Source organism: Sparus aurata, chromosome 21 (genome assembly GCF_900880675.1).
Source record: "Sparus aurata chromosome 21, fSpaAur1.1, whole genome shotgun sequence".
Classification (NCBI taxonomy): Eukaryota; Metazoa; Chordata; class Actinopteri; order Spariformes; family Sparidae; genus Sparus; species Sparus aurata.
In genome coordinates, this window is record NC_044207.1 from 26,142,385 (window position 1) to 26,214,473 (window position 72,089).

The 72,089-nt window shown below is 44.7% G+C and overlaps 2 protein-coding genes across 4 annotated transcripts in view; one reads left to right on the forward strand and one right to left on the reverse strand.

Moving 5' to 3' along the window:
- Positions 1-17,466: 17,466 nt before the first annotated feature.
- Positions 17,467-59,603, forward strand: lingo3b (leucine rich repeat and Ig domain containing 3b). The gene is made up of 4 exons (XM_030402197.1): positions 17,467-18,074; positions 48,646-49,255; positions 49,914-50,657; positions 50,961-59,603. Exons 2-4 carry the CDS (start codon positions 48,701-48,703, stop codon positions 51,528-51,530), a joined length of 1,869 nt encoding a protein of 622 aa, XP_030258057.1. The 5' UTR covers positions 17,467-18,074; positions 48,646-48,700; the 3' UTR covers positions 51,531-59,603.
- A 7,328-nt stretch (positions 59,604-66,931) lies between these two features.
- onecut3b (one cut homeobox 3b) overlaps positions 66,932-72,089 on the reverse strand; it is a 13,098-nt gene continuing 7,940 nt past the window's right edge. Inside the window, exon 2 of one of the 3 annotated variants that reach the window (XM_030402199.1) lies at positions 66,932-67,327. In XM_030402199.1, coding sequence (XP_030258059.1) covers positions 66,954-67,327 — 374 coding nt within the window. In that variant the 3' untranslated portion in view covers positions 66,932-66,953. The remainder of the gene's footprint in view (positions 67,328-72,089) is intronic. The other 2 variants (XM_030402200.1, XM_030402201.1) reach the window with 2 other exon arrangements.

Genomic DNA, 72,089 nt, shown 5'->3' on the forward strand with positions numbered 1-72,089 from the left:
TGGTAATGGTGATACATGTCGTTGTTGGAGACGCTGACAAACGACCTGCTCAGTCATTAAGGAATAAGGACCTGTTGATTTACAATGATGCTCCCCCAACCTTAACACAGCACTTGATTTAAACCAAACCATGTTCTCTTTCCCTCAAACTAATCCAGTCGCTGTTGTGCCTGAAGCTTAAACACAGCTTTGTCTCATCATAAAACTGATTTCATTTTGAACACTTCCAATGGGCATAGACAGTCAACCTATTCCGTCGTTTAATATGGAGGATTCGTCGAATGAACTGTATTCTTGCTTGGAGAGAAATTTCACATTTTGTCATGATCAGCTGACGCTCTGCACACTGATTAAAATACCCTGGAGGTTACGCTAGATACTAATTGGATTTAACTAACTGGTGGCGTCACAACTGAACAGCGTCTCCATTATTCCCCTCCACGATTAATGCCAAATAACATACAGTAGTCCTTTCCAGGAACCGTCCTGTGAATTTACAGTTACATATCAATTCCTTTCTGCAGAAAATTAAAAGATTTTTCCCAGGCGTCGTTGGATTCACACCACTAATCCCAGAGTCAAGCTAGAGCCACATCATGTGCTCATGTGAGGCTGTGCTACCCTTCACAGTTGAAGATTGTACTTTGCTCTTGTATTTACAGTGTATACCTTCCCCCAGACACGGTTCATGGTACGTGAGATCCAGTACACACCCACACATATTGATTATTGTGATATAGCAGTTTCTTTTTCTGTGCACCTCCAAAATTATGTGCTTTCAACCAGGTGTGTAAATGAGGTGAAGAGAAAGAGAGGGTTTTCAAAGCACACGTGGAAGGAGAGAGTGTGTGTGTTTGTGTGTGCTGAGTGCTTTCATTGGGGTTTTTTTAATCAGGGCGTCACGCTCTCAGTTCCGATTAGGTACAGCAGGCAGGGCTCTCCAGCCGGCTGCTTCTGAACAACACCCTCTAAAAAGCAGATAATGCTTCCACACTCAGACTCAAAGAAAATCAACAGCTCTCCCTCTCCCTCTCTCTTCCTCCTCCACATCATGCGGCCCGACTCAGATCGATGCCGCAAGAAACGAAGCGCCACAATAACAGGAAGGCGAGCGCAGCCTTCAGGTGGGAGAAAGTGTCTTGTCACGTGACGAAAAAAAAAAAAAAGGAAACAAGAGAATGTAATATGAGGAGCAATCAATATGATTCAGTGTTGTGTCCTCTGGCCCTCCGCATGTCACAAACCATTTCCAAAGATCGTGAGACGCGAGGCGCAAACACACACACACACGTACGCAGCAGAGTACGAAACACGCTGCAGAGAGACACAGCCTCAATAATTGTGTTTTTGTGTTTGGGCATCTGCAGTGACAATATGCGATCCTCACACTTCATTCCACATGTCAAAAGACATTATTCTTGTTGCTTCACATTAATTGACTCATCCTTCTTTCATTTCATCTCCATCCAGCGCGTTCAAGGACTGCAGGATTTTCTGAACCTGAAAAAAAAGAAAGAAATTAAGATGAATACGTGCATAAACAATACTGCCTTATGTGAGGCGTTCATGAATTGGAAAATTAAGTCTAAAGTGTCTGAAAGGAAAGATGAACTGTTTGGACCAGCAGCTTTTCATCCAGTGAAGCTGGTGTCACTATATATGAAAGAAGGTTCTAAGAACGAGCTCTTGTAATGGAGAAGTGTTCGACAATTGCTCCATTGTCTTCTCAGTATAATTAAGGATTAATTAATATTTGTACGATGGGCCGGCACGTAGTATCACACGGCATAATCAAACCAGTTGTGTGGGACAAAAGCTTTTAATCACATGGAACTAGTGAAAATGCACTAACAAACTTCTTGGTGTCGTTTTATTAAACAGCAGCAATTACACAGTTCTTCTCTGAATACATGTTTTTTTGTTGTTGTCGTTTTTGTTCATCTTTGTGTATATTATTTATAAATAAACATATTTACACAGGGCATATTTTTTGTTAATCTCTCTCAATTTCTAAACCACGAGGATCACGGGAATATGTGGTTAACATTCCAATTAACAAGACTAAACGACTACAGCCATGCTATCGTAGCTCTGTGAGGTTTGTAAGGTGCAGGGGTGCTTTGTGCTAAATGCTAAATGCTAACATCGGCATACAGACATTCTCACAGTGACAAACACAGTCAGCGTCCTGATAATAAGCTGGCATAATGTTTACCACGTTAAGCTTGATGACATGCTAACATTTGCTGATTAAAACTAACCTTGAGCTCTTTTTACACAGCATGTTCAAGGCGGGAATGTTGCCTCACGGTTCCGTATAAAACACGTAAACATGGAATGGGAGGCATTGTTGTTCCACCTGTAAGCCGGCTGAGGAGGTGGTTACAGCCGATATCGACGTCTGTGTAAAGAGGGGGAGACTCCGGGATCGGCCACAAACTGTTAAGCTTGATTTATGCTTCTGCACTGAATCTACTCAATACCTGTGGGGCAATGTCTACGTAGGTGCACGCGCTATGCATTAGCCCTACAGGCACACCTCAGAAACGTCTGTGATTGGTCCACTTAGCAGTATTGCTACTTTGTTTTAGCAGAAACAGACCTTTGTCACAGCCGACATAACACGCAGGTGTAACTATTAACAATGACAATGGCTCTGCTCCAGTAAACCCAGACAGTGTGACAGTGAGGCAGCATGAACAATACCTGGACCCTGAAAGTATTCACACCTGCTCCTTTATGAATGTGACATGTCAGAGTGGGTTCTGTGAAAAGGGCATCTATTGCCCGATAGCAAAAACACTGATGTGCTCTATCACTATAAAACGGTGCAGTTTTCCTTAACTTGAATGAGAAGCTGTTATAAACCAATATGAGGTATATCATCCAAAAGAGCAGCAAGATGAATCCATGAGGTCATTTGGCCTCAAACACAGTCAGAGATTTAAAGGTTCTTTTAGTTTCAGACTTTAAAAAGAAAGTCTTGGCTGCTTCTTGATTTTCTCGTCGACTTTAATGGTCAGGAGTCCTGAGGGGGACCCGACGCAGTAGCAGCTTTAAAATGGAGTCAGACCCAGCGAGGCCTTTTATGCGTTAATTAAACCTTAACTATCAAATCTGAACCCGCTCGAGGCCACTGCGGCGAGGAGAGCGGCAGATCGCTGTCTGATACGTGTTTATATACCCGCAGAAGGACACAGGTGGAGTCAGAGGAGAATCAATCTGGTGTCCGGCGCACCTTCCACATCTCAGTTCTCAGTTTGAGGTACGTACTACCTCATTAACTCCACAGACTCCGGCGTGAGTGTTACTGAGTGCGAGCTGGCGAGTCGTCGTGGAGGATGTGGCCGATTGCCTACCTCTCAGCATCACCTGCTGATGTAATGTTGTCAGAAATGTGTGTGGAACAAACAGAAGACGGGAGGCGTCTGCCCGATGAAGCAACAGTTTCCATTCGGAGTCAATAACAGGGCATCTGTCACTGCGGCTCATGCAATATTCCATCACATAGTCGCTCCGGGCCATATGGGTTATAGGCAGATTCTGACTGTCTGACGGAGCATTTCATTACAGTGTGTTTGCGGATTGCAGCAGAAGCAACAGTGCTGAAGATGTTCGACAGCATTTCATACAGTTTTCTGTGTTGAATCTCAATTTTTTCGAGCTGTTTTTTTATTTGTTAATACTGTGAATTCACCGTGAATTCACTGACAATATCCACATTTGTTTATCCCGGGTCACAGGGGGGGCTGACCATGTTCCAGCTCACAATGGGCTTGTTATCTGTGATACGGTCAGCCCCCTGTGGCGGGGTCCACCACAGACAGGTTGCCATCTGTCAAAACACATAAACACAGACAGCCATTCAGCCTCGCATCCAACGCCGCGAGCAAACACAGCGATTTTAGCCATTCTGGCGGCATAGCTCTACACATAGCCCATCTCTGTGGTCCAGACCATCGACTATAAATAATGATAACAGACATCACAGCTGACCAAAAGTGAAGCCATAATATATTGATCGCCCCCCTGGTAGCTGGCTGCAGTACAGTCATAGACCCTAACTCTCCATTTTAGCAGCGTGGATCTAATAAAGGAAATTTGGATACAGCGTCGGAGGGGGAGCTGCTCAGTGGTGCATGAAGCCAAAAGGTTCGACCACTTGGCTTGAACATCTTCTGCATTGCTTCCACATTGTACTGCCCAGTGAGCGTGCGCACTACAGACTTTCTGAGCGTCTAACTTGAATGTCAATGAATCAATTTCATGCTGCGGCTTTTCCAGACTGTCCAAATGTTGTCAGACCGAATGCCTCAAATCTTTATAGTGAAAATGTTCATTTCGGGGGCGTTGTATCGCTCCAAAATTATATATCCTGCAAACATTACAGAATTTTACAGAATCCCTAAAGAGCATTCACGCATATTTCCTCCGTTTTGCCGAGAGAATGGGATAATTTCTGGAGATCTCGAGATAAAGAAACTTTGTTTTCCCGAGATAACGATATGATTCATTTGAGATCTTGAGAAAACAAAACCATAGTGTAGTTTATAAAATCATTGCAGGAAACATCATTCAGTGAAGCAATGTCAGAGGAGCAGGAGCATATCGATCACCGCGTCACATATCTTTTCAATCAAGGCCTGACACAGGCTGACATTGCATTATGCCTTGCTAATACAGATAATATACACATTAGTGTGCGTAATCTAAAAAGACGGTTAGCAAGGCTTCAGCTATATCGGTGGTGCAATCTAAGTGAGCCTGATGTCGTCGTTAACTACATAGCTGACCAGCTATGAGGTCAGCTATGTAGTTAACCACGACATCAGGCTCACTCAGATTGCACCGCCGATCGACCCTGGGTTCGAATCCCGGCCTGGGGCCCTTTGCTGCGTGTCACTCCCCCTCTCTCATCCGCTTTCCTGTCTGTCTTCAGCTGTTCTATCAATAAAGCTGATAAATAGCTGAAGCCTTGCTAACCGTCTTTTAAGATTACGCACAGTAATGTGTATATTATCTGTAAACCCATCGGTTAGCATGCCAAGCCACTTGTGTGTGATGGAAATCTCAGGCCTATCATATCACAGTCTTTATCTCGAGGTCTCGGATTAATTATATCGTTAACTCGGGAAACAAAGTTTCGTTATCCCGTTATCTCGGGAAAACAGCAGTTGTTACTTCGAGATAATAACTTGAGATCTTGAGAAAACAAAAAAACCCAAAAACAAATTAACTTGTTATCACGGGGAAACGGAGGAAATAAAATGTATGAATGCATGGTCCTTTAGGGCTTCCGTAGAATTTGTATTTCTGTTGACTTAATTAGTTATTTGATGCTATAAAGAAGATGTGACATTATGACTGACAGTTGAGTCCTGTTCGCCATTGAGTTGGGCTGTGGAAGAGATGGGACCTTGATTCTGAGGATCATATCACTCCAGCTCCAAATCATATCCCCAGCGTAAGACGACAGAGTTCGTATCCGGGATGTTTTGCTTAATTTTTATGTAGCAGGCGGAAGTGGATACGTGTTGTTCATCTAAATCCCCACAGAGCTGCTGGCATGAGCTGCAGAAGTCTTTAGAAGAAGTAGAAGTCTCAGTTAAACATCCAATTTGTAAGATAGCTGATCGTTGCGTCTCATTCCCGGGCCGTTCGATACTGATGCTTCTGGTTTGTGGCTGGCGTGATCTACCGCCCCATAGCGCGAGTGGTTGATGAATTGGGAATGAGACTCAGTGATTCCAGATTGGACGTTGAAAGCGATTCGTCCTCATCTCCTCTTGTAATCGACTCTTGAAGGCATAGGGTGAAAACAATCCTTTTAGTATCTGCATCTACCCTAAGAATCATAGTTATATAAAGCAGAGACACTCAAACATGCAGAGAAACCGCAAGAAAAAGAAAACCAGCGTGCGGGCCCGTGGGTCGAAGAGTAAAGACAGGTGGGGTAACTGGTATGTAGGCCATCCGAGGCCCAGTTTAGCTCCATGTTCGGGTGAAACAGATGTAAATGAGCTTTTAAGCTGTGGCTTGGTGAAACGGCATTCTCTGGAGCTACCTCATTGATCCCCCCTCATCCTCTCCTAAGCTGGGGATCCAGACAGCCATTGGAGGCTCGTGCCTGAGTTTTTGGAAGCGAGGGGAGTCATTTGGGACGCCGACCCAGATGCCCCTATCTTTCTGTCCATCACGCCTCCGTTTCAGGCCCGAAATACGCTCGTCTCCCGGCAGCTATGCCCGTCACTGTCTGGGCTCCCGTCAGGAATTTTTCTGACTAAGAGCCTCGTGGTCTGCAGCGGCACGATAACAGAAAAAAAAAACCATCTCCTTCCTGTTTGGCTGCGAGCTCTTCTCTGCTCACGGTTAAAAAAATATATAAAATAACATCATCGTTTTTGGAGATCTGAAAAGATTGTTAGCGTCTGTAATTGTACTGTCACACCTCATATTATGTGTTCCCGCCGTGTGTGTCTGTGTGTGTGTGTCTGTCTGTGTGTGTGTGTGTGTGTGAAGCTAGTGGCTGTTGGATTACAGTTGCCATGGTTTCTTCTGTTTTGATCATTCTTATATAATGTTATTGGTGGCTGGTTGCTGTGAAAAATGAACACACATACACACACACACACACACTCAAACACACACACTCTCACAGTTTGTGTCAGTAAACGTTGCAAACCACCCCCACATCCTTGTCCTTCCTCGAAGAGAGCAGCCTGAGGACAAACAACAGCTCCTCTCACATCATCTTGCTCTCTCTTACATTCATCACACCCTCTCCTCTCCTTGTCTTTTTCTCCTTATCACCCTCTCGTTCCCTCTCTCCCCCCCACCTCCTTCACCCTCCTTTTCAGCTGTGCTGTCACCGTCGTCTCTCTCCTCCCTTGCTCCCAATTCTCCCCCGGTCCACTTTATCTCTCTCTCCAGTCAATGCCGTATTGATTTTCGCGAGGCCTCTCCTGTCATATCTCCATATCTCTTAATTCCCACACTCACTCCATCTCTCTCCACCTTGCAGTGTTGTTTCCATATCCACACACACGCACGCACACCATCTCTCCCTCTCTGTCATCTCCAGCTATCTCCTTCAGGCACACACACACACACACACACAGTCTTTTCCTTCCAGATATGATTATTGTTATTAATCTCCCTTTTCTACTTTGCTATCAATCCCCATTTAAAAATGTTCAGCCTCTCCGCCCCCCTCCTCATATGTCCCACTCACTTTGTGAATTTTTCCGACACTCCTTTTCATCTCCCCTCTCCTCACCTCTCCTTTTATGTCCGAGCTCTCCGCTGGACTTCACACACACTTGCTCCGGCTGCCTGCTGGGGCTTTCTGAGCGAGGCGATGTGTGTTTGTAGTGCCTTCAGGGCGCTGCATAGCGGCAGAGTGTTTGTGGGGCAAAACGCTGATAATGCCCTTTTCTCTCTGATGGTAGCACAGAGAAAAACACAACGCGAGCCCGTGCCATGCTAAAGCTTTACATCCAGTTCAGAGGGTTTCTTTCACCACTCGTAGCCTCACGGGAGTCACATGTAGACCCACAATCCCGCCTGAAGTGATGGCGTAAGACCTTGTCAAGGCTGAAACATGTTTCGGCAAAGATACAACAATGCCGTTGCACAGGGACGAAGGAAACAGGGATTTGGATGGCACATGCTCGCAGAGGAGCTGACATATACGCCGTCAGAATCTCAATTATACAGCCACAGCTCATGTGCGGCCTCAGTCTGATGTATGTCAAAAACAACACTGATATATTCTCCTCATCCTGTGATAATACAGCTTTTTATGCCTGAATTTCTTCTTTATTTCCTGTAATAATAATGATTAACGCAGGGAGAGAGCACGAGAGGACCACATGCAACAAAAGCCCGTCTTTGACCACCAGGCACCCGGCGACAGTGATAAACCTTGGTTGTGTCGCACTGTGCAAAGAGTACAAAAAGAATCTAATAAATCCAACAGTAACAAAGTAACCTACAGTCTAAAGAAATCCTCATGTACACGTACGAGAAGTACTTAATGTGTCTCAGAATATTAGCACATTTTAAGTCAGTGACAACTCAACAAATCTGTTAATGGAGGCCTTGGAATATTGACAGAAGTTCAAAAGGTAAGTAAATATTGAGTGGAGAAGGTTTTATTGTCTCCAGGTTACAATACTTGGTAAAAGTGGCCTTGAGTGTGCCAGTTTGTTCAACATGTCCTCAAACCTTAACAACAGAACAGGCTATCTGCCAAAGACACCCAGAATATAACATGGACGACCGCCGGAGAATATCAGCGACGGCTAAACTGGACATGCATGTGGTTAACGCTGTGAAAAGGTCCTTAGGCACCAAAACTACTTGTTTTGTAAAAAATACGTGATTTTAGTGAAGTGTATTGGTTACCTAAGTTGAAGTACGCTGCATACGTAGCGTTTACGTTTTGTTTCACACAGGATGCAAACTCCTGGATGAAAGTGCTGTTTGTTGTCCATCCAACACGACCTCCTCTCTACGTTGACTTCGTTGCTCTTTACACTACATCACCTGACTTCCTCCTTTGCTCATGTCATAAGCTGTGCGGCCACTAGAGGTCTCTACTTAACAATGAACGTAAATACGGATAAGCTGTTTGCATAGACGACGTATACAGCCATGTTTACTGGGCAGGATGGTCCAGCTGACATTTCTACATTAGTTTCATGAGTATTTTTGGTCGTTCTTTGTATCTCACAGTTTTCAGCACTTATCCACCTGGCTGTAACAACACTTAATGGTTTCTTACCAACTCACACATTCGTTTGTTTGTCACGACTCCAATCTGTTCTCATAAAAATTATGCTTTTCTCCATATAATAGAGAGTAAATTTCCCCGGAGCAGACGGCAGTGTTAGGAGCCCAGCAGGAGATATAAATCACAAGTTACAGTTTTTTTGTTTTTTTTGACTCAGCACCTGGACGAGATGTGTTTTCACACAGGGCTGGTCGAAGCAGAACACTTGCTTGCACGCGGCGCTCACAAACGTGTTCTGACTCGCAGGCTTCAGGCTGTTCGGACACGAAGTCGTGAACCTGTTCAGCGGCCCACAGAGGTGAGTGACGGACCGGTGCTGTGGGTACAGGTTAAGTTAAAGATGTCTTCAAGCAGGAAACTGCTGTCACTAATGTTGAACTGCACAGTGGAGGCTACGTTTTTTTTGCTGCTTAGTAAGAATCTGATGGCACTTCTTCGGCCATATTTGCCATTTTGGATTGAAATGATTAAAGGTCAAGTGTGTAGGACCTTGTAGAACCCCCTGAACAACGCTCACTTCACCCAGTGGCCGCTTAATTGTCCATACTGTGCTATTGTTGAAACATGGTGGCGCAACTTTACGGACTCCGTCGAAGAGGGCCGGCTTCCTCTGCACATATAAAACGCTCATTCTCAGGTAACGAAAACACAGCAATTCTTTTTTTGTAAATCTGTTTTAGGTGGTCCTGCACAAATTAAAAACATGTTTATGAATATTGTGTTCATTTCTGCCAATAGATCCTCCAAAATTCAACATTCCAGACTTTAAATAAAAGGGCAAACTGTAAGTAAAATAAATAGGGAAAACAGCACCATGTGATGTCAAGTTGCCACCATTGTCGAATATCTAGATTCAAAGTATGCCTGACATCACACATTATTGTCTTCAGGTAATAACCTGAGCCGAACACGAGAGATAACCGGCCTCTGTCCACCCTTGGGCCACCTGCACCGAAGATTAGTCCATCAAAAACCACATGTCTGAGTCCCGTCTCCTCTCACCTGAGCAGACTTCCTTATCACCTTTTAGGCATCTTTTTTCTCACCCAACTTCAGTTGTCTTTCCTCTCCCAGTCCTCCCCACCGCTCCCACTTTCCACCCGGCTCACGTCCCATTTGCTCCCCCGTTCCCCTCCTACTCGCCTCCTTTTTTCTGTCTTTTATCTCCGTTTTTCCTCGTTCACGGCGCATTATACCTTTTTTTTTATATCCTCCACGTGTCTATCGTCCATCTCCCAGTCTTTGCCTGGTCCCAGTCTCCTATTTCTTTTCTTATCCTTCAATTTCACTGTTGCTCTTTCAACACCCCCCACCTACCCTTCCTCCACCACCCCCAACCCTCCACATCCTTCTCCTGCTCACCACCCTGCTCACGTCCAGGTCTGTTTCCACTGATAAGACTCTCGGTAACACACACACACACACCTTACACTCACAAACACACACACACGCATGCAGAGGAAGAGATAACGGTGTTGCATTGCCAACATAGTTAGCATCACAGCTAACTGCTATTCCTCTCTCCCCCTAATGTCATCGCTAATGAATGTGTCGTAAGTGATCTTTCTCCCCGAGCCACGTGAGAAAGAGAGATGTAGTCGGGGAGAAGGTTGGCAGGAGAGGAAGAAAAGGCTTGTTTTTTTCGGTAAATCCATTTTGTTTGGGGCTGAACCAAAGAACAAAGTTATTACTCGACATGTCATGGCCGGCCCAGGTGGAGGAAGCGGTGAATAAGGCGCTCGTTGTGAGACCAGGGGTTGAACTACAGGGCAGTCGGTTTGTTGTCAGACACAGATGAAGTGTTTCTGTCTGACCCACGCAAAGAGATCTCAATCACGCATTTAATTGAACTGACATAAACTCTGTTGAAGGTATTCTTGAGGAGGGTAAATGCATTCACTTTCTTACACATCTATCATATTATAAATCCTATAGTAATTATAACAGAAAGCACAAATCTTAATTCAAGGTTACCAACATTTGAACAACATGACAGTGAACCTGTCGCGGACCCGTCACATTATCTGCGACTGAAAGAGGAAGCTTGATGAAAACAGACGTGAGGAAGCATCTTGCTGTATATACGTACAGCTACAGTATATAGTCTAGATTTAATTTTCTGATTTCAGAGGTTCAATCCTGACTCATCTCCCATGTAAGAGATGTTGGACAGCGGCGTCCTTGTTCAGCTGAGGCAGTATGAGGACAGATAAAATCCTGGCACGGCTGCAAATAATTGCACCACAAATAAATCTACTTATTTACATAACTGAGTGATTTATACATTTTGTTGTAATGTATATTTCACTGTCATTAAACTGGTCTGCTTCAACATATGAAGTGGATTTTGATTGTGTGATGTAATGGATGTAGAATAATGAAACCATCGGCGTTTATATTGATCACATTGTCTATGAAGTCAGTGTGTGATAAAGAGGCACTAAGATAAGACGCTTGTTTCATCTCAGTTCATGTCAAACTCTGAATCTGACACCATGCAGTGAATAAATACATCATTCCTACACTTTTTGCCTTTTTGGGTGTATTTTGTTTTCTTCATCCAGACAGATATCATGATGTATATTTAGATAATCGTCTTGTAGCGCATCCGTTATTGCAGAATCATTATAGTGGGCGACGTGTTGTATCGTATCTCATCGCATTTCTGGATGAGTCTTAAAACTGATGAATACAACATCCAATCTTCACAGATGTTCAAAAGTTAAGTAACAGTGTTCATATTAAAATTCTCTTTGTAGTGCTGTGATAACACTGGAGATATCAGCTGTAGAACGAGCTCTGTACGGGACGAGGACGAGACGTAAACAAAAGAGACGATTACGGCAACCCGACAACACGATTTCAGTGTTTACGAAGACAGAATCTGAACTCTCAATCAGAAAGTTTTTCTGAAAGCTCTGAGTGACCCTTTAATATCACACGTATACAGAGTGCCACGTCCTCGGTATAGAGTTACCTGATGGTACATAGTTCAGGTCACATGAGAAGCGGGTGGTATTTTTGTGAGCGTGACCGCGGTCAGAGTCGTCATTCCACTCGGCTCACAACCGTCTGCCTTTTTCTCAACCGGCTGAAATGCAGAGAAGTTGCCAAACACAACAGTGATGAACAAGGCTGTGATTAGTCTGCCGACACTGATAGAGAGAGTGTGGGCTGCAGGAAAAAGAACGACATCCGTAATGTATGCATGTTTAAATCAGATTTCCCGTTTCGTCGCTGAGTAGTTGCTCTTATTATGGAATTGATTTGCATATATTTTGGCACCTGAGCGGGAGACGACAGTGAAAGGTAAGTGTGAGCATGAATCATTCCCCCGATTGAAATAAAATCTTGCCGATATAAAAAAAACAGACTCAGACGCTTCGTTTATCATTTTCTTTTATTTGGCTCTGTAATGAACAAATTGGATTCTTGATGAAACTATTAAGCAGTTGTTCCACATTCAGCCCCCTTAAAGCGGACTGATTTGTACCGCAGGGACGTTCCTGCTGTATTCCATCTGTTACATCTGATACATTAATGTCTGGCCCACGTCCCACATACGCTCACAACTCAAATGTCATCCCATTCTGTCCTAAATGTCAGTGCAAATGAAAGTCCCCCCAAAAGTGAGGCCTCCGCAGAAGGAGACTGTCACTTGGCTGTCATGTGTGACCCACGCTGGTATCAAACTCTTACATGTGCAGCCGTAATCTTCACTCGGTGCACACGCTGTGAAGGCATCTGCACATCCACCAGGATATCTCTGACTTCCTCCAAGTTGGAGCCACGAAACAAACAGCAGAATTGTCTGCGGACCTGTGCGACATAAATTATTTTATCGACCTTGAAGCAGAAGGTGCGGTCACAGGAAGATCGGGGATTTCAGAACAATTTGTGTGAATGAACAGATGCATCCGTCTCGTTAAAGAGCCGAGACAAAAGTGCATTTATTAAATTTAAGAATGTGGTTTACCGAGGAAGTTATGCTCATGATTTGTTTGTTCCTTCGGTACTTCATTAATCATGTGCTGTCAGTGGAAGGGTTGTTCATAAAGTAAGCAGCAGTGGGAAAACACCACCTGCTCCTCTGGTGTTCCAGTCAGATGGCATCCCATCAATAATACTAAAATAATTCAGGAATATTAAAAAAGAAAAATGGCACGGCTGACAAATGTTGCAGCAACCGATGGCCCAGGCTCTCTTATCTGTTTAGGAGCACATAAATACTTAACCAACACCTACTTTCTTATCTCCAGGTGAGAAAGTTAAAGCAGCTACAAGGAACTTTTATTTTTGCGTTTATTCTGGCGCCCCCTGTGGACAAAAGCAGGACAGCACCACCGCCGCGGGTCCAAAGATCTTATCACCTGTAGCTGTTTTTAAAGTAAGTAAAAGAAAGACACAGAAAGTGTTTGTTTTATATTATTTTTCTTTTTAAAACTGCTGTTTGTAGGATGCATGATGATGATGTTAGCCATGTATTTGTAGCTGTCTAAGATTAATAATTATAATCATAATAATATAGCCAATCTTGTCGCTGATGGTCGTGTTTGATAATGCAGGTCGTAGAGGCATCAGTACTAAAATGAGCCCGTCTAATAACCAGCAAAAAAACTCCTTGTATTTTTGAATTGTGCTTCTTAAACTGGGCTACAACAAGCCAGACATGCACCGCTCATTCAAAGCACAACAGTTTCACTGTCATCAGATAAGAGCAGCCCTGATCCGACTGGGTCGTGACAGTCGCTGCCGCAGTGGATTTATCCATCGATAAAACACCTCTAATTGATAAACTTGTTTGTGTGCCACTCACTGATCCTTCCTGCTGCTCATGAATCAAAGTATTAAATCTTATCAGCATGAACACAAATCTAACTGAACTGTTTGATTATTGGTCTGAAGCAGGATTAGACAGGAAGAAATTATAGTTTTAAATTAAATTATTATCCTTGACTTTAAGCAAGCTAACCCAGTCTGGGAGGTGTTTTGTTGTGATACCAGAATGATTGTATGTGGACAGTCTTTCTTTTCCCAGACACGTAGACTTGGTGCGAGGCTGACCTCGGACCACCACAAATACTTAAAGTCTAACGAAGTTTCTGGTCAGTAAAAAAACTTTTCCTGTTTACTTGTGGTACCATTTTAGCTAAAATGCTAACAGCAGGCCGACATTCAGAAGCTACCAATGTTTCGTTTAGCATTGGAGAGCTGCGTGCTAACTTTGAGCGAGCTGGTCATGGCTGTAAATACAGTTCAAATTGTTGATTGGCTGCTTGTTAAATTACAGTATTTTGTGTGTGTGTTAAATACAGAAAATACTAAATGTGCATACGGAGGCCTCACCTTTGGCAGGTAACTAATTGTTTCTGCTGTTTATTCATAAGTAAAAAGTAATGAAACATGTGCATCAGTGAATCATTAAGTCTGATTTAAACATACCAGGAGATATTTCTGATGTTAACAACATGTCAGTTTTAATGGGAGTTGAGCGAGGACTCAGTTGACAGAGTATCTAGTACAGATTATGTTATTTGCGTAGATATCCGTACTTATGATGAAGGAAAACTTTACTGGGTAGCGGACTGAAGCTTATAAAAAACGTAGACGTAACTTAACAACTCCCAAGTAAATCCCAACCACTTCTTCTGGTTTAAGACCTACGCAATGCAGATACGGATATTTTAGTACTATCCCTATGTACGACTACGACTATGTACAGTTGGGGAGTATTTCACTTTTGGTACTCTGTGTACTCTTTGTGCCCGTTTAGAGCCAGGTCAACATTATTGTAAGGTTAATGTAATGAAACGTATGCTAGCCGCCAACAAAGAAAACTGGCAGGAGCGAAGAGGTCAGAGTCACATAGTGCTCTGTGGGTAGTGCAGTTTATTTAAGGCCATCGTGAATCGAGTACGAAGAGCTTGCGAGAAAAAAAGTCACCGTACAGGAAATAATAAAATATAATAATGAACAATGACTAACGACTACACTGGATTATGATGACTACATTCTTCACAGGAGAGCAGGGGAAGCACATGTGGTAATAATAAAATGAATGATGGCTGGGTTCCATTTAGCTGCCTCACTTGCAGGGTCCCGGTATTACTCACGCTGGCTCCCTGTAATAGAACAGAGCCGTCATTAATATTAACACCTGCCCGGTGTTTGTCAGGACTGAGATGATATCAGAGCATTTAGACATATTTTAGTAACGTACGAATGGAGCGGAGGAGTGTTTGGGTATTAATATTGAGTCCTATTGTAGCGAGAGAAGAAAGATACACAGGTGTGTGTTTGAACCCTTGTGGAGGCTCAGATGAAAAACCCCGACGGATGGGTCAGAGGGGTAGGTGTCTGCTGGACTTGGTCTTCACCAGGCGTCGTGACGTGACCGACCCCTGGCCTTCAGGGTCGCAGGCCAGACTTCTCCTTTCCTGCGATGAGCTGTTAACTGACCTCGGGGCAGTCAGTCGGGCTACAAGAGTGTGTTTCTCCGTGTGTGTGTGTCTCCGTGTGAGTGTTTGGACCTCGGCAGCCTGTGATCTGATTTACCCTGACAAGGCAACAGGACCGAACAATAAAAATGTCTATTTTCTCTCTCTCTCTCGTTCGCTCCCTCTCTCCCTGTACGCTCCAGGCAGAATGGGGGAGGTGATTAAACAGAACAAACCCACTAGAGGAATGACATCCCCAAAGAGCAATTTTTGGATCGTTAATCCCCTTTTTGTGTGTCACACTGACGAGTACTACATCAGGAACGGTGTGATGCCATTTGGTTCAGGATGCTGCAGCGTGGTTACCCCACGAGACTCCAGAGCTGAATGAATGTTACTGAAATGTTTGCACTTTTGGATCGATAGCCGGCTCTTGTTGCAGGATTTGTATAATTTTTAATTGATCATCTTTCAGGCTCCCATCGGGTTGATGCTTTTGCTTCATCTGAATCACATTTGTTTCTGTTCTTTTCTCTTTCAGTCCTCATTTTTTTTTTTCCCCCGTCTCACATATTGTCATTATATTCAGGTCACAGAGCCGAGCTTCTGTCTTTTTTTCTGAGAGCTAAATCCTCGGAAATCATTGATAAACCCTAAAGGTTTCAAGTTCAACAACACTTACTGCTGTTCTGAAGGTATTTCCACAATCCTCAAAGACTTTTCCAAACGTTGGGATGAAAGAATACTTCCTCTGTGGCATAGTTGCTGCTTCCCAGAATGCAAAATAAAAAGCACATTATTTCCGTGAAAATTTTCTGTATAGAAATGTGAATCAACATCGGTAAAGACAAACACATGTAACATTGATGCAGCAGACTATTGTTTTCCATAATGACAGAAGATTCTTTTAATTCTTCTATCAGCTCTTAAGATAAACAACAGTTAAAGTCTGTTGGTCTGTTTGTGCAGCGCTTTGGTCCAGATTTAAATATCTTGATACAGTAAGTTAATTCCCATTAAAATTAAATTCATGACGACAACAACTATAGGATGGATTGCCTTGAAATGTAGTACACACAGTCATGTTCCCCTCAGGATGAGATCCTTTTGTATGGAGTCATCAGGATGTTAATTTAACTTCTTTTTTAATAAAAACCAACAAAACTAATGACATCATCTCCAGCCTCAGCTACACTTCATGTTTAGCGTTTCCTCATATTTGGGCCATTTTTAACAAAAAATACAAAACAGCATATTTGATTACCCATTGGTTCTGTTACCATTCAACTTCCTTGCTTACATTACTGTTTGATGATGTTAAGTTCTAATATATCTTCACATATCTTGGACTAATTTCTTTAACCTGAAAGCGAAACACATGTTGGGATGTGGTTCAGTGCTAACTTTAGCGAATGGGTGATCAAATATTTAGCTTTATCTCAAATTCCCTCCTGATTTTTCAGTTGCCCTGAGCACGACGTCAGAGGAAAATGGCCTACGTGTCAATCGGGTCAATTGCCTGTGGCCCCACTTTGGACGCAGCCCACCAACAAAGGCTCTAAAGACAGCCGGGCTTGGGCCAATGTCTCCAGCTGTCCACGTGTTAAACCAGTCAATCCTCACGTCTGCCACCAGGTCAAAGTATCAGGTGTTTCCTGGTCTGCCTCTGTTCCTTTTTGCTTTCTGGATTCCATAAGAGGACACATCTTGCGGTTCTTGTTGCAAGCTTGTGTGGCCGGTCCAACTTTTGGATCTTCTCCACTGCAACAACTGCAGCTGTTTGTAAATGTCTGAATTCTCTTCATGTCAGTTGTTCTCCAGGTCTCTGCTCCGTACAGCAAAACACAAAATGACTTACTGGCTTCTGTGTTTACTGCTAGAAGGATGGATGTAATGCCTGCTAAATATCAGCATGTTAGCATTAAGCTAGAATGAGAATTTAGAATTTAATGTGTTAAATTATATATTTAGAAACTGTTTTTTAATTCAATGTAATCTTAACATTCCTTGGGTTTGTCTCCCGGCTGAAGACACATTTCTCTTTCCTTTATTTTCCGCCTCCTGAATCTCTGCTCTCGGTCTCTTCGCTTTTCCTCCCGCCTGGCTGTTTAGCGAGACTCCCTAAGCCGAACGCCCTGCAGCACACAGAAATTGTGAATCCAAACAGCTGGAGCAGCAGCAGATAGACACTGACTGAGAAAAAAAAAAAAGGGGAGGGGAGGGGGAGAGATAAAGAGAGAGAGAGCAGAGAGAGAGAGAGAGAGAGGGGGGAGAGAGAGAGAGCAGAGAGATGAAAAGCATGCCAAGCGAGAGAGAGGCGCTCATACTGAAGGAGGCAGAGGCAACAGCTACAGCAACAGCACGCTCCTTCACCATCCTCCCTCTCCTTTTTTTCTCACAATCTCACATCAACGCCGGGTGGAGGGGGGGAGACGGAGGGCGCCCTGACCCGCTGAGGGAGCACTGTCTGAAGGAGAGGAGAATCTTTTCTTTCTTTTTAATTTTTTTAAAATTTTTTCTGGGACAATAAACCAACAAGGAGTGAAAGGGAGGTGTGTGCACGGGAAGCTGTCGGCGGGGAAAGGGAGGGAGGGCGAAGGCGAGAAAAAGAGGGGGATGAGTGGCAGGTTCGGTACAGCTGCTGATGCCGGGGTGTCAGAGTGAGACGGAGACAGACTGAGGGCGACCCGAGGAGGAGGAGGAGGAGGAGGAGGAGGAGGAGGAGCGGCACGTGTGGAACAGTGTCTGCAACTTGTGGACGGAGAGGAGTGAGGAAAAATAGATTCGCATACGCACACAGCTGGACAGATGAGGAGGCATCAGGGACCACGCTTCAGTCCTGGGTACGTCCACTTCACGCTGCACACACTCACACAGATGTACGATGTGCATTTAATCCTCATGTGTTTTTATTTGTACCAATAGAGCGCAGGAACACTTGAAAACGTACAGTGCATGCTTGCAGATCTCAACGGTTTGACGACTACCCACACTGACAAGTCTCCCTACTTGCCCTCAGATACTTGCAGCAGAGGAGAGAGAGCGAGGAGGAGAGATTTTATATGTGTGTTTGTGTGTGTGTGTTTCTCAGCCTGGTCATGCTTTTCTCACCATCCACGTCTTGTTGTAACATTACTGCACACCGCCAGCGACGTTTCATAATGGCTTTCGTGAGCTGTCAGAGTGAGGCATGTAAATAAAAACCTGCACTGCTGGAATGTTGTCATGTTCCACGTCGCCGGGCAAATTGAACCATCAACATCGCTCTCGTCCGAACACTTGTTTTCCTGGCTGTTACAGCGACTCCCGACTTATCTTCTGTTGCAGCTGTAAATCGTGAACATTAAGACAATCTGAGGGTGGGGGGGGAGGAAAACTTGTGTGGCGTCTGTAGGAAGCTGGACACTTGTTTGTGCCCCTCGGTCTGAGACATGTATAGCTCTGCTCACCCCCGTGCTGCACTGCCATGTGTGGTAACCTGACATGTGTGGCCATGTGTTATGTCACGTTGTGGCTGAGTGCATATGGCTTATGGCAGCAGGTTTGCATGAGGTGTAGCAGCCGAGCCCTCCTCTTTCTCCACCATCTTCCTTCTTTTCTCCGCTTCCAATTATAGCCTGTCACCTCGCTCCCTTTCCTCCTGATCCTATCTCCTGTTTCATTCTCTTGCTAAGCAATTACCTTTACCTGACTCTGCCCCTCTGGACAGCATGGCTGGTTAGTTTCCTGTCTGCCCTCTCAACAATCAAAGTGAGCGATGGGCGGGGATTTCACGGCCATTGTACTACAGTCGCCTGATCCTTCAGCAAAGAGCAACCTCAGTGTAGCCGGAACAGAGCAGCCACTTCGTATCACTGCTGCCCTCGTACAGCAGATCCAAAGAGGATATGTAAATTGGAAATGGCTGTGGGGGCTTCTCAGCGTACTGAAGAATTATGCCTCTGATCATGCAATCAGCTCATTATTTTCTGCGCCTCATTAACTTGTTTGGGTTTCTAACTTTATCGCTGTTCGCAGTCTCGGCGACTCGAAAACAAGAGCTCAACCTACAGAGCTGGCGGGGCAGAACTCGCCGTCTGCGTCTGAGAGACGAAACACCCGCCAGAGAAAGCTGAAGCCTCCCGATCACAACCTCTCCTCCCCACAGAGTCCTGACACTCCCTCACGCATCTTAACCCCTGTCCAGCTATCATTCCGTGCATCTTCCCCTCATCCTTAAAGCTGGTGGCGATCCTACCGTGTAACCTCTTTATTACAACGGTGCGACTCCTACAGACACACTCGCATTTACATAAAAAAACATGCACACACTCCCACCACCAGTATAACCCTTTTAGCGCAGAAGTGTGACAGCTACCTGAAGCGTAGCATCGCTGTCCGTTCTGCTGCCAGGCTTGTAAAATAGTTGCGAAGAGACAGCCGTGGAGTCAGAGACTGAAAATAAGACATCGTGGGATCACTGAGGAAGAAGGATAACAAGGAAGAGGACGTAATTAACGGAGAGGGGAAGATGGGAATAGTGACGTAAGATTAAATAAAAGAAGATTGAGGTGATAATGGAAGAATGTGATGAGTCAAAAGGGATGGATGGGATGGAGGTGATAGAATATGTGGGGGAAGATGTTTGGCCTCCGCGTTGACAGCTGCTGATTGCTGATGTCTTTTTCAAGCGGATGGACGCAGCGGCGAAGTGATGAGCTTTCAGCCACCCGTGAGGGGAGAAGATGAAGGAAGAGACAGGGAGAGGTAGAGACTTAGATCAGCACAGGAAGCAGTAGGCGTTTGATTTCTGTATGAAAGTTTGTGCTGCACCTCTTCAAAAAGATCAATTCTGTTCATTACAAGTCGTATTCATGTGGTTCTGGTCGTCATTGTTATTGGTTCTTACCAGAGAACTTGGTGTCATATCCGCAGAAAGGTCAGAAGGGGCGCGATACAGTACCGTAGCTGGATTATCTTAATTTTGTGGTTTATTGCAACAATATGCATTTCAGTTTGTTACAGTGATGTGGCTCAGGTGTTGAACAAATCATCATCCTTTGACGAAGTACTTGCAGCTAGAAGCGTGGTTTAGTCGTGACCACATGCGAGAGACACTACTGTTTGCTCGAACACCAACGGCTACTCCTCGAGAGGTTAGCGTAGCTGCTTCATCAGATCTGAAGAGTGTATTATATTGAACGAAGAGCAAAGAATGGAAGGTGGACGAGAAGTTTTCACTCTTCTCTTGACTAGCTTCTGTCAGAGCCAACAGGCCCTCCTGCTGTTGATCTGATTGGTTGAAGTTGGCCTGTGGTAGACGCTGAAAGACTGATTGTTCCTCCAATCACCTACCAGGTATTTTTGTAAGGTGCCTGCCCTTTTCTAAAGAGTTTTCTAGCAGCGATTTCTCAGATGGTGTCATAACAACAATCATACAGTGCATCAATCGTCCTTCAGGTCAGTTTCGTCTTCTTGATAGCCTTGTTTCAAGTCGCAGCCGGTGAAATAGCTCTCATAAACAGACTTCAAAAATCAACTTTGCGTTTAAGCCCGTGTAAAGTATACGTGTGGGAAACACTGGACTGTGCGCTTCCTGCTCAGCACCAAAACAGTTTGCGACTAGCTGGTGAACATTTCGCAGCAGTCAGCAGCTGTAAAGCCAGATATTTCCCTCCTGAGTTGCTGGAGATGAGAAAATATTGCATTGATCTGGTGGCGAGCAGAAATGAATGATAACGATTGTCAGCTGGATGTGAAAATAAACAACAACCAGCCTTGTGAAACGCAACGTAATTAATTCAGGCTCAAAGACATATTAAGTGCCACACACAAATGTTTATATGTATATGAGTGTTACGTGATTTGACCGTATGTGCAACATGTGACCCATCAAATGAGCTCAAAGGTCTCTGTAACCTTGGAAATGATTGTCTGCCGCCTTCTCAAGTGCACAAAATCTCCTACATATATTCAGTTCACTCAAAACGTGTACGATCATCTGAGCGCTCGTCATTCTTGCCCAGTCTGAATTCTTTTGTGCCGTTTTATTATAACCGAGAGGCAACGGCGGTCAAAGCTATGAAATTAAGAAGCGCGTTATATGAAACCAGAAATTCCCCCTTTGAGGCTTCAAACCGTCGGCGGAGTGAGGAGTTCAGGAGACATGGGAGTTTGTGAGACGCTCCGGTTCGAGCTTCGGGGAGGCAAAATGTGAGCGTGATGTTTCTGCTGGAGGAGACAGTGTGAGAGGAGAGAAGGAGCTACGATGGGCTGTGTGGTGAGAGGATTTGATTGGGAAGGTGACCGGGGGTATGTGGGCGTGCTGAAGGAGCTTTTGATCTCAGTGTGTGCACGAGTGTGTGCGTGTGTGTGTGTGTGTGTGTGAGAGGATGATGGTTGACCTTGAAAAATGCACCCTGGGTTGTTAAGGATGTCCTGCTCTGAGGGGTTGCTACGATTAGATTGCCTGACGGTGATTGAGGTGCTTGGATGGACAAGGGCACGACGCCCACAGCCATCTACACACAGTACACACACACACACACACAACTTCAATGTTAATACACACACTCAATAAAACACCAGTCTTTAATAAAGTGTGGAGTTACAGACCAGAGCTTTGTTGTTGCGTCAGAGGGTCTTGCTTCCAGTATACCGTTCGGCTCAAACAGCACGAGCGAGCGTGTAATATCACTGCCGCCCGTGTTCATGTGTGTCCACAGAGGTTATCAAGGCTTATGAGATGCCGGCCGCCGGTCTTGTTGCACATGTGCGTCGTAAAATAAAGGGCGCGATCCCAGTCAATAATAGACGAGTGCGCCTCTATCTCAGGGCAAACAACCAGCGGGTGAGAACTCCTCCGCAGTCTCGGCCTCCTCCGCCGCTCTACTACGACCTCCCGGCCTCCTCACCGCCTCCTCCACCTCTCGCTCTCTCTCTCGATAAATTATTCCGTCTCACACTTTCCCCGTTTTCCTCATCCTGCCCTTTCACTTTCCATTTGGCTTGCTTTAATTTACTCTACCCGGCCGTGTTTCCTCAGATGTGACCCCCCGCGCCTCCGGGTTCTGTTGTTCATTCGGTGTCGGTCCGTCTGCTTCACTTCCCCTCTCGCTCTCTGTCTCAGCTGCCTGCGTCTGATAGGACTAACACTCATAATGAATAAGCATTTAGCTTTGCCTCATTATTGAGTCTGGCGCAATCATCCCTCGAGTCGTTCTCTCAATCTCTTTAAAACAAACTCTCAAATTGAATTCTGCCATGATTGAATCTCTTCCTTTTTAAATGACTAAAAATCGTACCTGCTGATGGATACAAAGTCCTTGAAGGTTCGTCCGTCCCATTTTCCTGTTATGAGAGTTCATCGCCACTGTGGCCACGGAGCGCTCAGCCGGGTACGGATTCATTTAGAAGTCATAAAAACGGTCTTGAGCGACTGGCTCTGAAGGGGCTTCTCTGTCAAATACAAACAGAGGAACGTGTCATATTTAAATGCTCACAGACACACTGTTTGCCTTCCTTCTTCTGCGACACCGCACTTCTTCCTAATAAGGTTTCTTGGTCAACAGCAGGAAGCGGAAAAATAAACAGTCCGACACAAACTGCAGTTAATGTTACACTCCGCCGACGGCTGCTATTATCAGGCTGCCTTCACAAAGCAGCGTGAAGAAGTGTAGAAGTCGTGGAGATACAACGGCGGAGTGAAAAATGCAGTTCGGTTCTTACAATGGACAAATTAAAGCAGGCAATTCACTGACCTTTAAGCTCGGCCTTGAACAGGCGCTGCTGTATCATCGCAAGCTCAAACGCTAAGTGAGTAAAAAGAGTCGAAAATCGCAGGAAGTGATGGTGCACCGGTGACGTACGCACGAGCGGAGGATGAAAACACACAGAGTTAAACCAAACGTCCTTGTGATGATGTTGTGAAGTCTTTGAGGATTTGAGACCTCTGATCTGCCATTCAGATCCGTTCCACCGGTTGGAGAAACAATTGACCCATCAGAGCTTTGTTAGTCGGGATTTAGATAGATAGCTTGCAACGTTCATGAACAACAGGGCGGCGCCATGTCGACAAATCATAGTCCAGTTATTTCTGACAGAAACTGCGATTGATTCACGGCTGGTGGGAATCATCATTCGCTGGGTTCGGTAGCACACAAACACTTCGTCTTGCATCGGGAGAACAAGATTCGTGGAACAGAGACACTTCATTATCATACTGTTCTGTCACACGTTTTACCTTTTATTAAAAAATTGCAGCTTCTTGCAGGGTAGATACTACAGCCAACTTTTCATTTTCACCGGCGTATCCAGGTCGATTTCTTTTGTGTACTCTGTCTACAGTGAGACATGAGCTCCATAAACACAGATACATCTTTTCTTCTTCACCCTATTTTTCCTTTGTCAAACAACAAAACTGCACATAACAGCCAGAATCTGGTGCAGACTGACCAAAGAATGATTACATGGCTGCAAAAACCTATCAGACGAAACCAGCGTGAATAAAGGTCATTGACAACAGTTGTGGTTCATGCTGAGTACATCAGCGTTCCCAATGTGACAGCTCATTACATCTCTGCTCAGAGACCTCCTGCTGTCTGTGGTCACGTGTGTTGTGTTTTAATGAAACCAAATTCACCGCATAGCTTTTCATACTCACGCATATTGCTGTTTCTGTTGTCAGAGAGCAAAACATGTATTTAATCGTGGGCCCAAAGATGCTACATGTTGACCAGAAGTCGTACCCTAGCTAGCTTTTAGGATTCCTGCTGACAAAATCAGCATAACTCCAGATTAATGACAACAATCCTGCAGAATATTCTGCTGCACTGGCATTTAAAATGAACTTTACTCTACAGGCACGCAGCCCTCGACCCTCTCTGGACTGGTTTAGGTCACAGTTTTGGAAAAAGCTCTGTTTTCCCCAAACACAGTGACACACCAAGCGGGTGTGATACAAACTCTGGAGGCTGTTTCTGCTCCATTTTAGTGTCGACAGCAGGGCCCGGACGAAGAGAGGGATGCGTTTACAGGCTCGTGGGTTTGTGTGGATGTGCTCTGCAGCAGCCGTACTGTAGTGCCGTCAAAGTCAACGTATTATTTGATCAATGTGACGAAGCATTGACTGTTTTCTAGCAACTCCTCCGCGCTTCTTTCAAAGTCATCCAAATCGAGGGAACCTTGAACGAAAGACGATGACTTTGAGAGCAGTGTACGTGACACACTAATCTCAACTCACTACTGTGTGTTTTCAGCTTTTGGCTGTTTTTCATAGTGCAGCGTGGGTTTTAATTACTTTATCTATATAAGGAACTTCAGACAAGTAATAGCAGGTGGTTTTTAAAAGCATAAGGGATGGTAACACCCGCCATAGTTCAAGGATAATGTGTGGCGTCAGATGTGATGTCCTCCTTGATCCTTTTCCAATCGCTCACTGGCTCCTTGTCGGTGGTTTCGACCTCTTTGCAGTCTATGCTGTCACTACTTTCAGTCTCGTGTCCGCAGACGAAATGTGACCCGAGAAAGGAGCTTAATACAGTTTGAGAAAGAGTCTTTTATCTGTGATTATGGGTGTTAGCACCGTAGGCTGGATGAAAAATGTCAATAGATAAGGTGAGAGTGTCTTACAGATCTGCACCTCTCATCATCGAGGAAGGAGGAATCGAGTCCGCTAGTGAGTGTGTGTGTGTGTGTGTGTGTGTGTGTGTGTGTGAGGCACACCTCTCATTACCTGCCCAGCTTGAATTAAGGCCTCGTGTTTCTCAGACTTCATTAAATGTTGATGTGGGTCATGGAAGTTTGTGGCTCTGCTCACCTGTGCTTTCTGTCTGTCCGCAGATGTTAATTCAGGTCAAAGAGATTACCCTTTTATGTGTGTGTGTGTGTGTGTGTGTGTGTGTGTGTGTGTGTTTGTTCAGTGAAAGTGCACGCGTGTCTGCTATTGTTAATTGAATGTTAATGCAGGTTAAATAGTATTACCTTACGTTTTAATAATGCATCTTAATTAACGACCACACGCAGGATGCAGGAGCTCCACTTTCTTCAATCTACTTTTCCTCGTCTCCTCTTCTTCTCCTTAGTCCCCACGACACACACACACACAGTTCTGTTTGTGTGTGTGTGTGTGTGTGTCCGTGTGTGCGTGTGTGTGTCATACAAGCTGTTTTGATGCTACTTTGTTCTGTGTTGAGTTGAAAGTTTAATATATTCTCCTGAAATTCTGTTAGTTATTTATAAATAACTTTCCTGATGGTGTGTAGTGTGCATGTGTGTATCTGTGTGTGTGTGTGTGTGTGTGTGTGTGTGTGTGTGTGTGTGTGTGTGTGTGTGTAGGTGTGTGTGTGTGTGTATAACCATCTAATGCCATCTGTAGAACAGACCTTTAGGGCAGGGGGGAACATTATTCATTAACTTTAACCGCATGACTTCTAGGCAATGGCACTATTGAAGTGTGTAAGTGTGCGCGCATGTGTGTGTGTGTGTGTGTGTGTGTGTGTGTGTGCGCGTGCGTGCGTGTGTGTGTGCGGAGCATGCTCTTTACACACAGAAGGTCAATCAGTCTCACTCGTACGCTTCACTTTTCTCCTCGACTCCCTCTCCTCTCTCACCCTTTCATGTGTGATTCTGCCGCTCTGATCCGTAAGGACTCTGTTAATGAATGCTGTATTGCTATTGATTTCTCCTCTGATCCCTCAGTTTGTTCGGGCACAATACAAATCATGTTGCCCTGCGATGTGGTGAAAGGACGTCTCAGCTGATAGCCGTGATAGAGTGCTGTGGCTCGGTCCTGCAAATTGGATTTTAATGATTCAAGTATCATATCTCGAACGCTGCTCCCCGCCTCCCGGAGAAATTAAAATGTGATGCCCTCTGTGAAAGACGAGCGATGTTGAATTACCTTAAAGGACTATTTTTACATCCTTGTGGAAAAAGATGCATTTGTTTTGCATTAAAGACAAACTGAAATTAAAATAATTTGTTGTGAAGGAGCCAATATTTCCTTGTAATTACCAAAAGTTTTGGTAAAAAAATTTGGGTTCTGAAGAGGGACAGATTTTTTTGGTTCAGACTGACGGTTGTCGTCGTCGTTGGTGGTTTGGACAGACACAAAGAAATGTCTAATAATGTTACTTCTATTCCATTTGACACAAGACAGTTAAATAACTGAGGGGCTGATGTTGTTACCTGCTGATTTTTCCACTTTGTTCATTTTGAGCGCTCCCTGAGTGACTCCGTTCGTTACACTGTTTCCAGAGTGCTGACGGTACGGGAACATCTGTTGCTGTGAGCTCTGACAGTCTGGTCATTTGTTAGAGTCCACCGAAGAAAGACCCCCGCCATTTTTTTAATCAGCAGGCGATTTGAAGGGACACGAGGGGGGAAAACATCCCCCATATGAACCTGTCATACCCTCTCATCACTCCCAGGGATCGATATAGGCAGGACCACTGTCCGGGTCCGGACCGATAACTGATGAATTGTAGAATTATAACATTTTGATGGAGCATTTTTTTTTTTGTAACCGGTGCAGTTTTCCTCGCTGCAGCCCGCAAATAAAAAAAACAACACTACCTTATTGCCTGGCAGCTAGCCGTGCCTTGTAGGCTAATATATTAGCTCGACTTAAGTTAAAATTCAAGTGTCAAACAGGGGGAATGCAACATTGCAATACATCAAAATCCAGGATTGTCATGCAGAAAGAAGCAATGACAATGTACAGGAGGTTTGCTAACTAGTTGGAGGACAAGACGTCAGCAAACAAGTAGCAGTTATTTACTACCCGACTCCTTTATCCCAACAAGAGTCTGCGTTGTAGGCACAAGGGATGTATAAGGATTTGGCCAAACAGACATCTTTAGATGCTTATCACACATAACCAGCACTATGAACTTGTTGAAAAGGGGGAAAGGCTTTTATCTACGTACGCTCACCAGCTACAGAGTGCGAGAATGTGCTCCAGTCGGGAGCACATCATGTTGAAATGCTTCGAGGTAGCAGTGCCGGCTCTCAAATGTCAGTCAGCTGCTGCAGTGGAAAACGCCCACCCACAGAAATTATCTCCTCAGATGTGTCCGAGCTCGGATTTCTGCTCATTTCGAAAAAAAAAAAAAAAAAAGGAAAGTTATGAGCAATCCCAGCAGTATCATTACAGTTTGCATTGCTCGGATGCGATGATTGTCAGCGTTCAGATTTCTGATTCCTTCCTCCTCGCTGCTGTGGGAATAATTTGTTTGGGTGAATGTGGACGGACAGATTTCCTGTAATGTCCTTCAGCGCTGACCCCCTACTCTTCACACACATACACACACATACATTTCGCTCTGAGGGAGCACAGATTCCGACATTATTTCTGCCTCGCTGCTACACAAACAGGCTTGCAGAAGCCTGGGGACTGTTCACCATTGGTGTGTGCGTACACACACTCATAGACACAGACGCACACACTCACCCAGGCACACATGTGCGTCAGCCTCCCTGCAGGACTTTAGGCATGCGGAAGTCACTTGAGGAAGCCGGCACATATGTGTTGCTTTGTCCTTTAAATGTGTTGTGTATAACAAAGAGGCCAACAGTTGAGTCACTGTGTAAATGTATACAGTATCTGTGCAGCTTCTCGTATAGCTAAAGGTTAGCCGACTCTTTAAAATGGAATCACTCTCTGCTTGGCTGCCTCTCTCGTTTACACAACAAAAATCTCTTGAATCATTTGCTCCATTGCGTGCTGACCTCTGTGGTCCTCACCAGCTTTGAATCTGTCTGAGACTTGTTGCCCTTTAGCCAGGCGGACGGGCTGTTTTCTAGCATTTCAAAGCAAATCCAAGAGAGGAGTTGCTGCATCTATACGAACTTTCTGTTTAGGCTGAAAGTGGAAACAAGAGATGGCGAGGAGGGCTGCGTCATCATAGTGCACGTCTGTATTTGCAGATGTAAAAAAAAGGGCAAGTGGGGATGAACACAGCAGATTTTCTTAAGTCATGATGTTGCGTGACTGACTGTGAGGAGCCTCGTGTCCCCTGACTCAGTTTGTTTCAGCAGCTTGTTAAAGTGACTCTTGTTTGTTTCGGAAGGACAAAAGCCTGTGGCAAGTTGCTGCTCCTCTTCTTTGTCTTCTTGTTTTCTCCTTCTGCTACTTATCTGGTACCTTGTTTTTTTTGCAAACTACTGTATCTTCCACATTAAAAGACTACTCTTTTTTTCCAGAAGCTGTTTTGGGGAGAAAAAAGCCTTTTTGAAGATGAGAAACACGTTATCTAGCAAGTTGGGTTGGCAAAGCCTCCCAGAGATATCATCACGCCAGGGGAGAAGATCATTCTTGAAACAATTTCTCCCATAAAAGTGAAGCAAAGAGTACTTTCATTTGAAGGAGACCTATTATTCCTTTTCTTTTGTTTTTTCTTTCCCTCGGTTTATGTAAAAGGTCTTGAAAGTTAAAAAGCCCAACATCTAACGGGCGCTCCTCTCTCCCACAGAAAACACTGCTCCTGAAACGCCTCGTCAGTAGCCCCGCCTTTAATTTGGTGACTGTGACATCACATCATGTCACCGGGTCACACATTTGTGTAATCAATGCCCGTAATCACAGTAGGAATTAAACTAACTGTAAGCTGAAAATGAGACACAGTCGATATGACATGGCGAGAGGTGCTGGCTCAGGCGTGTGTGAGCTGACCAATCAGAGCAGACTGGGTATTCGGGGGGGGGGGGGTCCTTAAAGAGACAGGAGAAAACTGATGTGTTTGAGTATTAAAGCATGTAAACCTGTTCTAGCAGTTATCCAAAATCAAATTATAATGATTGTTTTATCTCGTATGTCACAGTAGTTCCTCATCATGAGATCTAATCCGGTAACATCTGGTAAGTTTTGTCTTTTTTGACACATGAACAACATGCTAACAGGCTACGTGTTAGCATCTTAACATACCAACAACAGGCTATCATGCAAAGAGGCTGACAGGCCCACATGTGGCCTACAATATAAAGTTATACAGGCTAATATGCTGAAAGGGTTACAACACAATAACAGGCCTACAAGTGGGCCAACAAGATAGAAATGCTAACATGCTAACGGGCTCCAGACGCCTGTTACGGTATTATGATGTCATTTCACATCTACATGCTGTATTTTCACAGTAAAATTGTCTGGGTAACTGTAGAAACACATAATATAACTGTGATTTTTCATCTTTATTACTGTAGAATAATTACAGTATACAAATGTGAATTCACTGTATTTATAAGGCAATAATTTACTGTAAAATTACAGTAATATTTTTTACAGTGACACTCTCAGGCCTGATTAACTCTACACAACAAATTAAATGGAACTGAAGAAAAGTACAACTTCGCAACTAAGGCTTCAACCAACCCATAATGCAATACTCTCCCTAGAGGAGCTACATTCAGGAATCTGTGAATATAAACACCCTGTCTAGGCCTCAAATACAAACAGATTGTAATTTCCCAGAAAACATACTGTCTCACATCCGTGCCAAAAACAATCAAATATCAACTTCAGCATGTGATTCACTGTTTTTCTATTCGGTTTCGCTCACAGCGTGTCTCTCAGCGGATCCCGGGGTAACATGCTGTATCAGCTGCGTGTTCACGCGTGTGGATTTTTAGCGAGAAGCTACTTTAACAGTTTATCTCCAAAGCCCTCTACATCCTGCCTCATTTGGGAGTCTGTATTCCTCGATCTCCTGTTTCCCCCCCCGTCTGCTCCTTCCTGTTTCATCCTTGTCTTCACGGTCTCTGGCACTCACAACCTGACCCTCGCCCCTCGCCCGCCCTCCACCTCTCGCCCTCATCTCCTCCCCCCTCCTCCCTCCTTTTAAACATCGAGTCATGAATTTATTATGCGAATCAAAATAGAGCAATGACTCTTTGTCCCCGTCCCTGCATGTCACTGGTCTAGAATGAATAATTCAGCCCCCGTGGTTGAAGTTAGGATCAGGGAGAAAAAAGGGAATTTTTTTTTTTTTGGAGCCGCCACCATTCAGGCTATTTTCAAACGCGGAGCTGTCAGCGGCTTTCCTGCAGCGCTCACTCTTTCTTCTCCCTCTCCTCCTGCTTCGTCTCGTTCCTCCCACCAGTGCGCTCGCTATCACATGAAGATAGAACAGATTCTTCTCTGTCTTGCCTGTCCTTGGGAAGGATTGCATACTAAGCAGATGGAAGATGGGATTGGGGTTGGAGGAAATAAGCCTCGCTCTTTGTGTTCCTTTGCGTCCCCTATGGTTGTGGTGTGTCTTTTCTCGGCTGTATTTGTAATATTCTTGTTGATGCTGTCTTTTTTTTTTCTTTTTGCATCCTCCAATCCCAAAGGTTGTTTGTCAGTTTGTAAGTGGTGATTACGGTTGCTCTTTTGCAGATTTCTGCTGAAAAGCTTTGATGGCATAACATGCAACAGACAGTTTATTTCACCAGCTTTCCACCTCAAAGACAGCCATTGATCTCATTCCGGAGCTCTTGCCGTCTCCGTCTCTTTGACTTCAGCCTTTGCCGTATTAAATGCGGAATGACAGTTATTGAATGCCTGAAAATCGAGTTCTGCGAGCTCCCGGTTTGCATTTTACGATACTTTACAAGGAGGAAATCACAGGGGGGAGACGCTAAAGTGCTTATCGCCTCACATCACACGGCCTATTTGGGACGAAGTGACCGACCGGCTGCAGATCCGATAACCACTGCGAGGATGCGACAGAGGCCACCGAGCGGTCAGCCACCTACACGTCCATACATGATCTCCACATGAACAAAAAGACACAGACACACAAGCTGTGTGCGCACATAAGGTCAATCATGCGCTCGGAAGCACTCACATAGATGCAGACGCACACTTGGATGATTATTCTCGGCCTCCTGGGGCATCATTGAAACTTTTCAGCCGTGACCTCGCTAAGAGGGAGAGAGGGAGCGAGATGAGCATTAGAGGGAGCGAAAAAAAAAAAAATGAGAGAGTCCTTGAATTTTAACCGGATGCTCCCCAGGGAGAACTCCCATCATCTCTGTGTGTCTTCAATGCCACAGTCCCACAGCTTCTTTCTCTGAGCTCAAGGACCCTGACTGCTCTGATATTCTCTCAGGGGGGAAAAGCTCGTCTGCCACCGCTCGTTTTTATAGATGCTTTTTTGGGGGCGGTGAGAAATCATTTGATGAATCGGGAGAAAATGTTGTGTCTTATCCAGCCACAGCGCTGGATAATGACATTCCTCCAGCAGTAGCCAATTCTTCCAGAGCAGAGGATGTACCAGAGGATAAATGTCACTATCAGTTATCGGTAATTTGATCAGCTTTCCAGCTACATCATCCCGATGGTGGTGTGTGTTAAAAAGGAAAGTTCCCTGCAATGTTGGCCCCTTTTTTCTACAGTTTTTGCTCCCTTGTCTGTCAGCTCTGATAACGTTGCGCTCAGGCAAACAAAAGTTGAGATCTGAGAATACTGCAACATAGCTACGATGATGACAGGCTGTAAAGAAGCCAAGAAATGAGGCAGTATATCTAAAAAGGGGGTGCAGCACAGATGGTGTTTACTTATCTGAAGCACCATTAGTTCCCAGTATTTAAGAAAAGATGTAGGCCTTGACCCCCGGTGAGTCGTGGGGGTTACAGACAGATGGACACTAGACGTGAAGTTGCATTGGAGATGAGGGCAAACAGTCAGCGTCCTTCAAGATCCCCACAAAAACTTGTAAAGACTTGAGCGATTGAACGTTCGTCCTTGGCGTTGGAAACCTTGCCTGTGTGACAAAGCAGTTTTATGTGTTATTCTTCTGAACCTCCTGAATCGTATCACGTGATCTTCCAGTTCAGCCTTGACCTTGTGAAAAATGTGTGTCACTTTTGTAGTTTGTGTCCACGGTCAAGAATCATCTTTCAGTTTCACCGTTGAAGCCTTCATCACGGGGAAGTCTTTAAAATGCTCAGAAAGATGGTCTGCACTTTACACGCTTTATGTTCGTTTTTACTCACCTGTTCGCTTCACTCTTCGCATCGCGGAGTCGTTAGCTCGTTATGAAGGTAGAGAGATCTGCATATTGTGCCTTTGCTCTTCTTCGCTCCGTTGCATGTGAACACAAGCGGAATCAGACGTGTGGCCGCGTGATACAGACAAAATGATGTGGTGATCTTTGGTGTGTGCGCGTCATCAGTTTTTCCATTGCTTTGCCCCGCCGCCGCCTGATTGTTGTCATGGTTGGAGTAAAACCACAGTACAGTCGGCAGAGAGGCCGTTATTCACAATCATAATAGGTTCAACACGGACAGGCCCAATATGAGCTGTCACAGCGCGGTGACTCCGGACAGTCTGCTGTCAATCAACTCGCCAACCTTGAACCCAAACCTGGCAACCTGTTCATCCCTTAAAAACATTTTCTACCTCTCTCCTCCTCAGGCTGGACTCCAGACAATGACCCTTTATTCTCCTGCTCTTATCTATTTTCCCGTCCTGTGTGTGTTTTATTTTTTTCCATTATTACACCTTCTTCTCACTCCTCCAACATCCCGTGTTTGTTCAACCGCTCTCATGACCTTTCCAGAAACTTCCTCCCCTGTGATCCCTCCCCTCCTCCTCCTCCTCCTCCTCCTCCTCCTCCTCCTCCACCTCCTCCTCACAACAATCTGTTTCTTTTCACCACCTTGCTCTGCGGTGTGTTCACAGAGCCTTCGCAGCCACATGTGTGCATACAAACATGTGTGTGTACCTCCGTGTGTGTCTTGGTTTGTTTATCCTCCTCTGGGATCTCTGGCGAGAAGAGAATCCAGGAAGTGTGATAATCACCTAATGTCCTCTGAAGTACCCTCACACACACACACACACACACACACACACACACACACACACACACACACACACTCACACACACGCTCTATTGATGTTGTACAACCACAAGCTGACTGGTTTTTATCAGTACTCGGGGATTGTCGCCTTTGTTTCCACAGTACAAAGGCTCCGGCTCTCTCCTCCACATCCCCCATGCCGTCTTTTATTCCACACCTCCATCCTTGTCACTCTCCATTTTTCTCCCCCTCCACACGTCGCCCTGTTTCTTCCCCGATTTTTTCTGCCTTCACCTCTATTTCTCTGTCATTCACCCCCCCCCCACACACACTCTTTCTGCCCCTTCATCCCCACATCTGAAACGGTTGGCGACGGCTCCCATTGGTCGCGCCTGCAGAATCAGAGAAGCGGGCAGCCAATAAGCTCTCGGGCTAACAGGGTCACTATTATCCATGAAGCAGTGCAATTACTCTGCCGTCTACATCCTCTGCCATGTATGCATATGCAAAGCTCTTCACTTGTACCTATACTGCACATTTCCCACTGTACATGAATATCCTTCTTGGGCGTATGGTTTATTTAAAACAGCTCGACTGAGAGTGAAGGGACAATTTATATAGGCTGGTGTCATCAGTTTCTTGCATTTTCCGCATTTATTTTGTGCATTTTTTGAAAAAAAAAAGAAAGGATGGAAATCTGGATTAGAGTGTGCGATTTTAACACACATTTGCGATGCATCCAGGTCGACGCTATGTACATATTCATGCGATTATGCATTGCTGCTCTTCAAAGACCGGGGAAGGAAAGCTATCACTCTCCTCCCCTCCCCCCTTCTTTCTCCCTCCAACTCCGTCTCTCGCTGTTTACTCGCCTCGCAGACGGTTATATATTTGTCACCAGTCAGTCAGTCAGCTTCCCTCTTCTTCTTCTTCTTCTTCTTCTTCCTCTTGTTCTTCAGTGGACAGATGTGGCCTTTTCACTCAGCGAAAATGCCAAAGATGCCTTAAGTTATTTAAAAATACTACATTTGAGCCTTGAGACAATTTCACTGTGTGTTACGGACCAGCATCAGGATTCCCCGGCGTCTCTCGTGGCATCTGACTGAGCGTCAGGCCTAATTTGCATCATTAGATTCCCTCAACTGTGGAATGGCTTTGACCTTCCTCCATCATTAGTGACAGAGCGAGCCAGAGTTTCTCTCGTACTTGCCCCCCCCCCCCCCCCAACCGTTCTCCTTTCCTGTCCACCGTGTCCATCATCTTTTCCTGCGTCCATGGCTCACGTTGTGGTCGTATTATGCAGCTCTACACTTATCTATTCAAATCTTCTCCCTTCAATTTCCCTCCTGCAGCCCCATCTTATTTGAATCTTCTGTCGAGGAGGAGTCGGCTGTCTTGGTTTTAAATTCCCTGTTTGGCTTTCACCTTTCTTAACGAGCTAGAGAATTGAATTCATTTCTCTTCTCGAGTCCGGAGGGATATAAAAACACACTCCCATACAACGTACACACACGTTAAGCTGTACAGGGTGAGAGAGGGGCCGCTGCCTTTCAGGTGAGCCGTCTCCAGGGAAATGTTTTCCTCCGCAGCAATCGGCCGGCTATCATCACAATCCGCGGCTGCTCCGTCGGCGCCGAGGAGAAGACGTGATATCACTTCCCAATCACCAACCCGCCGGGATTGCCCCACCATTTTGTTATCTGGAAACTCATTAGCCTTTAGAAAGGGAAGCCAGAAATGAACCCCCGTCATATTCCATCCAGAGCCCCGTAAAACAGAGCTGTAACCGCAGACTCTCAGTCTTTGCATGAGGGAGAGATTTGTCATTTTCGGCAGCTCGACCCACACAACACTGCACCGACGTGTCAAAATAAGACAGGTAGATGTTTCGCAAATACAACGAAATTCCTCCAAATACAGCTCATAGCGGTGACGGAGCTTTTCGGGGAGCATGTGCGAGGTGATTAATGAGTCATCTCAATCCCCACCCGTAATAAGGCCACTGATCCCCAAAGGGCGAGACTAATTCAAGGCTGTTCAGTCACTTGTCAGACTGAGTGTCGCTCAGAATGATTGGTGTCTTCATGTGTGAAAGTCATTTTTTCTCAAGCAACAGGTCAAGTTGGATTAAACACTCGCTATCCCCCTGCTACTCTTAACTCCTCCTCTCTAACTTGCACTCTCGCTATTAGTGTAATAATCTCTGCACTTGGTGGATAATTACACCCCAGGATAAACAATTGCCACACTAAATGCTTTTCCTCAATACACTAATAGAAAGCCGTGTAAACACAGGCTTATTCGCGCGCGCGCAGGGACACAAATTGTGCAGCTTTGTGCAGCTTCAGTAGTGCACGTTGCAGACTTAATGACTTGTAAGTCTCGTATCTGCCAACCAGCTGGCGTGTGCCCAAACCTCTGATCTGCGGAGCGAGCTCTTCATCGTCCCTGAAAAAAAAACATTATGGCGCACACGCAGCACCGTATCACACATGCCATTTCAGTACATCACAGCGACTCCGCTCGGATCAGAACCGAGGAAGAAGAGGGTGATTTTGTGCATCTTTCTGCGCGGAGGGAAACGGGCTCTGCTGCAGCTCCAACCTGCCTGCTAATGAGGAAGAGTCCCATCCTGGATAACAGGACCAGACTTGTAGTGACTCTGCCGTGAATGCTGCTGAATGTAGATGAATAACATTTAAATGAGTCGGCAAAGGAAACTCTCTCAATTATGACACCTTCCCTGCATCGGAGACGCGGTTCCATCGTGTTTTGATGGACAATAATGTTTTTTCTGATCCTCTCTTCGGGACTTTTTCCAGCAGGCTTGTCCGTGTATGTTTCGAGTGTCTGCGTGAGTCAGAGCTGCCTGTGACATAAGTGAATGTATGTTTAGAACTTGAACAGGCCTAAGTTTAGTGATAATGTGTGGGTGACTTTTGTTGGGATGTAAACCAACCTGTTCCCCTTTTAGCCTTGGCATTCTGCTAATGTCTGCAGCGGCCGAGGCCAAACGACCACGGCGCTGGAGATTTATGATAACTCGTTGACCGGCTGGACCTCCGGATCGCGTGACTTCATCAGGAGTTTGAGGGGGAAAGTGTGATGTCACATGGTAGATAGAAATAGCGCGTGTTTTACGTGTGGTTACTACGACCGAGTGTGAGAGTGCCGACTTGACACCTGAGCAGAGAGCATATGGCTGCAAGCAAGGTTACCTATCTAAAAAGCTAGATTCCCAGGCTGCTCTCCGTTGTTTGTTTACTACAGTATATGTCTCTGCCTCTGTGTGTGTGTGTGTGTGTGTGTGTGTGTGTGAGCATGCTGTCTCTTCATGTGTCTGTCCTCTCAGTGTGTGCAGCCATGTGCTCAGGTTTGAGCCAGAGAAAAGCAGGTCAGAACACTGCAGGGTGTGAGAATCATCAGAGTGGCTGCCGCTAATTAAATGTGCCAGGCCTTCGAGTAAAAACAAAAGGACTCATGTTCACTAAATGCCAGTGCTGACAGAAATGCTGTATGTTATCAAAATATTACATATCTGATGAGCTCAGATGGCCAGAGAGTAACTATTAACCCCTTCAGAGCCTCTGTGCGCTGTGCCGGGACACCAAGTACTTATTGGTCTCAGCTAATGAAAATGCACCGATTTTGATTTTGGTCAACGCCACCACTTTGGTTCAGAATATTAATGTCTTATTATATATTATAAATTTGGTGTTCCTATGGATTTAGAGGAAGAAGTTGATAGTGATTGCAAAAATGGTGCCTGTTCAATCAAGAGAAAGTTGCTTTGCTGGTTTTCTAGCTTTGGGGTTTTACTTCCTGGTCATGTGGCCCACTGAGTATCAGCAGTGGTGCCCAGAAGTTTCAGCTAGGCCCGTAGACTTTACATTATGATGACATCACAGATTTCAAGATCGCTTTCGTCGGCATGACGAGAGTTTTGCAGGTATGAAACCTCCCTGGATCAATAAAGTTGATGATAAAAAGAGTCATAATGGACCTTGTTTGCAGCAGATGTTTTACGGACGTCCCTTTTTAATGGTTGCCATTGGGAAAAATTGGAAGCATGTGAAGGTCTGAATAGTAGAATTTCTCCTTTACCCCAACAATTATTCAAATATTTAATCCGCCCAGAATTAATGATATTTCTATCAGCGTCAGCCGCACTTTATGTCATGCTAGAAAACAAAATTAGCTAGCTGACATGCTAAACCAACAGGGGGAACATCAGCATGCTTTAGCATCGGCCCGTGCTAATTTTAGCATCTAGCTCAAAGCACTGTTGTCCACAAAGCAGCTAGCATCGCTGTAGACACGATGAATGCAGAACTTTACTTTCTTGAATTGGAGTAATGTTAAAAAAAAATAAAAATAAAAATAATTCATCATGTTTTTACTGTAAATAATACAGGATTTGGTCAAAGTTGTGCATCCCAACAGAAATAAAACGACAACAGAAGGGTGGCAATAAGAGTATTCGGATGGTTTTATGCAGTCACCATGAAACACATCTGTACATCGTGTCAATCATTTTTTTCTTCAATCATGTCGATGTTTGTTTGTTCCATGAGGGCCGGTAAGACAAGACTGTGACAGACATCACTTCAAACACGGAGGACAAACAGGGTTATAGATGGATTCATAGATGTTTGTTCTAGTTTTGAAGAGAACAAAGCACGTTTGAAGTGATTCATTGGATGCTGCAGTGTTTTGTTTTTCCCTTTAATCCCACCGTCCCTCTGTGTATATTTATCTTGACTGTCAAACACAAGCCTCTCTTCAGCTGTCAGATTACGCCCGGAAAGAGAACGAGGGAACAAAGATGGAGGGAGAAAGAAAAGATGCAAAGAGGAAGAGGGTGTGCAGATAGCAGAGCTGTGGAAGCTGCGTCACTGAGAATTATCTGCTGCTTAGTTTTCTAATTGGGAATACTTTCTGCCAACTTTCATTTTCTGACGGTTATTAGTGTGCATCAACCCACTCGGATCAACTGCAACAGAAGAGATGGTGTGTTTTTTTTTCTACAGGTGATGAAACTTTTACAATTTCTCTTTCTGCTCTCCTTTGCAGTGAGAACAGAGAAAATAATTACAGCAGGGAAAAAAATGGTTGTTCAGATACAATCACTTCTGAGGATTGAAACGTGCCCACACACACACACACACACACACACACACACACACACACATATTTTTCATTGATGTTTGTCATGGATCCGAAGTTCTGGACTGCACCGCACTGTTGCTCATTAAAAACAGAGAGGGAAATAACAAAGCCGGTATTGAGTGGGAAGCAAATTCTAGCAAAGGAGCAACCAAACACAAGACTTCAAAGAAGAGAAGTAAAAATATTGCATTGTTCTCCATGTGCATGTTCTCAGTGGCACATCTGATGTGACATCTTATCCGCTGAAGTGGGACAGGAACGGCGAGAACAGATTGATGCTGATACCGGCTGAGCGGGCGTCCGACACGGACGTGGCCGAGGAACAACAACGGAGTGAACGACAGTGCAGAGACATTTGAGACGGATGAGACAGTCAACTGCCCTCTGATTGATTCAAATCGTTGTTTTCAAGTTCTTCCTCTCCGAGTTACGAGTATCAACTTCACATCTGAGGATTTCGAGAATCTATTACTATAAGCAGATTTGATTTATCTCACCGTTCTTTGCTCATGTGTAAGGTGTCGTTTACCTGGAGCCACATTAATGTGCATGGCCACTGAGAAATAAGCCCTCCCTCATTTTGAATATCTTTACATGAACAGCCTCCCTCAGGCTACTTATACAGTGTTTGTGTTAATATTCATGTCATGACCATTTATGAATAAAACGGAATAATCCAGACATTTTACTGCAGTCTAAACAATGCAGTGCATACAATTATCTAGTACGTGGGTTGGTAGAATTCACTGAAATGGGGATTACTATATTTCCAAATGGTCATAGTACCAGCACATCGTCATAATTAAACGGCTGACTGTCAACTGTCAGCATCTCCCAAAACGACTTATGTCAACGTTCCAAGTGTAACAGCGACACACGCGACCAGACCTTCATCGACTGCTGCGGTTTGGTTTGGTTTTGGCACTAAAACTACTTGGTAAGGTTGATGGAAACATCTTGGTTTGGGTTCAAATCCCAACGCTACTTCTTTATTTTGCCGAGTTACTTTAGTGTCTTACGTAACCTTTTTTGTGTGGGACATTAACACGTTACATTAGTAAGTTACTTTAGTTTCACACTGATGAGGAAATGCTGCCTATTACAGCATGTTCACGATCTCTGGATTGAATTACATCCACCAAAGCAACACGCACCAGGTTTTTATGGCATGTAAGTCCAGATCTGCAAAGTCCTAAAGACCCGTACCATTATAACTGCAGCATTCTGGGTACCTTTGCACGTAGTTCTCCCAGGCTTTAAAGTCAGAGTCTCTACTGTCACTGTTTGACAAAGCATAGTATTGAAATTATAGAAAGGAAATTGCAAATTAGAAAAACGTCTGCACCAAAAGCTCACAGCCCTTTGGTTCATCATCCGACCTTGAACGAAGTGTCACAATTGAGATAACTAACAAAAAAAAGCATTGAATTCAGTTCTCTTAGAAAGTTTTACATGAATTTCGTTACAGAAGTTGATATATTTTGTCCTATTATTAATTATGAAATGTTATTTTTTTCAGTGTCTCCTAATTGGCAAGTGTTGATTTTTTATTTAGCAGAAAGTCGGATTAAATTAATAGATTTCATTTTTTTTTTATCCGTCGATCAATTATATAGTGCTTATCCTTGTCAATGTTGCATCTATTTAATTGATTATGTCTTTATGTATTATTCTGATATGCTGCTGGGAAGTAGTGACAAAATATCCAGAACATTTGAATACAGATAAATTACTGGTTTATATCAAACTCTCATACTTCGGCTGGATGTGACACATAAACTGAACTGTAAGAGAGCCGTCAGCCTCTTTCACCATTTCCTCAGTGTTCAGGTGTGAGACATGAATAACATGCTGTATCTAGTTGAGTGAATATGTATTGATTGGTTGCCTCTATGTTTTATGGATTAGCTGCTTCGCGATCACTTTGAGTAGCTTCTGCTGCACTGAGTGAAACTGACACGGGCCGAAGCGATCGGTGTCGTGGGATTTAACCAGTCAGACTTCCCGCCGCGCCAGGCGCCCCTCACCCAGGTCTCAGTGTTGGTCAGGTTCAAAGTGAAAACATGACACACACACACAAACACACACACACTTGGATGAAACGACCTTTTGGGCTCGTCTCCCTTCTAATCCACTTATCGTTGTCTACCTCCTGCCCACACACCAGCCCAGACAGCTCCGGTGTGAATGCAGGAACATTATGTCGTGAGTCTGGTGTTCAACAAACACTCGTTCCAGCATTAACAGTATTTTTAGCACGATGAAAGTAGCTTGTTTTTTGGGGATGTGCTGTTTGTTGAAGTCATTTGAGGACTAGAAGAGATTCTTTTCCCCTTAATGAACGAGCAGCACATGGTTTTATTTTTTTACTTGTTGTCTTGTGGGGTTTTATCTTAGCTTGTTTTAGCTTTTCTTTGTTGTGCTGTTGCTCCTCTGTGGCTGTCAGGCGTTGTTCTTGATGCACTGCGCGTCCTCCGCTGATGTTTGGTTTCAACGCAAGATTTGGCTGACTTTGATGCAGTTAGAGAACTGAGGCTGGAGTTTTGGCTTTCTTAGCTTGTGCTACTTTTTTTGCAAACTAACTCACAGTATTGATGGCGTCTCGCTCTGCTGTGCTTCTCAGGAAAAAGATGCAGACGTGCATCAGCTCGGAGAAATCACAGAGACCTGTGAGGTATTTTGGGGATCACCTGGTTAGAGGCGAAACAGTACAGTAGGAGGTTGCATGAGTCAGAAAGCGTCTCTCGTTTTGTGCAACATCATCCCCCTGTACGAGGAGACAGTCATCAGCAGAGGGCTGATGCTTCTCCAGAGGACGATGAGGTGTGTGCGTGTGTGCTGTAAGCCTGTAGCTGTGCTGCAGACTCAAGTTGTCAGGAATATGAGAGGATTGAGACTGACAGTGTGGATATGTTACCTTGCGTCCTCAGCTTAGCAGCTGTCTACTCAGAGTACATCCATGCAGTGACTCTGTGTGAAAGTGTGTGTGAGAGAAATAAAACTTTTAACATTTCAGATTGCAAGTGCTCTAATGAGCCGAGTAGACGAGGGTTTTGAGAGGGAGAAGAACAAGACAATCATCTCGGTCACCCTCCAACTCACAGCATAATGTCACAGATGGTGGTGTAACATCCTGTAAGATTCCATCGGGCTAAAATGGGCTACAGCTGCACAGAATAACAATTAACAGCCTGTCATGGTCATCACACAGCTCCATCCTGGTTAAAAAGCCAATTTCCCACACAAAGTCGTTCGTCAACTTCTACAGAGGAGCAATAAAAAGCATTCTGACTGAAAAACATCACTCAGTGGAATGGGCATGTGCACCGCCCAGGTCAGGAAGGGTCTGCAGCCGGTGATTAAACCCGCCCACTGTTCCCATACAGACTATTATTGAGAATAGTGAAGTGAGATGTCTGATTAGATTCCAAAGGATGCTAAGAGACAAGACCCACCCCTTCCACAAGCTGAGATACACAAGTATCTGCTGCTGTACCACCAGACTGGACAGCAGCTTCGCTCCTCAGTCTGTGAGACTCCTGAGCAGCTTCGCTCCTCAGTCTGTGAGGCTGCTGAGCTCATCCTTAGCACTTCACTGTGATCAGTTTGTTTGTGACTTGATCATTATACATTAGTTTGCTTAGTTTCAGAGGGGTTTATGTTTGTGTGTAGATCATTGACATACAAGACTACAATCTTGTCATGTATATTGACTAATTATTCTTGAATTCTTAAATGTATGAAAATGTGAATAATCCCCTCGAATACAGAATTTGTCGGCAAACATTTGCTCTTTACATATCCACCAATAACAGAGAATAATAATTTATTTAGCGTTGTGTTTTAAATACCACCTTTGTTTTTTCACCAACTCCTGAGGGGAAACAATTGGTTCTTTAGCTGCTAAATGTTTTATCATGTTCAGCAGCTACTCCCTTAATTGTGTTGGTCTGTAATTTAGTGCTGGGCTGGTGGTGTTCAGAGGGCTTTTATATCTTTTTGTTTTGCTGAAAACAAGCAGTGAGAGTGAACAAATAAAGTTACGTGCTCAACAATGAGTTGAAACCAAAGTCAATGGGAACTGTAGATTCAAGTGATAATTATCATTCTGTTACGCTTTGTAGTAGATATTTGTAGGACTGAAAAGCGGGCACCAAGAAAGAAGGTATGGGGGAATTTATTGAAGGACTACTGAAGGTTCGTGGTGGAGGAGGGCTGAGGCTCAGGTCAATGGCCCCGCTGGTGTAGAAAGGCAGGTTGAGAAACACTTAAATGTTTGAGGAGGCTGGTGTCAGCGGTGCTGGGTCGCGGTGCGGCCCAGAGCTGGGTCGAGACGAGGTTTGCTCACTGGTAAGGTGGAAAGGCAGCAACGTTAGTCGACCAGCAAAAAAACAAAATAAACTCTGGTGAGAACCTGCAGACCATGTACTACGCCTAATAGACAAAATAACCTGGCAGCATGAAGACCTGGGTTCTCAAACTGGCGCTGATTGGAGCAAATGTGCTGCAGGTGTGTGAGAGTCATCAGCTCCTGCCAATCAGAATAACCACGGCCAGCCTCTCCAGACCACCTCTGAAAGCACACAAGCACAAAAATACAATACAATATCCAATCCATGACACATTAATACTTTGTTATTGCAAAGAAATATATGAATTAGAGAGACTTTAAGTTTGAAAGTAAGAGGAAATAAATTTCACAAGCTTTGATTTGCGTTTGGTTTTGAACCACAGTTAAAACCTCAACACATATCCATAATGTGATTTCATTTAGTCGTGGCTTCAGTCCCATAGTCTTATTTTCTTCAATTGATACAGATATTGGACAGCCTTCAGGACTCACTTGTAATTTGCCTAGTTTGCACTACAACTCCTGATAAGTTCCAGAAACAGGGGACAGTGCAGGGGGTGGGAGGTAGTGGATCCATGTCTTATAAAACACAAGGAAAGTGCTCTCAAAATAAGTGAAATGGTCTTACCATTCAGTAAGTCAGAATATATACACGACTGAATGTGAGACTGTATAATTTACAGTAACAAGAGTTTACTTCCTTCAGTTACTGTCTAAATATCTGATATGTCATTGAAACACTGCAGCAGTCGTGTCAAAGGTTTCTGTTTTTGGCTCTCATCAGCTGAAGGTCAATCTGGACAGCTTGTCAGTCTCAATCAGTTCACACTCTGTGACTCAGACGTCTGAGAGGACGAGGATGCAGCTACAGTAAGACTGCGCTGAGCGAGCGCCGTCATGAGTATCGGCTTTTCGCAAAGACAAACTGCACAGCGAACAGTCGGTCTTTGTCAGCGATGGTCACATTATTGTCCGTCACGTTGTCGCTGTGATGATGGCCATTAATATGTTTGCGTTCTTGTCGTTCTTTCTGTTCCAGTTTTTTTATTCATGTTTTATCTTTGTGTTCCCACTCCAGGCATTGTACGCCTCGTCACTGTGGAGATCCCGCTCTGTGAGCCTCCACCCAGGGCTTTCTTCCATTCGTGTTCTGCCGATAATTATGTTGTGATGACAGTTTTCCTTTGTTATCATCGCCTGTCTAAGTTTGGGCGTTGTTGTTTTTGTTTTTCTCCTACAGTGTGGGCGTCGTGGATCCTTCTCGAGACTTAAACTTTGATTAAAAGAGGCTCGAATAAACTTGAATTGACTTTTCAGACTCAGAAAATAAACTTTCGTGTCGACTAGTCAATATTTCTTGTAGATTAATACGCCCAAGCTGAGCATTTTTAATGAAATCATAAATCTCTACTTTCAGCAAATTTATTTGTCTTCCCTCCAACCGTTTATGTTCCCCTTCTGTGCAGCCGTACTGCACAGCTGCTAATCTGTGCTCTACACTTGACTTCGGCTTAAAAATGGAGTGACTAAGCACAGATTTAATACTGGACTTATAGCTACTTAGTAATGGAAAGCACAAACTGTCAGCTTTCCTGTGAGAAGTCAAAATGTGTCAGGTTTGCACCTTGGTTTGTTTGCAACAATGAAATGTAAAAAGCTTCCTAGAATAACCTGCTGCCCGCCTGACTGCTCCAACACCACCGATGCTAGATTGTGTCGCTTTTAGAGGCTTGTGTGTTTGTGTGTGTTGCGGGGTCAGTTTGTGGGAGAGAGGAAGTGAAAATGCCAGACAAAGCTTAGCATGGAGGGATGCTCGTGCTGAGGAGATCCACGCTCTGCTGGCCAAATATAAAGGCTTATAAAGGCTACCAGTCAACATGGATGACCTATTTACGGTCAGACACACTGCCACCAAAATACACCAGACAGTGACCACGACCTTTTTTTTCCCTCCGCGGTTATTTGGGAAGCGACTTTTCTTGGCAACATGGTGTTTTTAATCAGACTATCGTGAACCAGCGTTTGAGACATCTGGCCTCGGTCATCAGTGCAGGCAGATGATGTATGTTTCATTGCACAGGGATGTTGTTCCCCAACATCTGCTCATTAGGTCAGTATCTAAAAGTTGGTTATTTTTAGCTTCTGGGACGAGTTTCCTCCCATTCTTCACCTTGTTTCTCCCTGGACAGCTGGCCTGAGGCAGAATCTGCCTCCATGACTGTCTGGATGTGCGCGGAATAGCCCCTGCTGTTGCCTTAACATCTGGCACACGTTAATTTTACAGCTTTGAGTGTTGCCACGTGCAGGAACTTGCTCTAAGGCTGACCCGGTGCTCTTTAATGTTGAGGTCAGATCCACAGGGAACAGGCTGCTGACAAAACCACCTGCTGCACCTGTGGCAGAACAGCTATCCTCAGTATTTACCTTGAGAGTCAGAGTAAAGATGTGTATTTATTTGCCTGCTCACTCATGCCTGTGGTTCCACGTGTTTGATGAAGTGTATGTGTGTTTTTTAAGGATCCCTGCGTGTCCTTCAGTCCGGCGGTGAAGACCTTGTCTGCCTCCGCAACGTCAGCTCATTGATTCATGCTGTGACTCTGCCACTGACCCGTAGCACGACTCTCAGGGGGGGTTGTGGAGACAGGTTACATCCATCAGACTGCCTAAGAGCCGGGCAGATGTGCACTGATACACACACAGACACTGTACACGGCACACTCACAATATAACCACACTGAGAGTATATTCTAGCAGCTTAAAGGGTAACTATGGAAAAGATTAGTATAAGATATTACTCTCTAGTATATAGAGTGGGTAATACGATATGATACACGATACACGATACACGATACACGATACACGATACACGATACACGATACACGATACGATATACTTTGTTGTCCAGTACCAAATTTGTCTTGGACTTCAAATTCTGTGCACATGAATGCCTCTAAGTTACAGTGAAATATACATTAAACAAAACAGAACCAGCTGTGTTAGTCACAACAACAAACTCACTCCATAATAAAAAAAAGAACATTGCACAATCACCTCAAGCAGCCGTCTTTAAAAATTTGATAGAGGTAGGCACAAATGAATTTTTAACACGATTGAGTTTACAGTGGAGGATCGAAATCCTCTGAGCTTGCCTGAGAACAGACTGTTCCCATTTGGACTGAAGGGGCTCGTGTTCGTGCCAGACAGCACCAAGTTCTGAAAAGTGAGAAGAATAAGTGGAATAGAACCAATCCAACAGTGTTATGGGAGTGCAGTGTTAAAAAAAAAAAAAAAACAGGTGTCTGCATTACCCGCAATGCAACTAAGCCACTGAATGACATCACCGCCGGCCACAAAAGGCTTTATACTGATTGCTCACAAGTGCGGTTGAACTCACGAAGACCTGTAAACACATTTTAATGTGTAGATCTGGTTGAGTTACTCTTTTAGCACAGTGCTGCTTCGAGCTAAATGCTAATGCTAAAATGTCGATGCTTTACAGACATAAAAAAATGTTTTTTTAACGTTTTAGTTTCAGTTGTGTGAACCATATCTACATATATATTTCAGTCAGTGTATTAGAGATAATAATAGCTGGATGGTAAGGAGATAACTATTTTCTCAAAACATTCTCAGGGGATCATAAATGTTCCCAGTAGGTGATTTGGAGATGTTATATTGGTGGATGCCATCACCTCTGTTTAACCTGTCATCTCTGCTCTCCATCCTCCTGTAGAAGAGAGAGAGCAGAAGAGTTGTTTAGTTGAATTTGTTAGTCTAGTCAGCCTGACTCATTGATCCTTTGTACAAGTTAGATTCCCTGGCCTCGACCATTGCTCTGAGAAATCAGTAACCTCACTGTACCGTGTGTCAATAAATCCATGGCGCTGTCTGTGGTGCTGAAGTAGCCAAAGCATTTGAAATTGTGCTTTTTCTCTCAGTCCTGCCCTTCTGTCAGCTTTATCTTGGATCTATGATCCTCTCAAAACTTAGATTATAAATACTTTAGTGAAGCCCTAACTCTATCACGTCTGCTGAGATATTTTCAATCTGAATATCTCAAACATTTTAGATTCATGGTGGTCTGAGAGAAAAAGACAGATTTTTTGCCAATCCATTCAGCTGAAATATAACGATATTTCACTGAATAACAGCAGAGACCATGAATGTCGGGACAAAATCTCACAGGAATCCTTTGAATAGTTTTTTTAAGGTATTTCAGTCAGGATGAAAAGTGAAGGACTAACTAACAATCTGACCGACATTGCCACCCATTGAGCCACGTTGCCAGCATTGCTGAAGATCCTAAATGTTTCTTTGAGAAAAAGGTGCAAGAAGAGGTTTGATATCATCTTGTCAGGGCATCAAAAAAGATCCTGCCGGTGCAGCTTCGCAGATGCTAATTTTGTTTGATTTCGTCGTATAAATAGCTTGTTATTTCTGAGCATCTGTACGCTCATGTTTGTTTTTCAGATCCCTCGGTTACTCTCCTGGGCTCGATTCCACGGAGACGTTAAGGTTTGCTGCTCTGTTGTTGTGGTCATGGAGAGTTGCTGCTGGTCGACAGTGCGAGGCTGAGTCGCTGCTGAGAACTGGGTCAGTTTGTGCAGCAGTCTGCGCGTCAGCCTCTCTGTGCCTGCGTTTTGTCTCCCAGCGAAAGGGAAAATTGTGCCAGATTTCAACCAGATCCTTCAGATAGGGGATCTGTAAACAGAGTGTTTTTCAGGCCTGTCAAAAATTGTGGGACTTATCCACCCTGAGGCTTAGTAGATGAGACACAATCTCTGGGGGTTTTTACTGCCGTTTGTGGATGTGTGATCATGTGTGAAAGTACGTCAGTGCGGTGCATGCGTGCAAAGAATTTATGTCTGCCATCATTTAAATTTAGCTTAAATCCCGTTTCATCCTGTTTGATCCCATTGATGCCAACGCGTTGAAACAGTCAGATATGATTAGGCGTTCGGGACGCTGTTTTTTCTAAATCCAACTTGCTAGAGAGACACTTGAGGCAAAGCCCGCAGAAACAAGAGAAACTGGCGAGTTTTGGCTTTTTTCACCAGTGTGACTCGCCCTCTGATCACTGCCCATTTTGCACAAACCAACGCATACATTATTAATCTCTTTGGCTCTGCCTCGCTCCGCTGCCAGCGTCGGAGTACATTTTAACATGATACTCCCTGGTGAAGATGACATATTCCCTCTCTACAGAATCCAACAACCAAGCGAATAGTCCAAAGTTAAAATCTGGGGTCGTCTGTTGAGCGTTTTCTCATGACGGTGGAAAAAATGTGCTGTTTTCAAACTTTAGAGTTTATGAGCATTTTCCTCTACAACTCCCTGCTAACTAGCTGGACACTGAGTTCTGTTCCAGATCCAATGCCAGGTGCTCTTTGACTGTCTCTGAGTTGAAACAGTGTGTGGGAGAGATGACAGGTTGCCTGAAGGAATATTAAAGCCAGAGTGATTCATCTCATTTTTCGTGGGGGACCAAAACCATTTTTTAATTCATACCCAGCAAAAAGCTGCATCCCACGCGCACATGCATCAGCACACACCTGATCAAACACATAATGTGACTTAAGCACCAGCCTCACATTTCAGAGGCGTCTGGCTCCCAGGCAAAGCGTGATTGTTGAGGAGGAGCTCGGTCTGTGTTTATGCGTGGTGATAATGAATTCATTGTGTTTGTCAAAATGGAGCAGACGGTCTCAGAGCTGCGACGAGAGCCGAGGAGATGCAACATGCATGAACTGAGCTGAGGCGAGAACCTTCTTCACATGGCTCCCGCTGTCCCAGTTGTTCAGCCGAAGCTATAGATGAATAAGTGAAAAGACAAAATTATCTTAACGTTCTCACACGAATCCATGTTCCTGTAATGGGGGCTAATCAGTTGTATTTCAATGCGGTGTCATGATACGTCTGAAATCTCCGCTGCTTCCTGCACAGAATTACTTAAACTGCAGGAAGCATGGATAATTTAGAGCCGTGTGGATGTAATTTTTATGAGCTCGGAGATGATAGATGGCAGGTTCTCTAGTATAATGTCTCTATTCATTCCTCTCATTTTCTATTTTTATCCCCTCTCTCTCTCTCTCTCTCTCTGCTGCCATCCTCTTCCCTCTGTGTCGGCCTGCAGGTGTATGGTGCACTGACCCTGCCTGCGACAGGCGAGGAGTCAGAGGACCAGGGCCATGATTGGCTCTCCTGGCCCTGGTGGGCGTGCCTTAGTGCCATGGCCGAGGATGTGGCGGTGGGTCCTGGGTGCTTCTCTGGTTGCCATGATAACCCTGACACTGGCAGGAAGTAGCCAGGCCTGTCCGCCACGGTGCGAGTGCTCAGCTCAGCTAAGGTCAGTGTCGTGCCAGCGGCGGCGGCTCACTAATATCCCAGAGGGCATCCCCACAGAGACACGGCTCCTGGACCTCAGCAAGAACCGGCTTCGCTGGGTGCAGGCGGGTGACCTGGCACCGTACCCGCGGCTCGAGGAGGTGGACCTCAGCGAGAACCTCATCGCCACATTAGAGCCCAATGCCTTCGCCAGCCTCCAGAATCTCAAAGTGCTGAAGTTAAGGGGGAACCAGATGAAGCTCGTGCCCATGGGGGCCTTCGCCAAGCTGGGCAATCTGACCAGCCTGGACCTGAGCGAGAACAAGATGGTGATTTTACTGGACTACACCTTTCAGGATCTGAAGAGTCTGAAACACCTGGAGGTGGGAGACAACGACCTGGTTTATATATCCCACAAGGTACGCTCTCCAGCTTCCTGTCTGTATCACGAATGTGTGTTTTCTTGTGAAAAACTAGACGGAAGAACATTCACTTTATCTTTAAAAAATCCTCCTTGGAAATGAGTTCCCAGAGGATCCGACTCTCATACTGATAGTGCTGGAATATATTCCGCGGTTTTTAATAGACTGCAGTGCCAAGCAGGTATTTGCCAGCCATAGTGCCTGTAGCAACGCCTGTATTGGCTCAGAAATATGTAGTTCACTGCTTCCGGAAATGTCCTTATTTGCTTTCCTACCAAGAGTTAGATGAGAGATTTGATATCACCATGATGTCTGTTCTCTAAATATGAAGTTTCAGCCAGCGGCCGCTGAGCTTATCACGGCAGAAGGACTGAAAACAGGGTGAAACAGCTGGCCTGGCTCTTCTCACAGAACTGAAATCCATGTACCAGCACCTCTGAAGCTCACTAATTATCATCTCATTTGTTTCATCCACACAAAAACTGAAGTGTGTGACAAATCAGGATTTTATCTCTGCAGCACAACACGTCTTTGATATAACATCAAAACTGTTCTTCTGTTGTTCATTTTGGTCCATTTTTTGAATGTTTTAAATCACGATTCTTTACACATCGCCACTTTACGGTTCAAGATCTCTTATCTTGCTGATTTCCAGGCATTCTCAGGGCTGCTGGGGCTGGAAGATCTCACAATAGAGCGCTGCAACCTGACATCCATCTCCGGCCAGACGCTGTCTTACCTCCGCAGCCTGGTCACCCTTCGCCTTCATCACCTCAGCATCGTCGCCCTGGAGGACCAAAACTTTCGCAAGCTCTCCAACCTGCGGGGTCTGGACATCGACCACTGGCTGTACCTGGAGTACATTTCTCCTCTCAGTTTCCAGGGCCTGGACCTCCACTGGCTCTCCATCACCAACACCAACATCACCTCTGTCCCCTCCGCTTCCTTCAAGAACCTGGTGCACCTCACCCACCTCAACCTGTCCTACAATCCCATCACCACACTCGAGCCCTGGGCCTTCAAGGACCTGCTGAGGCTGAAGGAGCTCATCATGGTAAGCACGGGCTTGATGACGGTGGAGCCCCATGCCTTTGGAGGCCTCCGACAGATCCGGGTGCTCAACTTCTCCTCGAACGACCTGCAGACTCTTGAAGAGGGCTCCTTCCACTCTGTCAACAGTCTGGAGACCCTCAGAGTGGACGGGAACCCCCTGATGTGTGACTGCCGTCTGTTGTGGATCCTGCAAAGACGCAAGACCCTCAACTTTGACGGCAGAGTGCCGGTGTGTGCGGGGCCGGTGGAGGTGCAAGGGGTCAGCCTCAGCGCCTTCACCGATTCTGCACTCTTCGACCACTTTACATGCCAGAAACCTAAGATACGCAACCGTAAGATGCAGCAGGTAATGAAGATGATCACATATATGTTTGATACTGAAAGGTCCTATTCGTAAGATGCTGACGCTTTGGGATGGCAGCCGACCCGACCGCCATCCCAAAGCGTCAGTATTTGAGTCATTTGAGAATCAAAAATCAACCCTCTTACAAATAGGACCTTTCACAACAAAATCAATGAATGCTCAGTTTGATTACTGAGGTTATGCTAATTGTTCCTAAAAGCACAATAAGTATTCTGTCATGATGCCAGAGTTTGTTGTGCTCCCGTATTCATTACTCCATGCGCTCCTTTCCTCCGGCTCCCGCAGGTGATCGCTCGCGAGGGCCAGCAAGTGAGTTTTCTGTGTCGAGCTGAAGGGGAACCCGTCCCCGCTATTGTCTGGATTTCCCCGCAGCGCCGACGGATCACAGCTAAGAGTTCAGGGCGCATTACTGTTCTCCCGAGCGGCACCTTGGAGATCCGATACGCCCAGCTCACCGACAGCGGAACATACATCTGCATCGCCAGTAACGCCGGAGGCAATGACACCTACTTCGCCACACTCACGGTGCGTGGCCAGCCGCTCGACGCCGCCTCAGCCTTCTTTCTCAACCGCTCGCTGTACAGCGGCGAGTTCTTCAACGACACAAATCTGAACAGCACGCGCGTTTTCCTCAAGTTCACCTTGGACCTGACCACCATCTTGGTCTCCACGGCAATGGGTTGCATCACCTTCCTGGGGGTGGTCCTCTTCTGTTTCCTGCTGTTGTTCGTGTGGAGCCGGGGACGCGGCCAACGCAAGAACAACTTCACAGTGGAGTACTCTTTCCGGAAATCTGAACCCGCCACTGGAAGCTCCTCGGGAGGGACCAGGAAGTTCAATATGAAGATGATATGAAACAACGCAGCCAGGGGTCCTTCGGGGGAGGCATGAGCACGTCCCATAAACGTGTTTGACACACGCAAACACACACAGCCACTGACTCGCAAAGAAGTCTGAAAGCACATAATGAGTTCCTGTCCATGGCTCTATTCTAAATTGAGCGCCCACATCAAAACTGGAGCCATGAGATGAATTGGTTTGATTTGTGAATGAAAACAAAATGACCCTGATCTCTCTGTCTCTCAGTGGTTTTATTCAGCTTGTGGTGAAAAGCATGTTTGAAAAGGAAACAATTGGTAGATTTGAAACAAGCTGCTGATCCGCCATGCTTGATAAGAATAATAGAGTTAAGAATTTATAGGAAATACGTTTTGGAAATTGGCATGATTCTTGAGCTGTGGGGTTCTGGTAGTCCTGTCTCTCGGTGACATTGTTGAGAAAATGGAATAAAATCCCAGTTTCGTTTAAATTTCCCTCGACTGTACTGAGTGCAGTCAGGGATTTTACAGGAAATGTATTACAGGGAGACCTGGCTACCACCCAGTTATAGAGTTTGTAGCTGTGCTCTTCTAAAGTCTGCCTTGTTAAGATTCATGCATGTAGAAATGCAATTCGGAGATAAGTTGTAAGTTCAGACCGCTGAATAAAACAAATTGTTTTTGAAGACAGTTTGAATATGTTTTTCTACAAAACATTTAACAGCCACCTTTCTCTATTCTGACCACGGCTGAACAGTGAGGAGGGCGTCAAACACTTCATCAGCATTATCACATGCCATTTGCTCTAATCAGCTGAAGCCTAATATATGTAAACTAAGGTACGATAAGAAGGAGCGATGGATTCGGATCATTCACATGAAAAGAAACAAGATTTGGCCCTGTCTTCTTTGTGAGAGTTTGCGACAACGTCAGCTGTGTGAGTTTGGGACGAGCGCACTGGCCGAGAGCTGCTGTGGCGGCCCGTGGCCCGGAGGGTTTGGTTAGGAAGTCAAGCCCGCCAGACACGGGCCGCTGCAGTAGCCATAGCAACCAACACAAGAGAGAGCAAGGGGGACGAGGGCTGGTGGGCCCCGGAGGATTGGTGGGTGGAAGGGGAAATAAGAGGTCAGTGTGACCTCCTCTTCCTCTCCTCTACATCACAAGCCCCGCTCACGCTCGGGCCCACCTTCCCGTCGCCGCCCTCTGCTGTGTTGGTGGACGCCTGACCTTCCCAGCGCTGCCCGGGGGGAGCAGCCTGGAGAGTCGGGTCACACTCAGAGGTACACAGAGGACACAGAGCAACACTGTATGTAGGGGTCTTCACACAAACACACAGCAACACACACACATAGCACCTTTTCTCAGGAGAAGTGAAACCCTGCAGAGTGTAACCACACATAACTCACTCTGCGTAAATATGACATTCCAGCAATACTGTATGTAGAGCCATAAAGCCAAAACTCGTTCTCTAAAAGAGAAGTGATGTGAATTTGTGAGTGACGAAACAAAGCCATAGTGTGTGTAACCTTGTTTTTTTTTTTTTTTATACAGTAACATGTGCATGATTCAGTTATATAATAACAATTAATGCTACTGCCATTTTACAAGCTGTCGTGATGTTCACAAGACCATCTGCTGTCGCTGGGCTTGCATAAAGTTGCACCCCAACACACACACACACACACACACACACACACACAGAAGCACCTCAAGGTTATTTGGATTGATACAACAATCGCAGTCACACACGACTAAACATACAAATTGATAAAGCAGTGTTGTGCTGACTGCTCTCTCTCTGTCTCTGAGACGGTCGGTGTGTGAATGTCTCTGCCCCCCTAGCCCAGTGCATCCCCCCTCCTCACCCCTACCCCTACCCCCCCCCCCACACACACACCCCCACACTGGGTCCTCCTTTGGGAGGGGTCCCTGGCTGGAGACCGAGGAATCAAAATGTAAATGAAGTCGTGTTAACCCTACCCACGCCATGTGCATCGTATAGTGGAGAGTAGTACTGTGGTTTTAAAAAATGAAAAAAAAAAAATAACGACAAAAAACTTTCTTTGAAATGTTCTGTTGTTTCTTGGTTGTCCTACTTTTTTAATTTCCTCAGTTGTTGTTCCCCGTGACCTCTTGGCTGTATACCGTTTTAAAGTTCTCCCGTCCTCCGTGTGGGACCGTTCTGTTCTCAACACCTAATAACATTCCTGTACTGTAGGCCGTGTGTTCGCATCTCAGTGTGCTTATCAACGCAAACCAGGCGGAGCAGTATTTTGAAGAAAACAGACCAAATCTAACCTCGTGTCGCAGGTTAAATTGGAGGTGTAATGAGAAAGTGAAGCGAAAACACAGGTTTTAGCTCCTCAACTCAAACTAAAATGAGAGATTGATGCATCGCTGAATCAAAACTGGTTGTGCATCACAAAGAGTTTCTTAAATTGAGTTTATTTGAACAACTTCCAAATGTGTTCTAATCAGCTAAATGCTTAATATATGTAAGATAAGGTATGATAAAGCCAAACGTCGCTGTTGATTAGCTCACTGATCCAACCGACAAAGCTAATATTAGCTTGCTAATACGAACCACCTATAGCGGAGAGCAAACAAGCTCTCTGTAACGTATCGTACCCAACGATTGATCAAAAAGCTGTTTAATAATAATGTAACTGAATATTTTACAGCTCTAAAACAGCAAAACACTATGCCAGCAATGCCAAAATACATTGTTTGGCTAATTTTTTAAGCTATTACAGCTTGTGACGCTGAAAGTAGCCTACTTCCTGTTTACATAATTGATTGCTACTGATTGGACCACAGTAACTTACAGCTCTTCCCTAATAGGCTAATCAGTTTTCACATTAACCCAGCTTGAAACTAGCTAGCTAGTTTTTACTTGCACTGACGGTGCAGCTACAAACTGCTAGCACAGATCGCGTTAGCTTGCTAACATATGAATAATGGATTCGACATATCTGACACTTTAATCAAAATACTTTAAACTGAGCCAATAATGTTCAACTAAATGATTAAGTAACAGTCAGGTTAGCGAGGTTAGCATATGTTTGCGACTCTCTCGTAATCAATAAACTCTGAAACACACACGTTCTTCCATGTTTACAACTATTGATTAATCAAAGTCAGGCACAAACAGTTAAACCAACAGTCTAACATGTAACATTTAGGCTTTAAATATCTAAAAATAACAAAAACCTGAGTTACATTACTCCAAATGTTTCAACAATGTTAAAAACCCGACAGATATCTGATTTTGATTCAAGGTATTGCGTTTTCATTCGGTCTTCTGTCACTCAGGATAAATGCCAGATGACACACGAGAGGCTGCGGAAGGACCGGCGCATGACTAAACATAAAACTTTAAACCATCACCTCGTCTGCGAGCCTCATCTCTGCCCGGGTCGCGTCAGATAGATTTTCATCAGCAACAGCGGCTGTTTGATAATGACGACTCTCGCGATCCCGCGCAACTTTACAACCTCTTCAAACTCCTGTTCAAATTATTTTGACTGCGAGAAAATACATACCGTGTGTTCAAGTTTAATATTAGCTCGTTGTTTGCCCTCCTTCCCAGAACTGTCGAGGACGTGGCTCATGATGCTACAGTGACTTCCTGTTGACACAGTTAAACATTGTACAGATGTTTTTGCCGACACGAAAAGTCTTTAAGAAGAAGAAGATTTACTAAATCACTCAGTTTAAAGGCAGCTAGTTAATAAGAACCTGGGAAGGATCTGCATCCAGTCTCAATGATGGATTTATGAATAACAGCTGCTAATCAACCCACCGACGTTGAAAGCAGTCTACAGATTTACAGACAGAACCTCCGATTTAAAGCACAACCACAACACTTTGTACAGACAAGTTTTTGTTTTGGAAACGGTTCACCCCGAGGTAAGGTAAGAGACTCGCAAAACTTTTGCAAAATAAATCCGGCAAACTCCATTTTTTGTCCCTTGCGAGGGATGATGAAACCACGGCTTCTGTGTCAGGATGAATAACTGAACAGCCGTTAAAGATTCATGAGGCCAAATGAGAATAGATGAGCAAACTGGCCTGGTTTTCATGCCGTCTTTAATAGTATCAGCGGCCATTTTTTTTTTTTTTCCGTGTTGAGAACAGGACGTCGCCTTCGCGGGCATCCCCCCTCCCCGAGCTGACCCTCTCGTCTTTCCATTCCCCCGTATTTTCTCGGTGAAAACTAGGTTTAGAAGACAGTGCGAATGTCTGTCGTGAGTGTCGATGGTGTTCTTGTGTAAACATCAATCACAAAATGTAAGCGTAGATGAGGGTGTGTTTCATTTTTATTATCTTCTTCTCCTTCTCCCCCTCTTTGCCGTCCTCCTCCCCCCCCCCTCCCCCTCTTCTTGTTCCCCCGTTCCTCTTTAACATTTACAGAACCCCCTCGTTGTCCCTGTTCACAGTATTAGGCTGGAATATGGTTGTGTGGTAGTAGACACGTGTACTGTGTGGTCGGTGAGTCAGTGTTGTCGTGTTATGATTTGTTGCTCCTCGTGATGCCATCGAAAACACGGAGCAGCGATCGGATCAGTGGAGACAAAAGAAGAAAGGGGTGACCCAGGTTCCCTAAAAGAAAACAAAAAACATTGGTTCCCATTTCACGCCCTGAACCCATTCCTGAAGAACCATTTCAAGAACTTTCCCGCTCTGCACAGTGCCACTCTGGGATCTTTCTCTGGATATGAAAACCCATGGACTGTACTGTATGTATTTTCTCTGATGATATCGTGTCACACTTTTAACTTATGTAGAAAAAGGGGGGATGGGGGGGGAGGTTTGTTGTGAGACCGTGACCACGAGCCTACACGTTCTGCCTCCGGTGAGTCACTTCGACGAGGAGCGAAGCAGTCCATTCACCGAAACCGACATTTTCCTGTTGGTCAGGGTTAAAAATAAGCACTTCTCAAGTCCTTGAAAGCCGAAGGAACTGATTTTACTTCCAGCTGAATGCTCTCTGAAAGAAATCTGTCCCCGTTATCAGAGGCCTCGATGAATATGTTCAACATTTAAATTGACAGAGCCGACAGTCTGCCAAACAACTGTTCTAAAAAAATTAATAAAAAAAAAACAAGGTGCCAAAAATCGCAGTTTTGCAGCCAAGCCATCGCCTCGGCCTGGCTGACAGACTCTCAGTGTTTGCAGCTACGAGCCGAGCCGAGCTTGATTCGTCTTGAGAAAGTAGGCTGAGCGATCCCCCTGCTCCCTCCTCCAGTTCGTCCTTGCCTGGGGTGGGTTGGTGTACTGTAGTCTAGACGCCCCATTTAAAACAGCAGCAGCGACCTCACTATTAGGATACCTTCCACCGGGGGAACTCTTCAAAAGACGCAGACCAAAAATAAAGACAGACCCGGAGACACCAGAAAATCATCCCCCGAATTCGTCTCGTGTCTCCAGTCCCACAGGAGGCTCTGCTTCCATTTTGTCCAGTTTCAGTCTCACCTCAATTCTGCATTTCTGACTCCATATTAGCTCAAAATCATTTTCCATCTCCAGCTCCACATCCCACGGCTGCTGGCTGTGATTGGATTAGACTGGAGTTGAGTTATCAGAGCTGAGAGGAGCAGTAATGGGATGACGGAGGGAGCGAGCTCGGCTGATTGGGTGATTACTTGGCTTATTAGGCCCATTTCCATAACAGACTTCTCAGAGGAGCATGTCGTGGAAATACTACTGTAGTTATTTCAGCTTCATACATGCAGTGGTTTCCTCTAATTGGACGAAGAGAAGAAATAATTGGACATGAAGCAGAGCTTTCGCTGAAGGGGCTTGTTTAAAGCACCTTGGACAGAGAACTGCTTCATCTTAACCTTGACCAGATAATAGCAAGCGACCCCCCTCCCCCTTCCTATGTGACAACACTGACCCCAAGTGGTCGATGCGAGTAACAGCAACACATTGGGACCACACTGCTGACGCCGTTAGTGGGAAAATAAATCGATAACAGCTTTGGGGTCTCATACAGTGAAACACTGAAGAGAGCAAATTGACTGTTAGCTTCACAAAGTCAGTGCTGCTTCACTGATTTCCTTATAGCCATAGCGTGACCTCGTCTGGTGGCGTCGTTCGAATCGGATCGGAGAAAAAAAAAACCCAACAGATGTGATCAAGTTTGCAGACGAATACTTTCTGACGCCGCCGCCTCCCTCCCTCCCTCCAGCCTCACCGCCATCACAACAAACAATAACAAACTAACCCTGATGAGAAAATGTCGCAGTGTCATTCTTTTCTCTGTATATGACTGAGAGCTGATCCGCAGAAGAAGAAAAAAAACGATCGGCTCCTCTCCGGAGAGAAAAAAAAACAAACAAACAAACAGTTTTTTCTTGTGGTCTTAGCAGGTTTAATCTATGCATGCCTTTTGTATACAGTGATCGGTCTTGCCAAACTCTCACCTACACCTGTACGGAGAGCTATGGGTGCCATTGTTGCTGGCCATGGGACTGGTTGAAACAAATCCACTGTTCAGAGCAAGTGAGGCCACTCAAGTGTTTTGTTTTTTTTAAAGGGGCACTATGTAAAGAGAATTGTAATGTGTACAATGTTTATGAGATAACAACACAAAAATATATTAGAAAAAAAAGGATGCAAGAACACTGTTTGAAGCGGCAGGGTCCGCCAGATGTAAACAAAGTAAAACTGTGTGTTGCCCTTTAAGGTGAAAATGAAGAGAGTTTGTTTTATTAGTTTAAATTAGGCGCCAAACAAACAAACAAACAAACAAACAAACAAAAACCTTCTGATTCAAATTTCTCCCCCCGAAAACTACATAGTGCACCTTTAACCTGGTGAGAGTCAAAGACAGGATCCAGTAGTCGCCTGCTCTCGCATTCCTGAGTGTGCATCTCACTAAATGAAGCATCTGTTTACTCGGGATGATTGTACTTTTACACATATCTCTCCGCGCACACAGGATCCGCTCGGATGTATACGCTGTAGATAAAAAATGATTGCTATTCCAAGCGGGGCGGTGGGACTGATCAATGCTGTATGGGGATAGGATTATTCATGGCATACTTTCATTGATCTATCTTGAACCTTGTCAATCTCCCACAATCCCTCTGGGGCGGAAAAGGAGGAGGGCGCACAGAGCTCTTACAGAACCTGGTTGGCACTCATTCCTAGGTTTCCACATTTACCCTTTTAAGATGTTTTTTCCCCTTTTAAGAACGAGATGGTGCCAGATTTCGACTTTCCCAGGTCTGAGCCGCTGTGACGCCCTCCTGCTCCTCAGAGGAAGCTGTAGTTGGTGTAGCTCTGTGTTTGTTGGAGCCCTCTAATGGAAAATATTGAAGTTTACATCACAAGTTTGGCTGGGGTAAACTTCCCCTCTCCTCTCTCTGTCTCTCTCTTTCCTCTCTGCCTCTCTCTATCTTTCCTCTCCGTCTCTCTATCAACTTGGCACCGACCTCGTTAAAACATTTCTCAACGTTTGTCAGCTCTCAGTTGTTGATTTTTTTTTATTTACTTTTTTTTGCACTAATGCATATTTGTTGCCTGTCGACACGGCCGTTACTGACATCCTGAAACCTAGGAATGAGTGCTGAGCGCTCCAACCAAACGCAGAGCTAACACAAAGACAAGCTGCTCGGCTCGTCGAGCGAACGCCGTGATGTGATCAATCATTAAAGACTCACGATAGAGACTGTTGTCCAAACGCGTACAGAATCTGGACTGCACCCGAATAATAAAAGACATGTATTTTGCACCGGTGGATCCTTGGATGTGAAGAACAGAAAACTGTACATATTAGATCTATTAGCCATATCATGTCATCTGATCTGTAGACCTCCTTGCCATGTCTGACAGAGAACAATGACTGTTGAACTGTAAATAGTGTAGGTATAGTAATATAGGATATAACTGCTGCTTCTTTTCTCCAGGGATCGCCCGTGTTTTGCTCAGTCCCATGGCTGCTTGGTCTCAAAAGGGAGGGATGAGACAATAATGTACTTGTCTATAAAAAAAACACACACATGAGTTCTTTCTTTTTTTTATTTCAATGTATGTTTTATATACCGTCTGTCTTGTAAATGAGCTCCTTTTGGTCATAAAAGCATGATGTGACTCTGTCGAAGATGTCTTGTGTGTCTCTTCTCGTTTCTTGAAGGTCGGACGTTAATGAAGCAGCCACACACACACACACACACACACACACACACACACACACACACACACACACACACACACACACGCTACATGTACACCACTTCTGTTATGCACATGTGAATGGAACTGCATTCACACGATGTTGAAAGCTGCCAAAATCAGCGTTTCACATGATCAGTGGTTCATGTGAGGAGCTGTTTGAGAGAGGGTGCTTGCAGACAAACTCACAGAAGTCGGTCGCCTGACTCTGTGGTTCTCCCTCTCTACACAGAATTATCTACACAGCTTTATCACTTCTTTCATGTCTTTGATTTGTTTTTTTCGGGGCCCCCCAACATCACCTCTTTAGTTCACTCTCACCACATTTAGGCCACAACAGAAGGCTGTATGAGCAAAAAGAAAGCTCTAAAAATCCACTTTGCACTACCGGCTCTGCATCAAACAGCAGCAGATGGTGTTAGCAGTTAGCAGATAGCTTGTGAACATAGTTGAGCATTTAGATGTTGGAGGGCCACAGCTGCCAACGTGAGGAACATCCACCGAGGAGTGAAGAGGTGTCACGCTCCCCATCGATGTGGACGGTCACCTGCGAGTCACGAGATAGGTCAGAAGCCAGCCAGGTGTCTGAATCCCCTCTAAAGTACATTTGGGTTCAACCTGTGTCATCCTGATCAGAACTTATCAGGAGGTGTACGAGGAGTGTATGGAGGAGGTGTCCTGCCTGCCAGAACCACTCTGTAAACCCACACTTTAACGAAGCTGTCCAGCATTTTAGCAAATCCTCATTTCTCATCAGTCGCTCGAAAAACCTCATCGTCATGAGCTGGAGCTGTTGGAAGTTGGAGCTAACAGGCTAGCAGTGGGTTTTTTTTATGCTAAGCTAGGCTACACCTGTCCTGGACCATCTGACTCCAGAGGAGATGGAGAACAAGAAGGTTTTAATAAACGTCAGAGTGTCGTGTGTAAAGGAGATGTCACTTCCTGTTGAACGGATGATGCTCAGACCTGATCAGATTCATCAGATCAGGTCATCGTCACTACAAATACACATTTTCATCAATTCAATCAACAAAAATACAGAAATTATTAATGTTAATAATATTTCAGTAAAAGTAGGATTTAGTGGAATTAGTGAGGTCAAAGATGAAAATCAATCGCATACTCCTCATCTCTTTATCCCCCACCAAGTGTGCAGGAGAACCGGTCCTCTAAAACATAAAGACAGTTAAACGTTCTCTCTAGTTCGGTTCGTGTGTTTTGGGCTGCTGTAGAAACATGCAGTGCAACATGGCGGACCCCGCGGAAGAGGACCCTCCCAAAGACTCCTTCTGAGGTAACCCAGGACCAACGATTCTCAGTTACATGTGATGATTATGAATATTATATTACATTTCTCCCACTACTGGACTTTTACCTGAGGGACGTGTAAATATACAATATATATTAATACATTTCAGCAGTTTTTAGAATTAGATCTGAGGAAAAATATTTGGATGTAATGGTTTATAAAACATTTCATTCTTTGTTATCAGTGGAATAACTATTAACTTATGTTTGATTAACTGTAAATGTATAATTTATTAACGATGGCCATAATAAAGTGTTTCCAAGCATTAAAATCTCGTGACTGACATGCAACAGATTTACAGCCCAGCACAAACAAACATAGTCAGATGGAAATTATCAGAGTTTAAGAGGACTCTGTTTGATTGATCTGGTTTCCAGTAAGAGGTGACTGAATAAAACATATAATCCAAATAAAACATTTTAGAAGATGGTACTGGACTCATGGTCTCAGTATTTCTAGATCCCGACCTGCAGGAAGTTCACATTCTGCATCTGAAACCATTTAAATCATGGGTGCTTTTTGAGTTAAGTCCAGTATTTTAACCCAAAATATGTTTAAATCTGAATATTTAATTACATTGCCAACTGAATAATAGATAAAATACAGATTTCTCCCATGGACAATATGACATTTAGAGAAATTATATAAAAATGTTGAGCCTTGAGGGTGGTTTGCTGTGTTTAGGGAACCTCTGTGTTTCTCAAATCCTGGTTTGTCACCCTGATGCTGTTTCACCTGAAGGGCACACTGAGGCATCTGGACTTTAACACCACCAGATGGCACCAGAGCACCACAGAAAGAAGCCATGACAAAGAAAATGAGAAAAAAAAAAGCCAGTCAGCCAATTGCTTGTCTCTTTATTTGTTTTAGTCAAAACACACAATTTACCCATTACTGGTTTTCACTTGGTGTATTATTTGTTCCAGTTATTACTCGAGTCTCCCTCCACAGGCTGAAGGCAGACCAACGTGACCGACAGGCTCACCGAGATACCGGGAGACGAAGATCAGAAGAAAGGCTCTCTGGGTGTGTGTGTGTGTGTGTGTGTGTGTGTGTGTGTGTGTGTGTGCGCGCGTGTTCTGTGCATATGTGTGCAGGCATTTGATCAACATCTTCGACTGGATGTCCACTTAACGAGTCAACCCCACCACCTCCACCTCCATCATAGCCGGGGGGAGGGTCCTGGTTGACTCACCCCTCCCACACGCACACACACACCTTAAAGGTCACACTGCAGAGGTCAAAGGTGACCACACACACACACACACACACACACACACGCACACTGCTTTCTCCTGAGAGCCCTCCTTCCCTCCCATCTCTCCTGTCCAGTCAGTTTCTCTGCTCTCCTCCATCACTCTCTTCCTCTCTCCCCCCTTCTCTCTTTCTCTCTTTCTCTCTCTCTCTCTTTCTTTTTTTCTTTTTTGTCTCTGCTCTATTTGAAATTGATTGTCTTCTACCATCACAAAGACACTTGGTTCTGATTGATTGATTGGTAGGGGAAGAGGGAGAGAACATCAACACTGGGGCTTCCAGAGCTCTGAGGTCTGTCTGAAGGAAAAGGAAAAAAGAAAAAAGGAAAAGCAAATTACGCCATTCTGATGCGCCGATGGAAAGCGTATTTCAGCCGGTCCGGCTGTCTGTTTGTTTATGTTTCAGACGGCTCCTGAAGCAGACAAACACCCGGGGCCGATCGAATTCAGATTAATAAAAAGGGATCAGCTGAAAATACAGGAACAAAACAACAAGGGGTGAAAACTCACACATGAAGTCACACTCACACCTGTGTGATGAAACAAAGGAGGGATACATACACAGACGTGGAGGTGTGGAGACTGTTTCCACACAAAGGGGAAGAGACACAGTGATGAAGCTGCTACACGTCCCACAATACACACATTTTATACAGACGGCACATAAAAGACACAGATGTAAATATCAGCTGGACGGGAAACCAAAAAAAAAAAAAAAACCCAGATGTTTCGTCCCTGTTTCTCCCCCTCTCCTCCACCTGTAGAGGTACAGTTCATCCTGCAGTTTATATACACTTATATAGTATCCATGCATAAAAGAATCGCTCGTCCCAACCGTAATGACAGAGGTGCTGTGGTTGGTTCTCTTTTTCTTCTTCTTTTTTTTTTTTTAATATGGGAATCACTTTAACACACATAGGAGACAATCTTCAAACACAAAAATTAAGCCAGAAAAAAGTGATGCAGAACAGAAACGAGTGTCCTTCACGTGTCGGGCTTAAAGGTGCACTGCGTAGTTTTGATCAGAAGAGAACAATCTGTTTTACGTCCGAACACAATAAATAAACAAACTCTCTTTGTTTTCACGACTGAATAAACAAACTGACCTTAAAGGACAACATACTGTTTTGCTTTGTTTGTATGTGGCGGACCCTGACACCTTTCTAGCTTCAAACAGTGTTCTGGGGACTTGTTTCCCACTAAAACCAGCTTGTTTATTCAGTTATGGAAAAAAAAATTATTTCTGAGTTTGTCTTATTAACTCAATAATATTTTAAATGTTAAAATTCTGAGTTTGAATTTCTTCTCCACAGCTACAGAGTGCCCCTTTAAACATCTCCTCGTTTCTTACAACTTTCTTTGAAATCAAACTTTCGTCTTTATCATTTATTTGGTCCTGCCCTACCTCTTCATTTATTCTCCTTCCTTCTCCTTCTTTTATTCTTTCCTCTTAACTCCAAAAAAAAAACCCGGACAATGTGCAAACCTACAAACAAAAGAGTCAAACAGGTCAAAAGATGTCAAACCATAACACGGTTCATACTGCACACGCTCCTTTAAATTAACAAATACAAAAAAACAAAAACAAAAAGGAACAATCATTTTGCTGTGACTTCATCGTCACTGTCATTGCTAAACATTGTCATTATTGTTTCACTACATTAACCTTTACAATAAAGATTTGAGGTATATCGAGATGAATTGTCTACACGTGCCTGCCTCGTTGTGATGCTACCCTGGACGGAGGGACCAGCGAAGAGGGTTTGGATGGGGCGGGGGGGTCACCGACGGGCATCATCATGTGTCTTTTAGGGGATGAAAGGTCTCATCGGTTTCTGTACTGATTGATCATTGGCTGGTTGTGTTTGGATGCGAGCCAATGAGAGAGCGGGGAATCGGGGGGGCTTTGTAAACGGTCAGATACACACACACACCTACACTCGGATTACAAATTACACAAAAATATCTCTGGTGGGAGTGTGTGTGCATGTGTGTATCGTGGCGGGAGGACGACCTCCGGCGTGGAAAAAAAACATACGCGAAACAAAATGCGGCGGTAAACAATCTTTTCCCCCTCGCTGTGTGAAAAAAGTGCTCTTTGAATTCAAATAAAAGACATGAGGACCCCTCCTGTGTCGCTCCCCCTTCACCCAGTGTGTGCCCCCCTTCACTTTAAATCATGTGTGTGTTTGTGTGTGTGTGTGTGTGTGTGAGTGTGCAGAGCAGTCCAACCCTCCGGTTGAAGGAAAAAGGCACTCAACTCTTCCCACATAACAAACACCTCCGTGTGTTTGCCATGCAGCACGACTGCTCTGTGGAGTATGTGCACTTAGAAGCATATCTGCATCTGCATATGTGTGTGTGTGTTGGTGTGGTTTTTGCATGTGTGTGTGCACGTCCCAGGTCCAGTGTGACCACGGCAGGCCTTGAAGTATCTTTGGTATCGATGGCTGTGTCACAGTCCACTCTATTCTGTGAGGTAGCCATACACACATCCATCGCTCACTCTCTGAACAGATCTGACCTCCTGCACTGGAAACCTACAGGAAGTCTTTTAAAACGACACCTCCGGCGTGGGAATCTGTTATAGTGCACGACATAACGACCAGAAACCCACGTCATAACGTCATAACGCCATAAAAAGTTCCAGTCTGATGATGATGATGATGATGATGATGGGCCTCCGATTCTGCCGCCTCCACCTGCTGCGCCCTTCGTCCTCCTGCCTGCGTCTCTCCTCTCTAAATATGATTATCTCCCGCTAGAAGATGCTACACGACAAGTGGCTTTGCCCACAAGACAAATAAAAAGACGACAAAGTTCTCATGGTAACCCAAAAAACACCATCGGCAGAGGAATGCAGTGACAGTCCAGTTCAAAGGGCTCAAAGTTCAGAGATGGAGGAAGAGGTCCATCTGTTCCATCACACAGGTATTCACAAATATGCACAGTCCATCACCTCCGTCCTGCTCTGTGCATAGGATCAGTCTATGACATGTTGATTCTTCTTCTTCTTCTTTTTTTTTTCATCTTTAAGTTTGTTTGTTTTAGTTTTTTTTTTTTTACATTTTGTCGACAAGGTGCTTCTTTACATACAGTCTCAGCACAACATAGCACAATAGTCACAAAGAGAAACCATGTGTCTATGGTACTAATTATTACCCGCATCAATAGTTTAGAGGGGGGGGGGAGTGAAAGAAAGACACAACAAGAGAGCAAGAGAGTAGATAAATAGAGAATAGATAAGACAGAGATGAAATCAAAGACTATTTACAGTCGTTTTCATTGTGTTTCACGTCGATCACATCAATGTTTTTTCTGAGGTATGGAATAGGCAACGTGCCCGTGTAGTGCTCGCACTTGTACGGTTGTGATGACGCAGGCCAGACGCGGCGGGGTGGTCGGGCATCGGCGACGGAGCGGGCTGCACCAGTTCTCTGATTATCATAAAGAGGCAAACATCATTGGCACTCAGGATCCTACTATATATTGTGACATTTGACCTCTGCGTTTGGCCACTAGAACAGAGCAGACCGCCCCCTCCCTCACACTTAGGGAACGACACCTCTTTATTTCTTTATTTTTATTTTTATTTTCTTTTTTTATGTGGGGAAGTGTCGTCCCGGTTTGATTGTTTCTCCTTTTGTAACCTGAAAATAACCTCTCAAGGGGCGACGCGGTCTACGGCCATGCTGCCATACAACGAGACGCGAGTCTTAAGAAACAGACATTCAAATGTGTATCAAAGGGTGTGTGAGTAATGTTTGTCTAGTGTTTGCAGGCCTACACTTACTACTGCTTATATAGAGCCGGTATCCTAATAGGAATCTACACCGCGGGCGACCAGCTGCAGAGATATGAGCCGTAACTATACATGTTCAGATGTGGTGTGAATGGACAGCAGGTTGCGCTGTTACACTGACGCGGAGCGGCCGAATCACTGCAGAGGAATCACACACATCCTCCGGAGTGCACGCGCAGCATGTGCACCGCTACGCACGTGCACACGCGGGACATGCAGTGATGCAGAGGTGGCGTGTGGTCGGCGGGTCAGAGGGCTCCACAGACACTTGACACACAAACGCAGCACTCAATCAGCCTCAGCGTCTGTTACTGGAATGAGGAGTGGTTGATCACGGAGCCGGCAGACACATCTGCCGCCTGATTTTCTGGCTGATTTGTGAAGACCAACATGCAGCCGCTCAAGTATTCCCGTCTTAAAGCTATCGGTTCCCTGTCATGGGTGATTCTTTGGTGTGTTTACAACCGGCAGAGATGCGTGAAGCTTAAAAAAAAGAATCCTCCCTTTTATCAAGGCTTCAACGCGGACGCACAGTGTGGCTCAGCGTGGATGGATTTTCTTTGGTTTTCAGGGCGGGTTTACTAAGAGCCACGTGTGGTCGTTGTAGGGAAAACTCTCTTAAAGCTACTGGATCTTTGGTTCTGAAGAGTCAGTGTTTGAAAAAACGCAGCTAACCCCGAAGAGTAACATTCAGATTATGAGAAAAACACACGGAGCGTTGAGGAGATCTGATTCATCTGCACAAGTCATCGGCACTCTGGGCAGATGAATCAGATGCGTGGCGTGGAGCTACACACCCTGTAGCTGCGCAGGATTTACAGTTAGAGCCCACCGCTTCAGTGACAAGCACCCCTCCCCCCACCCCCCCATCCCCTCCATCCTTCATGCATCTGTTCAGCATCTGTCCTGCCACCGTCAGGCTTTGGAGAATGTGTTTGCAGAGGAGGTACCGGGTTGGACCGGTGAGGCGTTGTTGTTGTTGTTGTTGTTGTTTATGTTGTTGTTGTGTCCGTGAGGAGTGTGCATGTGGCCGTGCACCCCGTGACCGTGCTCCTCTGGGTCCCAGCGGTCCACACTGCGGCGGCGTGAGTTCATGAAGAAGTTGGAGACGGTGGAGAGCTCCAGGCCCAGCTGCTGGGAGATGGTGATCTGCATCTCCTTGGAGGGGCGGCGGTTCTCTCTGAAGATGGCTACCAAGGTGCGACGCTGCAGGTCTGTGAAGACCAGACGCTGCTTCTTTGGCACCTGGTTGCGTTCTCGTCCTCGGTCCTCCTCCTTGCGTTTACATGCTGGAGAGAGGAAGGAGGGAGGAGAGAACAAGAGAGATGAGTTTTATTGCCATTCAAATATTCTCTACTGAGTCAGAACACAGGACTGGGCGCGAAAGAGAATAGATGATGGAACAGATGGGTACAGGAGAAGGGCGGGATGCTAAATGCTAATGGCTAACGGGCAAATCAGGGTGTGGCAGCAAACGATTAAAAACAAATGGACCAGTGCAGGTGTTTGTGTGCATGTGTGATTGTTTAAGTGTTATCAGACAATGTGTTCAAATGTAAATGTATACTTTGACTGTACGACACAACAAATCTGCCATTTTAACATGTTTCAGGACCAAATTAAAAACGCATCTCTGAAAGTTAAACCTGAAGCTATCTAATCACCTTTAATGGCTTCAGCCTTTAAAATACTGTCTGTCTTATTTCCCAAAGTAAATTTAATATCCTTAGATTGATTTCTTACCCTCCAGGCAGCCATTGTTTAACCCGAGGAGGTCTGAGCTTTCAGATTTCCTTATTTTCAAACTACCTTTGTGTGTAAACTCTAATTTCAAACAGCTCTTCTGAAATTACTTCCATCTGGTGCGTTCACGAACACGCCGAGATTTGTGAATTGCTGTTTAAGGGCCGATTTTCTCACAGAGGAAACAGGCAAATTAAAGTAGACTTTTCACCATGAATGTTGAATATTATGATGATTGTTATGAATATTTACAGCATAGCTTGTGGTAATTATAATTCTTTACAGTTGTGTATCCAGAACCACCGATATACTCACTTTTGTATGCATCACAGGCTACGTAGCTTATTGACATTTCTACAAAATGTGACGATTGTAAGTGTGAAACCACTGGATATTTTTAAGGATGTATTTATATATAATTCAAGTCTCTTCTATGGCAAATAAATCCACTCAGAAAACGTGTGTAGGGAGGCGAAAGGAGAGTCTGTAACCATAAATGTACAAGAGCGAAGAAAAAGAACAATTACACTTGATTTATTTTTCCATTTTATGCCGGGTGACTACGAGCATCACAGGTGCGATATGTAGAAATGAACAAATAACTGTAACTATCGACAGAATGTGAAGAGTTCTGCGTATTATATCGATCAGATATATATATTGAAGTTTGCGCGCTTACCAGCAAGCCCCAACCCATTATGGTCCAAAGCTACCATGCTCGTGGTGTAACAGCTACCTGCACAGCTAACTGAGCTAACAAACTAACAAGGCTACAGTTAGAAGCATTCAGCAGGTACTCAGGTTATATTCTGCCCTCAATTTGTTTTGTTTTGTACTACGATAAAGCAGATATTATTCAAGAGGTGAAAATCAACATTTAATTTTTTAAATATCAAGATTATCACCAATATTGGAACATCGTGACGCCCCTAATGTAAAGTTTCAACACAACCCAGATGTCGAACTGTCCTTGAATGCTACACACGGGCAGAACATGACAACAACACAGAGAACAAACATTAAGGGGATTAAGTCTTCATTGGGATGGATTTCCTATTTCAGGCAAGTTTCAAATATCTACAAGTTGCAGAGTGCAGTGAAATGAAGTGAAACCAGCGAGGCTACCTGGAGGAAAGGAAATCAATCTGCAGACGTATAGAAGGCTTGAAAATGGTCATCAGTGCTGTCTTTAACATGCAAAGAGAGGAAAAAAAATAAAAGCAGCAGTGGGAGTGTGAGCCTAATCGTTATAATTCTGTGTGAACGTGTAAATCCAGGTTTAATGATACAAAAGGAAGGAGAAAAAAAAACAGAGATGGTGGAGGATAAATAGTTTTCGCGGCGGGTCTGTGTGAAACTGGAGGAGCGTGATGTGAAATGCTGACAAAGAGGCGGTGTGCCTTGCCCGGCTGCACCGTCAGTAGGCTCGGCTCTGGCTGTGGAGACTGAAGGGAGTCTGTTCTGTTCTGCTGCCCTAAAAAGCTGCAATGATCGATTTTCCGCGGTTTTCTCCCGAACACGTGGTCCAGTAATCAGGGCTCCCTTCCCCACCCGATCGATCCCCATCGATCCGCGAGACCGAGGTGTGTGTGTGTGTGTGTGTTTCTGTGTGTGTGTGTGTTTCTATGTGTGTGTGTATGCGCGCGGCGTGCACGGCCTCGCATCGGGGAGTAGAGCTCGTGAGCGCGCCTGTGTGACAGACAGATGGAGAAGAAATTGTTTATCTGTGGAGGAACAAAGAGAAGAAGTGTGGCGGGAAAGAGTGGCAGCCATCCAGCCTGAGAGCTCCGGAGGAGGACAAAGGAATGTCTCTCATAATATGTGTATGAATTATATATAATAACAAATAATAATAATAGTAATAATAATAATACAGTGAGCAGTGGAAGTGGAGGGAAGAAAGAAAAGTGGGGAAGTATATTTGAGGTGGAGGAGGTGGAGGAGGAGGTGGTGTATGCAAATGATTGATGACTTTACAGCAGGTTTAGACAACGGCAGTAAACAGATTTGACTGTGAGGGGAGCAGATCAATACGAATGTGCACATGTGTATGCATGCCTGCATGTGTGTGTGTGTGTGTGTGTTTGAACAAGCCATTGTTCATGCTTTGTTACTGCAAGCAAAGCATAATTAATAAACAAGATATTTCTCTCCCTCCAGCTGGACGGAGGCAGGTTTGGATGTGTTCGGCCGGCGTGTCGCTCCAGACCTCCTTCCACTTCTTCAACTCTGTTCCCCTTCCTTGTTTTGCTCAATTGTTTTAATTTGCCCTCAGATTGATAGCCCCCATATTGATTGATCCGCACTTCAGAACTATTTCATGGAACGTTTATTCAATTGGTTCCAGGCCCAGCCATGCCAGAATCTCCTCGCGGCTCTCTAAGTGCTGTCTCAAACCAAACTCAATACTCCCCTAATGTAATGACTGAATGCTAGTGCTAATATAGTGATAATTTAATATGTAATGCCTGTTTTCGAACAACTTGTGCTACCGGCCATTTTACAATGCCAACACCACTCTGGTTCTCCTCCGTCAGCCTCCCAACGCAGCTCGGAGGCCTGCGGAGCGACGCCGGAGAGTTAGCACAAGTCCCAGGCCTGCCTGGTCAATCATATTCCAGATAATCAATAGATACATTTCAAATGAGGCTCCCCCTTCCGCGGCAATGAATAGGACCACAGGGGTGGTAAAGAGGGAGCTGCTCATTAAAGTGACCTCTCTCGAGACGAGGAGTACGCCGTCGTAGGCTATCTTTAGTCGCCTCATTACCAAATGGGCTTTTCAGAAGAGACAAGCGTCGGCGCTCGGCGGTCTCGAGTGGCACTCGCTCATGTCGCCTCTTTTCCTGCGTCCCGGTGTCAACGATGCGACTGCCACTCTGCTTAATCTCAACCTCTTGCCGATCCGAAGATTAACTCTCTGCTTGCGTGTAGCATGTTAACTTGTGCCTCCTTTAAAAGCTGCCCGGCCTTTATCGCTTAAGTGGCTGCTGCTGCTACTTCACTCCACTTTGTCTGTAAGATGTGCAATTATACATGAGGATGAGAGGGGAAGTCGGCGGATGGTGGTGGACTTTGTTTGTTATATTACAGAGCATGTGATCGCCTGATAGCAATCTGCAGCTGAGAGACACATATCAGTTGGACCGGACAACAACCGATCATATTCAGTCAGTTCCTCAGTGGTCATGTTGGGCTGTTTGGGGTTTTTGCCTTTTTTTATTCCAGTTATTAAGCATTTCTGTGCATGTAAAAGTTTTGCAAAGTGAAAAAGCCCAAAGTCCACAAAAAAGTGAGTCACTCTCTCCCACAGGAAACATCTCGTGCGCTGCCTGAAGCGCCTGGTTTGGTGTCGAGACGTTACTTCCGTAGCTACTAATATATATTTTCATATATTTATTATTAAATATTTACACTCCAGTCAGTCAGCAGACATTCAGTTATTTTAGATCACACTACCTGGCATGACCCGCCCACTCTGCCTCTGATTGGCTGCCCGGTAAGTAATGCGCCTGTGCAACTCCCACCAAAGATTGGAACAAAGGTGAGATGTGTCACTCTGTAGCGAAAACGGAGCGTTCGAGACACTGTGTGTCAAGAAATGCGGCAGGTAGAACCATATGAGAAAAATAATGGGGTTTTTTTTATTTAAAGTATGTAAAGCTTTTCTACTAGGACCCCCAAATAAAAGTATGAACCTTGAAATTAGCATATTATGACCTCTTTAATATATAGATGAGAACGGGATCAGTTGAGCCAGCAGGTAAAATCAGCCACCGCCTGTACCTACGTCACCATTAAAGGTCACCATTTGTAAGGAAAGTTGATTTTTGAGACTCATTCCAAACTCGTCAGATAATGATTGTACGTCTCGTCCTACAATCCGTCAATGCGTCAGTAGTCATGTGACCACAAATTAAGGAAGTATACTCAATTCATGTTGGACTGAAGCACATGAAGAGAGCAGGAGGCAAAGCAGAGCATCCAAAAAAATGATAGTCATGCCAAGTAAATTCATTATGTTTCTGAAGTTGTCAGTCCTGTTTTCTTTAATAAAACATATGTGATTTTGGACACTTTTAAAGGAGGATTTAAGTCAGTGTGAGCTACAAAATAAAGGGGCCTCGTACGACTACTTTTTTTGATGGGTCATTGTTCTTAAAACCTCATAATTAGATAACTTGTTTTAATTTCCAACAGTGCACAACAACGTGAGGTGTCGTGTCAAAGTTCAGTTGTGGCATTCAAGCACAGAAATAGAAATTCATTGAAAAGTCTGGAATCTAAACGATGCAACATTTCTCCATG

What these genes read in the sequence shown, in the direction of transcription:
- lingo3b (XM_030402197.1), top strand. Translation starts at nt 48,701, where the DNA reads ATGATTGGCTCTCCTGGCCCTGGTGGGCGTGCCTTAGTGCCATGGCCG. An exon ending in TGGTTTATATATCCCACAAG is followed by an intron (nt 49,256 to 49,913) that starts GTACGCTCTCCA and finishes GCTGATTTCCAG; the next exon opens with GCATTCTCAGGGCTGCTGGG. An exon ending in GCAACCGTAAGATGCAGCAG is followed by an intron (nt 50,658 to 50,960) that starts GTAATGAAGATG and finishes CGGCTCCCGCAG; the next exon opens with GTGATCGCTCGCGAGGGCCA.